At 42.3% G+C, this 72089-nt stretch overlaps 1 protein-coding gene across 5 annotated transcripts; it reads right to left on the reverse strand.

Moving 5' to 3' along the window:
- Positions 1-3241: 3241 nt before the first annotated feature.
- On the reverse strand, positions 3242-22677 carry LOC110490183 (vascular endothelial growth factor A-A). Of its 5 annotated transcripts, none has more exons than XM_021563428.2 (7): positions 21953-22676; positions 20612-20654; positions 15729-15925; positions 15048-15124; positions 14505-14537; positions 7784-7915; positions 3242-4878 (listed from the first exon to the last, which is right to left on the reverse strand). In XM_021563428.2, the coding sequence occupies exons 1-7, from the start codon at positions 22019-22021 to the stop codon at positions 4857-4859; spliced, it is 573 nt and encodes a 190-aa protein (XP_021419103.1). In that variant the 5' UTR covers positions 22022-22676; the 3' UTR covers positions 3242-4856. The 5 variants fall into 5 exon arrangements, 3 of the variants coding, with proteins under 3 accessions (XP_021419103.1, XP_021419113.1, XP_036805021.1); XR_005036854.1 differs by having other exon boundaries at positions 4862-4878; positions 7784-9386; positions 21953-22677; XR_002468677.2 differs by lacking the exon at positions 3242-4878 and adding an exon at positions 9123-9386 and having other exon boundaries at positions 7792-7915; positions 21953-22677.
- Between the last annotated feature and the right edge of the window lie 49412 nt (positions 22678-72089).

Consider the following 72089-nt stretch of genomic DNA (forward strand, 5'->3'; position numbering starts at 1 on the left):
CAGTGGTATTTCCCTAATTAGACTGCCAAAACCTTTCAAAATCTTTCTGTGCACACAGGTCAGTCTGACAGGCTTGGTCATTTGGGTTCCTCCCTCACATTATTTCAGGAGGACTCCATGAGATGAACACACACACAAGCATACAAGCACAATCACGCATGCACGCACAGGCACAAACACACACACGTACAAACACTCATGCACGCACATGCACACACACATGCACACACACGCACACACAAACAGCCATACATGCACTCACGCACACACACACATTTTAAAAAATTAAGAGAGAGGTAGAGGTTTAATGTTAGCAACAGCAGCTCATAGTTGCTAAAGCTGCACTTTAAGTCCAGCGCAACACTAGCCCTTGAAGTTAATTCCTCTCTAATCACAAATTAAATCATTTACAACATTCTTCTGAGAATTTAGCCCAACAACGTCCCTGGTTTTGGAGGAAGTGTTCTGTCTCATTAATGGTACTAAATCTGATATTTAGAAGTGTTTCAGCCCTGTTTTATGGCATTAATCTCGGTTATTCTTTGTTAGGTGTTACTATAATTTGTAACTGTGATCTGGATGTCAGTCAAACAGCTAGATTGGCACTGCGCGGAAGGGTAGCCAAGTGGTTAGAACAGTGGACTAGTAACCCGAAAGGTTGCAAGTTCGTAATCCCCGAGCTGACAAGGTACAAATCTGTCGTTCTGCCCCTGAGCAAGGCAGTTAATCCACTATTCCTAGGCTGTCATTGAAAATAAGAATTTGTTCTTAACTGACTTGCCTAGTTAAATAAAGGTACAATTTTGAAAAAAATTATGATCTCTGCCTCATAAGGGCAGCAATTCAAGTCAATGTTACTGGGACTACAGCGCGATAACACGCTCCTGTAATCACCTGTTCATTCAACAACCGGAGTAAGGTTCACTAGACCCTAAATCATTTGAGCTATGTCAAGTGAACCTGAATTACATTTGTGAAAAGACAACAAACCAATCCAGTGTTGTGTTAAAATAATGAAATCCCTGATCCAAATCAACCCTCCTAAAACAGATCATACAAAATGACTATATATCAGTGGTAAACAGCCAGCTGGCTGAATCCATATAAAAAGACCCAACCCATTACATTCAAACCTGTATGAAATTGATAACACTGAACAGTCCACAGAAATGTGATCAAATAATCACTCATGGCTTTATCGATAATCTGCAAAGCTGAAACATTATTGACCGCTGACTGTACAGGACCTTTATTAAACATGCCCCTACACTGTATCATGTACTTCCTCCATATTCTTTTCAGTTAAGTCCATTTCACTGGAAAAGGGAATATTTTTGTTCCTGGCAGACAACAGCCACAAACAACAGAAACTTCCTTCATGTAGGCCATGATGCAATACTAGGGCGAGTGAGGCACTTGTGAAACAATAGATGAAACCACACTTTCTATAGAATCAAGTTGAAACTTCCTTTTAAGTATACAAAGTGAAAATGATCCAGAACCTTGTGGTTTGTCATTACCTGAATGTTATTTGAACGTTATTCAAATACTGGCCTCATTAGGCATTTCCTGGAGTGGTTGGGTCAGTGTTTCCATGTTGTTCCAGGGCTAAGCAATTTCTTAGTGCCAGTGTGCAGTTTACTTTACTAAACGTGATTAATGACCTACAGTAGTACACAGGCATGCTGACGCTGACCAACTCAAGAGGAAGAAGGAAGAGATGGAGGGAGGAGGATGAATAAGAGGAAGATGTCAAATAAAATATAATACAATAGGCTCCCTCCTTCCTCCTTCCTCCTGCTCTCTCTGAGGTTTATTTTAAGAGAGAGCCACTGCTAATCTTTTCTTAGTGGAGGTAGAATGCATGAAATTACATAACCACATAGCAATTTGTACTTTTGGATTCTAATTAGAGAGGTTCGGTTTAAAAATCACAAACCACTCATGACAAAAAAAAACTCCACTGTTTCAGAGATTCTTTGTGAACAATTTGGGTAAATTATTTGAAATATGGCACAAAGTCAATGCTTGGTTCTGACATTAATAGGGAGTTTATTTTCTTCTCCTCTGTTGTTCATTGTAAGTTGGGTTGAGGTGTTGACCACTTAACCAAGGGCTATAAGTGCTACAGCGTGATTGAAATGTGAAGGTAATGTTTACAAGAACTGCATTCACGGTAAACACTGCATATGTTGGCTCAATCGGAAATTACCTTTACATTTCAATCACGCTATAGCACGGAACTTCTGCGATACGGATTGAATTGAACCCCAAGTGAATCTATCACTTTTTTATGTACATACTGTTAAGTATGAATAGATCAAAACCTTTTGCGGCTTCTTTTGTTTAAATGTTAATTTTATGGTTTAAGCACCAGTTGGACCTACTTTGATCATGCAAAGGACCATGAGACCTATGGTTCCATTTGGGGCATTGTGGGAAAAATGTCAACTTCCAGGAACTGTATTGCACTTTGTACTGCACTTTGTATTGCATCAGTGCTTAATGTAATGTGATTTCTGAATCTTTATGAATGTAGGCCTACATACAGGTAACTGCCAAAATAATGGAAACACTTGAGTACAGTAAATGAGGAATACTAAGTATATTGAAAGCAGGTGCTTTCACACAGGTGTGGTTTCTGAGTTAATTAAGCAATTAGCATCGCGTTATGCTTAGGGTCATGCTGGGCAGACCATCATTTCAGCCATTATTTTGGAAACCATGGCTATCTCCCCATAGGATGACAATGCCCCCATCCACAGGTCACTGAATGGTTTGATGAGCATGAAAACGATGTAATGGTTGTCTTAGTCACCAGGTCTCAACTCAATTGAATACTTATGGGAGATTCTGGAGCGGCACCTGAGACAGTGTTTTCCACCACCATCAACCAAACACCAAATTATGGAATTTTGCATGTAAGAATGGTGTTGCATCCCTCCAATAGAGTTCCAGACAACTGTAGCATCTATGCCATGGTGCATTGAAGCTGTTCTGGCTTGTGGTGGCCCAACGCCCTATTAAGACACTTTATGTTGGTGTTTCCTTTATTTTGTCAGATACCTTGTATGTTGCATTGCATGTATTTTAATGTAGTCTTGTACTCTTATGATGCCTTATCAATTGGCTTAGGAATGATTAATAAAGTAGGATTGTGTTGTATTGTTACTTGATCAAATTATTTTAGATTGATCAAAATGTCAGAGGTCATTTCAAAACAGTTGAAGATAGGCTTCCAAAGAGATCTGCATTTTCTGTTTAATAAAAAACAATATATTTTCTAAATAAATATAGTTAATAGTTACACTAAAAACAAAAAACGATGTTACTATTGTAAAATGGATAATTTTAAAGCACCAATAAATATATTAATGTGAAAATATACTAAAAATGTGTCTGTACATGATACAACAAACAAAAAAGTATTTCTGACACTGAAATACAAATAGAATGTTTCTTTTTTCCATAAAAGGGTAGAGAGCATCATCTCCTTCTACTGCTCCTGGTTCCCCACTATGCCAAGTCCGGTTCTGGCTAAACTGGGCTGGCCAGAGTCTCAGTCTCTCACTGTGGAGTTTGCCCAAGATGACCAAGGTCAGTGAGACGCCCTCAGTCCTCCTCATGACGTGTCTTCGGTCACTCAAGTACAAAAACACATGTCCCGACTCGAGCTTTAAACTGCAACGTTGGCTGTGCGTCTTTTCACAAACATGTTTGTGGCGGGGTTTGTTTGTAACAAAATCAAGACACATGCTCCCAGCCCCTCTAGCCCAACAAAACATACAATATCTCATTTTCAGGAATGTTGAAGTTTTATCTTTCTGTTCTTTTTTTCCTTCTTTAAAAAAAGAAAGAAATATGTCTACAGTTTTCAATGTTTTCCATGGCCAAACAGATTGGTGATAACATTGCCTGGTGAAGAAGTAAAATCAATATCAACCATAACACTGTATATAAATATATAAATTAAATGCACAGAATACTGAAAATATTCTAGCATTATAAATTAGATGTAGTGTACTAGACAAAGGGATATTAGGTAAGTATATACAGATCGTTATTTTTTCTATAATGGACTATTCTTTAATGTGTGTGTGCAATTATATCTTTGGAAAACAAATGAAGACATTAAACAAAGCAAATAGAGATCATTGATTTTGACAGTGGTGAGTTAAATGCCACTGTTCCTTGGCGGAAGATCTAATTTATGTCTTGTCTCCATATATACCTACATTTAATATCCCTTTAGAAGTATTCTCACACCGAGTCCTATCTGGTGTTAGTCGATACAGTGGTGAAAAAAACTTCACCCCGTAGAGGAAGTAGTTCTGCTTTCTGACAGTTCTCTAGACCTTCAGAGGTCCGAGGAGAAACATGTTCCCGTTGCACCTCTCAGTGAAGTTATGGTCACAATTTCGCTTAGTTTTTATATAGATATATTTAAGATACTCATATCCACAGCAGACCAAGATCCAGTGAAGTGTTAAATCAAATAAAATGTATTCTGACAAACTCTCAGTCCTATCCACGTTCAGGCCCAAACACCCTGGCAACTAAACATTTGTCCCATTCACACGCCAGACAGTGGCGCATTCGTTCACTTTATAATGTTTCATTTTTCATAGCAGCAATACACATTGTCATTGTCCTTTTAGAATATATATATATATATATATATCTTAGAAATATACAACAGCATGTTGTTATCTCAGTCTCTCTCCATCGTTCTCTCTTGCTCGTTCTTTCTTGCGTTGTAATTTTCTGTCCATCCAGGGAATGCGTCCTCAGGTTTCAAAGTGCTGTGCCAAGAAAATATTCCTTCATTTCATTGTCCCCCTCTCCCTCTCCTCATCTCATCTCCTTGGTTTGTCACATCTGTGGATGACAAGACATGACAGACAGTAGGTTAAAAGATGGGCAACAAATCCTCCTCCCAGCAGGGGTGTAGCCTTGAGCAAATCACATCACTGCAAATGTGGAAAACTCCTGCAGCCCCTCCCTCTTCCTCCCCTGACCCATGACCAATTGGAATCATGTCTCTGGTCACCCCACTCATGTGTGGCTCTCTAAATCCAGCACACTGTGTGGGGGGGCCCTAAGGTTCAAAGGTCAGGATGTATATAGTAGTGTCAAGGGAGGTCATCAACACAGGGCCTTGTGGGAGTTTCCCCGGAAGCAGTCAGATCTCCATTGGACCACTGACTGAATACAGACGTTATTTGCAACCAATGGAGATGGAGTTTTAATCCCCGATTAGTAATTGCGTTTAGGGCTTCGCCTCGTAGGAGTTATGAGTAGGACCATTAGAAACGAGCAGCATGGACACCAGCTCTACATTCACTCAATTAAGAGCCTGTTCGTTCACAGTTACGAACCAAGGGAAACACTTTCCCTTTGAGTGTTAGTGTCATGCATGAGTTAGTTCTGTCTTGAGTCCTGTACTGTGCTGACTTATAAACATGTCTGTCCAATTTGTGTGATCAAGACTGGTCGAAGTTAAAAACAACAATGGATGCTAAAATTCCCCTCCTACGCAGGTGGTTATATATATATATATATATATATTATATATATATATATATATATATCCATGTAGTGATGGGAAAGAGATAAGGAGACTATGTTGGGAGATGATAAGTAGGATGGTAAGTGTGGGTCAGAATAAATTGGCATTACTACAGACTGACCCAATATAGTGCGGACTGTCTCACACACATAAAACCCAACTCCCTACACACATCTTGCTTGGTGCTAGAATTTAGTATATACAGGGGGCAAAAAAGTATTTAGTCAGCCACCAATTGTGCAAGTTCTCCCACTTAAAAAGATGAGAGAGGCCTGTAATTTTCCTCATAGGTACACTTCAACTATGACAGACAAAATTAGAAAAAAAATCCAGAAAATCACATTGTAGGATTTTTAAGGAATTGATTTGCAAATTTTGGTGGAAAATAAGTATTTGGTCACCTACAAACAAGCTTTCTGGCTCTCACAGACCTGTAACTTCTTTAAGAGACTCCTCTGTCCTCCACTCGTTACCTGTTTTAATGGCACCTGTCTGAACTTGTTATCAGTATAAAAGACACCTGTCCACAACCTCAAACAGTCACACTCCAAACTCCACTATGGCCAAGACCAAAGAGCTGTCAAAGGACACCAGAAACAAAATTGTAGACCTGCACCAGGCTGGGAAGACTGAATCTGCAATAGGTAAGCAGCTTGGTTTGAAGAAATCAACTGTGGGAGCAATTATTAGGAAATGGAAGACATACAAGACCACTGATAATCTCCCTCGATCTGGGGCTCCACGCAAGATCTCACCCCATGGGGTCAAAATTATCACAAGAACTGTGAGCAAAAATCCCAGAACCACACGGGGGGACCTAGTGAATGACCTGCAGAGAGCTGGGACCAAAATAACAAAGCCTACCATCAGTAACACACTACGCCGCCAGGGACTCAAATCCTGCAGTGCCAGACGTGTCCCCCTGCTTAAGCCAGTACATGTCCAGGCCCGTCTGAAGTTTGCTAGAGAGCATTTGGATGATCCAGAAGAAGATTGGGAGAATGTCATGTGGTCAGATGAAACCAAAATATAACTTTTTGGTAAAAACTCAACTCGTCGTGTTTGGAGGACAAAGGACGCGGAGTTGCATCCAAAGAACACCATACCTACTGTGACGCATGGCCCCTTTGGGGCTGTTTTTCTGCAAAGGGACCAGGACGACTGATCCGTGTAAAGGAAAGAATGAATGGGGCCATGTATCATGAGATTTTGAGTGAAAACCTCCTTCCATCAGCAAGGACATTGAAGATTAAACGTGGCTGGGTCTTTCAGCATGACAATGATCCAAAACACACCGCCTGGGCAACGAAGGAGTGGCTTCGTAAGAAGCATTTCAAGGTCCTGGAGTGGCCTAGCCAGTCTCCAGATCTCAACCCCATAGAAAATCTTTGGAGGAAGTTGAAAGTCCGTGTTGCCCAGCAACAGCCCCAAAACATCACTGCTCTAGAAGAGATCTGCATGGAAGAATGGGCCAAAATACCAGCAACAGTGTGAGAAAACCTTGTGAAGACTTACAGAAAACGTTTGACCTCTGTCATTGCCAACAAAGAGTATATAACAAAGTATTGAGATAAACTTTTGTTGTTGACCAAATACTTATTTTCCACCATAATTTGCAAATAAATCCATTAAAAATCCTACAATGTGATTTTCTGGATTTTTTTTCTCATTTTGTCTGTCATAGTTGAAGTGTACCTATGATGAAAATTACAGGCCTCTCTCATCTTTTTAAGTGGGAGAACTTGCACAATTGGTGGCTGACTAAATACTTTTTTGACCCACTGTATAATATAGATACTGCATTAATATAAAGGGAATCTAAAGCGAGAAATGGGCTGTTTTTTGTGTATTGTCTAGTTTAAGTGTCTACCATGCAAAGGGAATACACTATACTAGCTAGCTATAATATACTACCTTTATAGAACATACAATAATAGAGTCACAGTTCTAACATCAAGGATGATGTTAAGTAGAGTATCAGAATATTACGCACGACAACAAACAATATAAACACACTTACAAGCAAACATAGTCCCACACAATTCTCTATACAAACAAAAACATATTCTATAAGCAAGTGAGAAGCATGCATTTCTCAGCAGGAGAAGAAAATCAAGCAAATGACAGAAGTACAAACAGGTGGATGGATGTAGATGTGGGTGAATGGAGTAGAGATCAAGTCACGTTGTTTATCATAATATTTTGTAAACAAACCTGCAAGTTCTTTCGTTTAACTCAAGTTGTCTTGACTTGCAGTCTAATTGTGTGAATTTGCAGGAACATTTACAGGTGAGAGGGTCCTGCACAAACAAGCGCTTTCTTCTCTCTGAGCAAGGCTCACAGTGGCTGCAAGGGAAGCAAAAAGGGAGAGAGAGAGAGAGAGAGGTCTAAGCTATAGAGCGTATCCAGCTATAGAGCCCCGCCCCAACACACCAACATTGGACGAACATTTGAGCAACATTAGCTCAATACTTCTGCAGCCGCTGGGTGGTGTGAAGGTTGTTTGAGGTTGTGGAGCATTGTGATCGGGTTAGAAAGAGAGCACATGTAAAGACTTTTCTACACACGTGCCTCATCATGCTTGCATACACTCACACACTCTTTCATTCATCCTCTCTAATGGCATGACAAGCACATGTGTGATTGGGTATATGAAAAGCAACATTGAATGAGAACATTTGCACTTATACATGATCATGTACACACACACACACACACACACACACATACACACTAACAACCACACACACAGACACACAAAACAGGTGCATGTGATAAGGGAAAGTCCACAGCAGAAACAAAGAACACATAGCGTTTGCTTCCCGATCCATCCAATGACATGCTCACAAGGGAGCAGCCATCTTTAAAAACCATCCCTCCCTAAATCAGCCTATATTTCCCACTACAATTACCCTACAGACATGCTCACATGATTGCCACAAATTAATGGGATGTTATGATGACATTAGAATGATGGCTTGGCTGAGTAAGCGCAGGCTCAAGCACAATGTAAGGATTATAAAATACAGATCAAAGACAATCTAATCGTATTATTTTCACTGGCCTAGTTTAAAGTCAAAGTAGATGCCATCGCTGGTGCTTAAAGATGCAGTATCTTTTATGGAGGTGAACATGTGAGACAAAACAATGACAGAGACAGGGGAGTGCTGTGATGCACCTCTGTGAGGTCAGATCACGTCTGCGTCACGTTCAAGACCTTCCCGTCTAAAAGCATGAACAAAGCAGCCCTTTTTGGGGTTACCACTCATGGTGACAATAACTCTTATCAAACATAAACTGAGCCAAGCCTGTCTGTACTTAAAGTAACCAAACCAATTGGCACTATTGTGGTAGAAATGTAAGACAATAGTGTTGGTTCATCCACCTATCTGCTAAAACAAAAGGCAACAGAGAAACAGAGAACAAACTCCTAGCAGCATGTAGCCTCAACATGGCATCGACCCTGCTGCCATGGATTAGTGAGGGGGTGGTAGACAGCCATGCTTCATACAGACATCATCATTACCTGACAGTTCTCACTCACGTTACTCACATTACTGCCCTCGCCACGGACTTAAGTGGTGCATACGCCAGACAAAAAAAGGTTTCTTTAAAAAAATGGAGCCTGCTCATGCCAAACAAAAAGAGGTTTGCATTTTACAAGATACAAACAAGTTCCTCCAAAATTAAGCCAACCGTCAAGAGAGACATAGTGCCCATGTGCAGACACGCCACAGAAGAGGCGCTGGCATAGGCCTCAGACCTCATCGTGCCAGTGTCTCTCTCTTTCTTTCTCTTTCTCTTTTGGTCATTGCCCCTAGAAAATAGAGAACAGGGCAAAAGAGAAAAGACACCTAAGTGGAGGCAGGGACAATCGTACAGAGTTCAATCAATAGAGGTTAGGCCAAAGAGGAGACAATCAATCAAGTCGGGCATCTCCCTTCTAATCTAGTCTCCTCATTAGCAGTGGGATCGATGCCCGTTTGAACGTGTGTGCGTGTGTGTGTGTCTCAATGTAAATGCGTGTGTCAATGTAAATACATCCACTGTTGCCTTTGTAAATCAGTCTATGCATATTGAGAGTTCTATTTTCGGCTGGCATTAAGGTGGTACTACTGTGAAATGCGCTTTAGTTTGCAATTTTGTCATGTAAAAACTAGAGCACTTGCATTTTCCGGCCCTAACGCCAGGTTTGGTAATTTACCCTTTTTATATCAGCACGTTTGCGTTCAGATGGGAGGAAATATTTTAGGCGTGTCCTTAAAAACATGATCCAAAGTGCTAATTTCAGGCAGTGCTGATAGGGATATTTAAGACCAACCAAAAGCTGGTTTTAGCGGTAACACAGTTGGTTATGGCATGAATGTTGACAGAGGAAACTCAGCCTACACGTTGACCGTTTTCTGTTTCATATGTTCAAAACCCAAGCCCTCTCTTAAGCGTACCATAATGAAGGCTGGTTCAATAGCGATGCGTTTCTTTTTATCCTGACGATTTTATGATATCACTACATTTTACAATTATTTATTGTTGTTTTAAAAAAAAAAACAGATTGGTTGTAATAACATTAAAAGAAAAACAAGCAATCTTATTAGAATGATTCACCTTCCTTGTTTTATTTGTATTTTTTTATTTATTTGATTATAACTATTCATTCTCTTTGTAGGCCAAATCAATAATTAATTTAATATTGCTTATTGACAATGTTTGGCATGTCCATGCTCAGCTATAATGCAATTTACAGTAGGCCTAGCCCCTAAATGTGAACGCTATTAAGCCATACAATTACTTAGAACAATGTGGACTGCAAATGGGTTAAAGTTAACATATTTAGCAAAGATAGGTCTTCATTTTGTTATTTAAGCCACTTAACCTATAGCGCTACCGCCTGCTCTTATATTTACCATTGCGTTAGGTTTGTTAAAATAGAGCCCCAAGTATGTGTCTAGAGCAGTGGTCCCAAACTTTTTATAGTCCCGTACCCTTTCAAACATTCTACCTCCAGCTGCGTACCCCCTCTAGCACCAGGGTCAGCACACTCTCAAATGTTGTTTTTTGTCATCATTGTAAGCCTGCCACACACACGCTATACGATACATTTAATAAACATAAGAATGAGTGTGAGCTGTCGTCACAACCCGGCTCGTGGGAAATGACAAAGAGCTCTTATAAGATTAGGGCACAAATAATAATATAATATTAATCAATAATTTTGCTCTTTATTTAACCATCTTACATATAAAACCTTAATTGTTCATATAAAATTGTGAAAAAAATCACCACAGGTTAATGAGAAGGGTGTGCTTGAAAGGATGCTCATAACTCTGCAATGTTGGGTTGTATTGGAAGGGGTCTCAGTCTTAAATCCTTGTCCACACACAGTCTGTGCCTGCATTTAGTTTTCATGCTAGTGAGGGCCGAAAATCCACTCTCACATAGGTACGTGGTTGCAAAGGGCATCAGTGTCTTAACAGTGTGATTTTCCAAGGCAGGATACTCTGAGCACAGCCCAATCCAGAAATCTGGCAGTGGCTTCTGATTAAATTCAATATTCACAGAACTACTTGTTGCAATTTCGATGAGGCTCTCTTGTTCAGATATTGGTAAGTGGACTGGATGCAGGACATGAAAGGGATAACGAATCCAGTTGTTTGTGTCATCCGTTTCGGGAAAGTACCTGCGTAATTGCGCACCCAACTCACTCAGGTGCTTCGCTATATCACATTTGACATTGTCTGAAAACTTGAGTTAATTTGCACACAACAAAAATCATACAATGATGGAAAGACTTGTGTGTTGTCCTTGTTAATGTAGACAGAGAAGAGCTCCAACTTCATAATCATAGCATAAATTTTGTCCCGCACTTTGAATATAGTTGTGGAGAGTCCCTGTAATCCTAGATTCAGATCATTCAGGCGAGAAAAAACATCACCCAGATAGGCCAGTCATGTGAGAAACTCGTCATCATGCAAGCGGTCAGACAAGTAAAAATGATGGTCACTAAAGAAATCTTTAAGCTCGTCTCTCAATTTAAAAAACGTGTCAATATTTTGCCCCTCGATAACCAGCACACTTCTGTATATTGTAAAAGCATTACATGCTCGCTGCCCATATCATTGGATAATGCAGAAAATACACAAGAATTCAGGGGCCTTGCTTTAACAAAGTTAACAATTTTAACTGTAGTGTCCAAAATGTATTTGAAGCTGTCAGGAATTCCCTTGGCAGCAAGAGCCTCTCAGTGGATGCTGCAGTGTACCCAAGTGACATCGGGAGCAACTGCTTGCACGCACGTTACCACTCAACTATGTCTCCCTGTCATGGTTTTTGCACCATCAGTACAGATACCAACACATCTTGAAGTCCATTTGATGCCACAAAGCTGTCCAGTACTTTAAGAACATAATCTCCTGTTGTCCTGGTTTCCAGTGGTTTGCAGAAGAGGATGTCTCCTTTAATTGACCCCCATAAACATAACGGACATATACCAGGAGCTGTGCCAGGTCTGTTGACTCATCCAGCTGTAACGCATAGAATTCACTGGCTTGTATGTGAAGCAGTAATTGTTTCAAAACATCTCCTGCCATGTCACTGATGCGTCGTGAAACAGTGTTGTTTGATGAAGACATTGTCTGTATAGTTTTTCCAGCATTGTCCCAGCCATAGGAAGAATTAAGTCCTCCACAATAGTATGGGACTTGCCTGTCCTAGCCACTCGGTAGCTCACCATATATTCCCTTCTTATTAATGGTATCTGTTGTTTTTATACATGTCTTACTACTCGAAAGTAATCTAGATTCTCGCTAATTTTTTTTGCATATTTTGCTTCTAAATGTCTGCGCAAGAGTGAAGATTTCATTGAGTTGTGAGATAGTACTTTTGCACATATAACACACTGTGGCTGAGGAAAGGCACTACTCCCAATATAAGTGAACCCCAAATCAATGTAGTTCTCATCATATTTGCACCTCTTCGATGGGTAAAACTGTCAGTGTCCATGCTAGCTGGGCTAACAATAAATGTAGAATTACTGATGCTAGCATTGGATGTGCTCGTGGAAGCAGAACAACTTGTGTCATTGACAGGTGTAGTACTGCTGGTAGTAGCAGTACTACCAGTAGAGCTGGTATGTGTCTCTATGGACGAGGGCCATACCTTTTTTAACCATTTATCAATTTTCGAGCAAATGGAATGAGCAGCAGCTACGTTTGGCTACATACGGACCGTTAGTGGAATTCCCATGAGAGAGTAACGGTTAATGTGATTAGATGTTCATTATTTGACTAGGCTACATATATTTGACATTGTGTTGTTATTTCGCTGACCACTAGATGGTTTCATTTTATTTTTGACAGTGAAACGAGGCTACTCAGGCGAGAAAAAAAACATTACCCAAATGTATAGCCCCATTGGAAAATATAAATGGACTGTTTGAAAATGTGAAGAATAAAACAAATAAAATAATAATCATTAAAAAAAAACATCTTTGTTGTGCCCCCTGGTCTTTAGTATTATGTACAGTATGCATTTGAGTGAATGACTGAGGGTGTGTCTGAGCTCATGAATGGCCTGTCTTTTCCCTGCACTCCACCCTGGCCTGGCTAGGGTGAGCTGTCTGTCTACGTGCTGGGTGGCAGGCAGAGGTGTGTGTGGCACAAAGCGAGGACAAGGCTCAGCTCAGCCTCATGACAAATGGATTTGATTCAGTCCTCTCAGGTAGCTAACATGATCCCATCTCTCCTCCACTGATCCATGGGGCTTTAACCCTGCGTGGTTCTTATACAATTAAAACAAGGGAGGTCCTCTGACGTGCCAGCTGCAGCTGAGGTGGCAAAAGACATGTACACACACACACACACACACGTCTCACACACACACCCCTGCATCAACACTGACCGTCAGTCTGTTTCCCTCCCTCCACACTGCCTGTAACTAACCACGTCCACTGCGTCTGTCTCCAGGCTCATCCACTATTTAGAACTTTAAAAATAAAAATGGGTTAACTGAATGACACCTGTTGCAATGATTACAGTGTGGAAGTAGCCACTAGGGCCGAGGGTCAGGCATGAACAACTGGAGCTAAGAAGAAGGCTGCTGGACAGCCCGGTCAGTGACAGGTGGTCTGGCGCTAGCTAACTATCTCAACCCAACTGTTACAGCCACATAGTAAAGCACTAAACCAACCGCCATAAAACAAATAGACCCTGGGAGGAAGACAAACTGAAACAAACCCCGTACATAAAAAAAAAGATCTTATCAGCACCAGTAAAGATGGAGAAGAGAGGCTGTTTTTTTCCCCATAAGGTGTGCTGCTAGTCCTCTAACTCCCACAAGGTGTGAAGGGAACATGGAGAACTAGGCATCTACCTCCCCTCCCTCGCTATGTTAAAAAGAGAGACAGGGCTGTGGTGTAGGAGCCTATGAGGTGCTGATAATCCCAATCACTAGTAGAAGGCAACCTAACACTTCCTCTCACCACCCTTTAAAATGATCGACTCAGTCCTATCAGCAGGAGCATGGCAGCTGCTGACTTCTCAGTGCAGCAGGGGTAAAATATACTGTAGCTTCACCATTACTATTAGCATTAGCATTAGTGCTACCCCACATTGTTGCTGGTATCACAGTGTCCAGCTGGCTTCTTCTCATCTGCATGTTGCCAATCAACATGAGGAATACTGAATACATTAATACTTATTGGTTCGGGAGGATTAGGTCCCAGCCTTCTGTGTTAAGTTAAAGCATCTGTGGGAACGGGATGATGATTAGTTGGGAAACTGGTCAATCAAAATATTCAGATATTTTGGGGCTGGCAGATAGAGTTGTTTTGACAGTTTGAATATCAGAGTGGAAGCCAAATTGAACACAGACAGCTCCCTCCCCCCATCCCACAAATAACTCATAACAATAACAATAACAATGCAAAACATGTACTTACTTTTCTTTCTTTGCCTTAACTTCTGGCTTTGGTCTGAAATTAAGAGGAAAATAGAGAACAAAACCTTTAGCTTTATATTTAGCTTTTTATTAAAGGCCCAGTGCAGTCGAAAACATGATTTCCTATGTTTTATATATATTTTCACACTATGAGGTTGGAATAATACTGTAAAAATGATGATTAATGCCCTTTTAGTGTAAGAGCTGTTTGAAAAGACCGACTGAAATGTCAGCCTGTTTTGGTGGGATGGAGTTTTGGCCTAAATAATTAGTTAATAGACCAATAAGAAAGAGATTTCCAAATCTCTCTGCCAATAATAGCTCATTTTCAGTTTCCCCCTCCCTACTCAGAGAGTAATAGCAAAATAATAAGCTATTTTTGTTTCTTTTTGAACATTTAAATTGAAAACAATCACAGTAAGGTACTTAATTATTATCCAGATATGATTTGATATTGAGATAAAAAACAGCTGCATTGGACCTTTAACCAGTAAGCAAAACAGTGAAGCCTGAAATCATTATAGACCTGAGAAAAGATTCTTACCTGCATTCACACTTTCGATGTTCTGTGAAACTTAACTGAAAATTATGCTGCGATACTCTCTGTTTCACTTGTATTACCTGTAGAGAAACATAAGACATGAAACATTAAAATTCACATTGAAAAAGGGTCAATCCCCCAAAACAAATTCCTCTGCTGAAACATTACTACCTCAGAGATTCTTAGAGAGTGATTGCTCTGACCATTGACATAGTGGCCACAGTCTGACTACTAGCTGACCACAAGCTAACCAGTCGGTGAAGATAGGCTGACACCATAGCCAGGCAGGTGCTGTATCACATTCCTATAGCTTATTCCTTTCCACCCTAGGCTCATGCCAACAGTAAGTCCTGACACCTGACCGTGGCCAAGAGAGACTTCAACCACATAAACAGGGGCGTAAACAGGGTGTGCAAGGGTAAACAAAAATAGCTGACATGCTAGGCCCCTGCTGATTCACTTTTTCCATGGGACAGAGAGAAAAGCAAAGCAAGAGAGAGAGAGAGAGAGACCTAGATAACCAGTGAGAAGAGGAATGGAAGAGAGAAAGGACACCGAGAGATACGGAAGAGAGAGGGGGTTGTAAGTGACAGGAGAGATGGAATGAGAGTGAGAGGGGAGAGAGAGAGTGTTAAACAAATCCCCCATTCACCGGTCCTGGCGAGAATTGGAGTTAGCGCTTACCTCCATGGTAACATTTTTTGTTTCTGTGGGGACACACTCGAGCGCCTCGTCGTTGCAGCATCCGGCGCAGCGCATGAGCACCACGCACGAGGGGATGTAGGTGTGCTCAATCTCATCTGGATACTCCTGGAAGATGTCCACCAGCATCTCCCGTGTCCGACACATGCTCTTGTTATACACGTCCATGAACGGGACCACTGCAGGAGGAAAAGCAGAGGGAGAACATCAGTACTGCTTCCTTCTCATCCTCACTGTGCCATAGAGAACTGTCAGTAACAGTGAGATTCCTTGAGGAGAAGACAGCAACATCAGTGGCAACCCAACCACAAAACTGCTATACTGTAGAGTACAGCACATCCAACCTCTCCACATTGTAAAACTCTCCAATGCATTCTCTTTCATCCTTCTTTCCTCCCTCATTCCCCAGTTGTGTGCCTTTTTCTCCTTTATCCTAACTCTCCATGCCTCCTCTATTTCCTAGAATCCCCCTGTCATCCCCCCATCTGCTCTGGTTCCGCTTGGCAGTGGAAGAGAGTACTTGTGTTGCCTTTGTGGTCATCAAAAGGTACAGGCATTTGTTTCCTGAGTGGTTCCCATTACTAAAGCCAGCTAAGCAGATAAACAAAGCCACATATATGTGGCTTCAGATGCAACAAAGCAGACTATTGTGCTGACAAGGATCTTAATGTCCCCCAGCAAAACAAAACAAAATAATGTCAAACCTGCGCATGTGCTCACAGCTGTCTAAAGCCCACCTAGGGCCTGGCGATATGGCCAAAATATTATATCACACTATTAAAAAAAAAAATGGACAGTATGACGGTATTTTTAGTTTTTGAATAATAAATGTTCAACATTTGCTTTATGAGTAGTGAGTGATTCTAGGGTGGCAACACATACATTCTAAGTGATTTCAATTGGTCTTTCTCCTTTGTTATTGTTTTATGCTGTTCAATTCAACTTCAACCAAAACAAATTTCAGGCACTTTACAAATTTCTGCATTTCCTGCACTAAGTTGCAGTGGTGGAAAAAGTACCCAATTGTCATACTTGAGTAAAAGTAAAGATACCTTAATAGAAAATGACTCAAGTAAAAGTGAAAGTCACCCTGTAAAATACTACTTGAGTAAATGTTTAAAAGTATTTGGTTTTAAATATACCTGAGTATCAAAAGTAAATGTAATTGATAAAATGTACTTAAGTATCAAAAGTAAGAGTATAAATAATTTCAAACTCCTTATATTAAGCAAAACAGATGGCACCATGTTCGTGTTTTTTTTATTTACAGATAGCCAGGGGCACTCAAACTGTTGGACTCATGGAAATAGAATGACTATTCTAATTCTATAGTTAGAATATAATAGTGGGCACTTTGAATAGTGTTGTTTGAGATAACAATGAATTAAAATGCCAGGGAGGAGTTATTGTGACAGGGTAGGAACTAAAGTGTTGATAAGTATTTCCTAGGGGACCCTATAAGCTTTGGCTACTTCATGTAGCTAATATATTCTTGCTTTGTAGATTCCTCTTTGATTTAGAAGATACTGTTGCACAAACAACATGCTGATTTAGGTCTACACCATCACTGGTATTATCAGGCTGTATTAGCTAGCTACGTTTGCTCTTACTCTACATTTATTATCATTAGCGGCTAGCAATTAGCATCTCACAAGATTTAGGGCAACTTGTGAAGAAAAGACAAACTAGCTGTTTGCTGATGTAAGAAACACAAACTAATAGTATCATTATTGAACGCTAGTGGATTTATAATAAGACGCAAAGTGAAAACAGCATTGTTGTCATCAACGTTGTTGCATCGACCATGCAGACTTGAACTCAAGTGTCTCGTGGTTGATTAACCTCAAATGCGCTCCTTGAGTGACAGGGGGCGTGGCTAGGTCTGTGTGGAAAGTGGCGCGGAGAGAGATGACTTAAGTAGCAAGTAAACTATAAAAATTGACATTACACATAGCATATCACATTTAACAAACCAAACATTCAAATACCGGTATAGAAGGTAAAGTAAAAACCCAAACCGGTTCCTGCCCTAAAGCACCACACATTCAAACCCACACACAGGGACAATTACAACACATCCACACGTTTAAGCTACATGATCTGAACTCACTCACATGCCATTTACATACAACCCACAATTCCTCAGATGCTGACTAACCCTACCTGTCTCCATCCGAGAATAATCCCCCACCCTCCATCCTATGGACTGGTTTCCCAGCGACCCCGTCCCCCTCCTGACCCCCAGGTAATCCGAGGAGCCCATGACCTCAGGCTGTGCGGTGCCAGGGTTCACCTTTGACATGTGACCCCCGACAGCCCACCCCTTAACCTGTCGGCCTGGTCAGTTCCGGCCTAATGCTGCAACAACATCCTGACACACCACTGCCTGCCGTAGCTGGCTCTGTTACTCCTTCTCAAACCATGCACCGCTGCTGCTAGCCCCTGGATGACCTGCCTGGTCAGCAGATGTGGTGTCCACTACCTCCCCTTATCCCTCCCAGCACCTGCTCTCAGAGGAGAAGCACAGGCCAGCCTGTAGGCCTGTGGGGAGAGAAAGGCTGTCTGTCTGTCTCACTGCCATAGTCTACAGCCCAAGGTCACCAGCCCAACACGTCTCACTGTGCTGTTCTGTCTCTGCGGAGCCCCACAGTCTCCCTCTGCACAGCTGCTGCTTCACACTCTGTCTAGCAGCGTTCTAGTACCTAGGCAACATTTGTTTTAATGTGATTGTGTGAGTATGTGTGTCTGTAAGCCCATTAGAGCAAGCTTGACGTTTTAGCCTACCTATGTCATGCACATTTTTTCTATGGTAGGCTATGCATCACGTTTTGAAAAGGCAATGCAGTTTTGCCTTCCTGAATTATGTATATATAATTTCTATAATGTAATTGCATGCACAATCATTTTTGGTATGTCATTAAGCCATGCATCAATGTATGGAATTAGCTTATTATACAGCAAGACTCCAATACATTATATTTATGTGACAAGTAATATTGCCTCTTCTAACCAAATTCACATGTAGCCACCACAGACACAAGCACATACAATGACAACTCCCCTTCACAGGAAATATTGAGGAAAATCTGAGGGAAAGCAGACATGTCAAGAATATGTATATTAGAATGAATGCAATATGCTGTGGTGCCAGATATACATCCTTGTTATATCGACTACATATCCTATAGGATATATCTAAACCCATGCGTAAATCTGTGTGTGAGTGTTTTGAAATGGTATGCATGTGGAGTATTTCCATTCACCTCAACCTTTGCTCATTAAACATTAGTCACAAAACCTTTCTATGCTCTACAATAGTCATTTGAATGCCAGTCATACTTTGAATAACTGTACCTTTCCATAGTTGGAAATATACTATTAAGTCTATTTGTTCTGTCTCCACAAATCTAAATATAATATTTTGAATTTACAAATTCTAATTCTGTGTTTGACTATTCTCTAAAAAGATACTTTTAAAACACTAATAACTTATCCATGTAGGGGAAATAAACTGTGTTGTTTTAATCAACACCTTGCTTTGTGTATGGGTATGTGAATCATAGATGGGGAGTGCTGGGCTGGACAAAGTTTGTTGTACTCTCATTAAACTGATATTGAAACTCCTTTAGAAGCCTCAGGAAGCTAATCAACACAACAAGGTCCTCAGCCCTGGGTCTGTCCTCGCTATGGATCCCGTCTCATGTGAGAAAGAAAGGAGAAAAGACAACAACGAACAAGGTGAGGGAAGTTGGAGATGCCAGAAACCATGGAAACTATGTGGAGTGCCTCCACTAAAGCAGTGTTTGAGACAGAGAGCAGTGACCCATCGCTGTGATGGCGGAATACTGGTACAATGTTATAGTGAATGGGGAACATGCATGCTTCTACTGGGGCACAAAGGGATGTAGTTGGTGCAGGGGAGATGAGATTTAGAGGATATGGTCATTCTGTCTCTGCGTATTTTGAGATTGAGTGTGTCTTAGTGAGAGTATGTTTTGAGGTGAAGTAATTGTTGACATGCGGGACTGTGTGTGTGAGAACTGAAGCGAGAGAGGGTGGAGGTTCTCTGCATCTCGCACTCTCTCTGTGTGTGCGTGCGTGTGAAATGAAGGTCAAAAGACGCTCACAGGTGTCAGAGAAGAGGAATGGAGTCGCTGCCCTTGTGCTGCGAATAACAAACAACCACAGTTCAATTCCTGTGTTTTCTCTGCTGAGGACCAGTCCCTGACGTATCACAGTGAGTAACCTGGCTGTGTCCACTATTGACTAACATGGCTAGCCTTTGAACACAGCTAACAAGTGAAACACTCTGTCACTGTCAATAAACAAACATAACCATGCATACAGACATGCTTTGTCCAATATAAACGATACAACCTGACCATGTGTTTGCCATGTTCCCAAATCACAAGAGGAGGAAGAAAAAGCCTAAATAAAACGTGAATTCATGCAGTGGCCTTGTCTGTTAACATATAGAAGACTATTTGGATCAGACACACTTTTATGGTAATTCCAAAGTCCCAAGTAAAGCCTTTCACTCAGGGACTCACCACTAAAGACTTCAATATAGTACCATGGGGTCCTATATGATACTCATATCCTCTCACGGATAGAGAGGGAGCATTGACACAATGTAAAGATTTTGTTATGACAATAGCCATGTGCAAAAGCCATGTGCAACAGCCAATTTGTCAAAAACGAATTTTCATTGAAGGCCTAAACTTGAAAGTCTGCTCTGGGAAAATCCAGATTCAGAATATGTCCACTAGGTGGCTATACACACACCAAATCCCCCAATAAAGGTAAACACTGAATAAACTTCTACAATATTGCACTTGTAATACATTTGTACATTCGGCACTTACCGTCATTTTTATTCTTCTCCCCGTTCTTGGGTATGTGGGCTGTCTGTAAAAATGCAAACATGTAAGCCATTAGAGCAAGTTTAACGTTTTATCTTATGTCATGCATATTTTTTCTATGGTAGGCTATGCATCACGTTTTAAAAAGGCAATGCAGTTTTGCCTCCCTGAATTATGTATATATGATTTCCATAATGTAATTGCATGCACAATCATTAAGCCATGCATCAATGTATGGCATTAGCTTATTATACAGCAAGACTCCAATACATTCCCCTTTATGATGACAGCTAGCCTACTTCATTGAATATTTTCCCGCCTATGGGCAAGTGCAGAGAGAAAATGGCATCACAGCAGCGCTTCAGTCACGTTATCACCTGACGTAGACTGTCGCAACAGCTCTTCAATATTGCGTGAGAAAGAAGCCGATTTAATTTTATAGATGAAAGACAGTGAGGTGGGTTGCCCATTGTTAGCGTTTACTGGTTGTACTGATTATCATAAACATTTGAGCGAATGTTTTAATAAACAAGGCCTAAGTTTAATAGAAACGGGCTATTATTAGCCTTGAGTACGGAGTGAAATACATGTTGACACTTTATACCCTCTGCGACCAACTAGGCTATTCGGTTAGGGGCCAACAGGTTTGCCCTATCCTTGCGCTCTCAAGAGACAGGTCGTCTGGACTTTGCTTTTCATTACAGTAGACTAGTCTACAAACTAGAGCAAATACATTGCAAATATTGGAATCTGGACACACACATCAATTCAACCTCTATTCCACGTTGGTTCAATTGAAAGAACGTTGGTCCAACCAGTGTGTACCCAGTAGGAATAGTGACATTATGTTGTCGTGATTTTATTCAATAGGAATCCAATTGAATTAAATCACGACACGAAATCACGAAAACACATTGTCGTGATTTTGGATTATGCTAGTGTAATGATGCAACTCATTTCACGTCACTCAAAATTCCGATTTAGCCTAGCCTACTATTTTGTTGACATTAATGCCAATTGTGCATTTTCAAAAGTTATAATAGTAATACAAATAATAGCCTAATAATAATAGAAAATACAGCGTTAATTGGATAGGCCTATGACACTTTCCCCTAAAAATACCAAAATATATGTCAAACGTCATTAACAATTCAACAGTGACATAAACCTCTTTAGGCCTATGATTCACAGAAAGTGAATACATTATAAGTGACCTACAGATCTAGCAGCAAGTAACGAGATTGAGCGACAAGGGCGATCACCTCATTAATGAAACATGAACAGCATTATATTCCTAATTCATCGGACGCATCTGATCCCCTCCGATTTAAATATAATTCTCACCTTAACTGCATACAAATGAAGCTGAAGAAGCGCTGCGAATAATAATTGGACAAAACTGCCAATGTTCATGATTGTAATTCCGAAGGTGAGTTGGACAGTTGTACTAAAATTTCAGTTGTCGTTTCGATCAGACACAATAATAAAGAAAAACCACAAAAAAAATCAACAATTTCTTGATAATCTTGGTTATAGTAAAAATCTAATCCATCCAAACATGGCAGATGTGCCACCTGAGAGGAATCCTTTTTTATTGTGTTGTATTGCAACCGCCTCTAAGGAATCTCAGAGAATAGCCCCAAAGAAAGGTAACATCCAAAATGCGTCGGTCATCCGGAGACTCTTCCAAGATTTGTATTCTACATCCACATTAGAAACCCCATAATGGACTGAACATCTCCGTCCTATTATCTGCTCACCAGGATGACAACTTTCACCAACTTCTGAATGCAACTTTACGCATTGCCTTCACCGTGTGAAAGCGGCGGCTGAATTATTACAAATTGATCAGAGTAGTGTGAGCGTTTGCCGGTGCAAAGTGATCCGTTAGCATTCCTCCTTGAAACGCACTGAAACGGTCTCCCTTTCCTTGTCTTGATTTTTAAAATGTATTTTACTATGACTTTGTTTCTCTTCAAGGTTTGGACGTCCAGGCGCAGAATAGGGAGATCTTGTCATTCACCTCCGTTTCTCGCTCGTGTAAGCGCGTTTACTGTTCTATGATCATGAGCTATTGCCTTTAGCAATCGGACGTGTCTACAGTATGATGACGCTTGCGCTCATTGGCTAGATCACCAATGTGGGCGGTACTGATTGGCAGGCAAAGGGTGGTGGGCGCGCTCCCATAAAATATCTAACAGTGATGTTCACATTGTGCGATTTGGTGAGTGTTTAAGTCACAACTTTGACGCAAAATATAATACATGACACGTTTAAAAAGGTAAGTATTAAATGTCCAATAGTTAGTTGTGTTGTTGGTGCCTTTCATGGTCTCTTTTTGCCTTTCTGGCTACAATGAATCATTCAAAAGCTGCAAATAATAGTTTTGTGATAGCCTTTACCATTTTGTGGAAATATTATAATTTACATACTTTTTATTTTGCAACCAAAGGTTTTTGTATGTTATAAGTATTGGCAATTGGGACAGTTACCATAAATAATGTGAAAATACCCAATTAGAATCAGGCTAGGCCAGGACTAGTGCAGGAATCGCTTTTGCACCTAAAGTTAACTTCCATCGCTTGGAGGTGGTGGTGCACACATATTTTTAGTTCATCAGTTAAACAGAGATTATATCCTATATTGGACATTCGAGATGCCTGGATCTCTAAAAGAATACAGAGTACAGTAGGTGAGAATATTCAGGTATGAAAGAGTGGAGAGGGACTTGTAATGGCCTGGGCTGTATAGTGTTTGCTTTTGTTAAATGACACACATGATGCAGAGTTCAAGAATCATAAAAGGGCTCATTCCATAGCCTCATTATCATAGCACTTTCTAGGTGCTGAAAGTTGCAAGAAATTGTCCTTATTAGAAAGTTAGTCGAACTTTAATAGTGGGACTGCATGAGTCTTGCATGAGTCACACACACACACACACACACACACACACACACACACACACACACACACACACACACACAAAGAGAGAGAGGGATAGAGCGAGAACCTCCACCCTCTCTCGCTTCAGTTCACACACATCGTCCCACATCTCACTAATATTGCCCCTCAAAACACACATTCTCTAAGACACACTCAATCTCAAAATACGCACAGAGACAGAATATCCATTTCCTCTAAATCCCATCTCCCCTGCACCAACTACATCCCTTTGTGCCCCAGTAGAAGCATGCATGTTCCCCATTCACTATAACATTGTACCAGAATTCCGCCATCACAGCGATGGGTCACTGCTCTCTGTCTCAAACACTGCTTTAGTGGAGGCACTCCACATAGTTTCCATGGTTTCTGGCATCTCCAACTTCCCTCACCTCATTCTTTGTTATCTTTTCTCCTTTCTTTCTCACATGAGTCGGGATCCATAGCGAGGACAGCCCCAGGGCTGAGGACCTTGTTGTGTTGATTAGCTTACTGAGGCTTCTAAAGGAGTTTCAATATCGATTTAATGAGAGTATAGAAAACTCTGTCCAGCCCAGCACTCCCCATCTATGATTCACATACCCATACACAAAGCAAGGTGTTGATTAAAACGACACAGTTTATTTCCCCTACATGGATAAGTTATTCGTGTTTTAAAAGTAACCTTTTAGAGAATAGTCAAACACAGAATTAGAATTTGTAAATACAAAATATTATATTTAGATTTGTGGAGACAGAACAAATAGACTTAAGAGTACATTTCCAACCATGGAAAGGTACAGTTATTCAAAGTATGACTGGCATTCAAATGACTATTGTAGAGCATAGAAAGGTTTTGTGACTAATGTTTAATGAGCAAAGGGTGAGGCGACTGGAAATACTCCACATGCATACCATTTACAAACACTCACACACAGATTTTCCCATCTAGCATGGGTTTAGATATATCCTATAGGATATGTAATCGATATAACAAGGGTGTATCTGGCACCACAGCATATTGCATTCATTCTAATATACATATTCTTGACATGTCTGCTTTCCCTCAGATTTTCCTTAATATTTTCTGTGAAGGGGAGTTGTCATTGTATGTGCTTGTGTCTGTGGTGGCTACATGTGAATTTGGTCAGAAGAGGCTATATTACTTGTCACCTAAATAGAATCCCCCAAAAAGTGAAGTGTTATTTACTCTTCTATGGGATGATTATGGTTTGACCGGCAAGTCACAGGTGCTAATGTATTTCACCCTCGGTTCATTGCACTCATACTGTTAACCTGTAGAGGACACTGTGGAGTAATTTGACCCATCATTTATCAGTGAACTAATATGATTTTACAGCAGACAAGAACATATTTTCACTAATGTTTGTGGGAATAATTACTTACAAGAAGTCAATCTTGTTCTCGCTTGCTCCCGCTCTCCTCTCTCATGTCTATTTCAAACTCACTGCTCTCTGTAACCACACTATTTTATTGACATTATTGCCACGTCTCATATATGCTTAATCCACTATACGATTAGATGTTACACTTGCTGAGGGAATCGATGAAAAGTAACTTTCTATATGTCTTTGACAAGGAATTTGAGCCTTGACCCCAAAGTGTGTGGGCACATATTGTCCCATCTTAGATGTCTTGTCTAACAGTCTCAGACCTGTTCTTTATCCAGGTCTCTTCTCCCCTTTTAGTTTCTGCCATGGTTATAAGTCTGTTGCTCCTTTTATTATGTATTTGAGAGATTCGATAATCTATGAAATTGTACCAGAGTAAGACACGGATAAACTCATGTCTATGCCTATAGAAATCATAATATACAAGTGGTTTGGGTGTTAGGATGATATTAGAATGTTTTCTTCCCCCACCCAATGAATTGCATCAAAACCTCACGTTGTCAAACTTTGTGAGCCTGAAGGTCAAAGCTGAACCACTTCACAACCCCAGGCCATAACCTCTGTCCTTAATCCTGAGAGCCGGTCAGAGGCCTATAAGACCTGCCACATGCTTTCTGCAAAAATATTTAGTCTGGACCCAACGTCCAGGGGAGTCACAATGATAACATGTGCATCCGCAGATCAAGACTAGGGCTGGGAAACCCATCACACCATGAGTGCGGGGGGAGGAGGAGAAGAGAGGGGGAGAGTAGAGAAATGAGGCATAGGGAGTCCCTCTTTGCTGTGATGTAACCTAAGCCGGAGGACGGCGAGGACTCATCGTGTCCACAGAGTGTCACTCCTTTTGTTTGCGGAGTTTTGAATTTTAATTGAAAGATAACAAGCAGGTGCCTCCATAAGAGCCTCCCTGCTTTGTGCTGATTCGACAAAATCTCCTCAGAGTTTTGGGCCAAGAAACATAATGAGCTTTCTTCCTGTCCCATCAGCGATAACACCCACACCAAACACACACACACACACACACACACACACACACACACACACACACACACACACACACACACACACACACACACACACACACACACACACACACACACACACACAGAGGTACATGTTTGTGTGTACACAATTCTGTCTGTTGGTTAAGCACACATGCTTCCTAATTAGTTTACATGTCACAGCAGGAGAGTGGTATTCAGCATTTGGATCTACCATTGTAAACCACTTGTAATTTAGACCTTCCTGAAACTTAATAATCAGAGGACCTCATCGGAGTCAGAGACTAAAAAAGCAGGACAGTGAATACCCACTACCCAAGATATGTCAATCAGGTAATGTCCATTGAAGAAAAACTCACAAAATTAACACTTCTAAAAAAAGAAAATCTACCCCACCTTCACCGTTTGTATAACTACTAAACCCTAATATCAGGATTTTAACACCACAATGGCCACTTACATTTTTCAGAGGCCTCAGCTCTTACATGCAGCTCTTACCTCAGCTCTTACGTCACACTCGGATAATCAGAGAGGGGGCACATTATTGTGGCCCTGGTGGCAAAAATAGCAGTTCCCAACCTTTTTTGCACCACATACCGGGACCGGTACGACCAGAATATCAATTAGGCCTATAAGTTTAGTATAGCCGCTTAGTAATAACATTTTTGTTTCAGTAGGTCTAACTTGATGATATTATAAAAGCATGAAGTGCATATTTTTCTCTAATGATCATATAATGACAACATTGCAACTCACCATGTCGCTGAATCAGTGGGATACATATTTTCTATTGAATGAGGCTTTTTTTTTCAGTCTCGGGCTTTGCTGTCTCTGCATTATCGACATTGTCGTTGGGCCTCTTATCTCCCTTACCCTTTCTGAAGAAGCTCTCCAGCGACATTTGTTTGTTTTTATTCATGTTAGCTAACAGAGCTAGCTGGTACAAAGTTGGCGGGCAACACAGCTCATGCAGACCGTGATGAACTCGCAGCGCGCATTACTCAAGTTCAAAATCTGTAAATTGTTGTGGGCGTGACAGAGATATTAGAGTGCACCAAGTTCAATGTTATTACTGCACAAATAGCCATTAATTGTATATAATTATTCTTTTATTTTACAGGGAAAAATAAGAAAAAAATCATTTCCATGCGGCCTGGTAGCGAATGTGCTGTGGACGGTTGTTGGGGACAGCTGGCATAAAATAATTAAAAGGTCTTACTGCACAGAGATGCTTGGGAAAATGGTCACAGCGGGGGACCAGCATGTGTGTTTCAGGGTAGGGGGGTGTATCTGAGCTCCATCAGATAGGACTTGGCATTGGTTAATCAAATCTCCCCATTCATGCAAAATTGTTGCATGCCTTCTCAAACAGCTACGACTGTATTTGCATTCGCATATCAAGTCTTCTCTTGAGTTTGTGTGTGTGTATCCCACATCTGTTGCTATGTTAGGATCAATAATTGTTTGCACAAATAATAATTGCTTGTATTTTTGTAATGCCATTGCAGCTAATAGGTAACAATGTTTCCTATGAACAGCCTACATTATAATGTGTATTATTCATTAATTGTGGAAATAAATTAAGATATGCAAGATTTCTTTATATATACAGTACCTGTCAGAAGTTTGGACAGGCCTACTCATTCAAGAGTTTTTCTTTATTTTAATATGTTCTACATAGTAGAATAATAGTGAAGACATCAAAACTATGAAATAACACATATGGAATCATGTAGTAACCAAAAAAAGTGTTAAACAAATCAAAATATATTATATATTTGAGATTCTTTAAAGTAGCCACCCTTTGCATTGATGATAGTTTTGTATACTCTTGGAATTATCTCAACCAGCTTCATGAGGAATGATTTTCCAACAGTCTTGAAGGAGTTCCCACATATGCTGAGCACTTGTTGGCTCCCTTTCCTTCACTCGGCGGTCCAACTCATCCCAAACCATTTGAGGTTGGGTGATTGTGGAGGCCAGGTCATCTGATGCAGCACTCCATCACTCCCCATCTTGGTCAAATTGTCCTTACACAGCCTGGAGGTGTGTTGGGTCATTGTCCTGTTGAAAAAAAAAGATAGTCCCACTAAGCACAAACCAGATGGGATGGCATATCACTGCAGAGTGCTGTGGTAGCCATGATGGTAAGTAAGTGTAAATAAGGTAAATAAGTAAATGGTAAATAAGTGTGCCTTGGATTTTAAATAAACCAGACAGTGTCACCAACAAAGCACCCCCACACTATCACACCATCTCCTCCATGTTTCACAGTGGGAACCACACGTGCGGAGATCATCCTTTCACCTACTCTGCGTCACACAAAGACTCGGCGGTTGGAAACAAAAATCTCAAATTTGGACCAAATGTCATGTTTCTTGGCCAAAGCAAGTCTCTTCTTATTGGTGTCCTTTAGTAGTGATTTCTTTGCAGCAATTTGACCATGAAATTGCTGTACAATATGATCTTGTTGCCATCTAATTCACATTAAAATGTTATAAATCAACACTGCAGAGCTTTCCCTGTCCTCTGCCGTGCTCTGATTGTATTACTGCTGATTATATCTGGAAATGTGCATGTACACCCTGGCCCATCTACTGTTGCTAGCCTCAATTTTGATTTGTGCTCTGATATGTGCTTCACTGATTTTTATGCTCTCGTAAAAGCCTGGGTTTTCTGCACGTTAACACTAGGCGCCTATTACCTAAAATTGATATATTGAAAGTGTAGGTTCACAGCTCCAATCCAGATGTGTTGGTCATTACTGAGACCTGGTTAAGAAAGAGTGTTTTGAACACTGATGTTAAACTTTCTGGTGCTAACTTTCTTTCGGCAAGACAGATCTTCCAAAGGTGGTGGAGTGGCAATCTTTACCAAGGAACACCTTCAGTGCTCGGTTGTCTCCATCAAGTCGGTCCCCAAACAATTTGATTTGCTGGGTTTACACATTGAATTTCAAATAACTCTTTGTTGACTGTTGCTGGGTGTTATCAGCCAACATCAACACATTTAACAGAATGTGACTGGCACAACGGGTTTTGAATGTGGAGGATGAGGGCTGCAGTATATCTCTCAGATAGGGGGGAGTGATGCCTAAGAGGGTTTTATTGTCATGTACTGTCATGTTGTCTTGTCTCTGTCCTTTCCCTTCACCCTGTCTCCCTCTGCTGGTCGTTGTTATGTTACCTTTTCTCCCCCTCTTTTCCCCAGCTGTGCCTTGTCTCCTCCTAATTACCCATTCACCCCGTTCCCCACCTGTTCCCTTTTTCCCTCTGATTAGGTCCCTATATCTCTCTCTGTTTCTGCTCCTGTCCTTGTCGGATTCTTGTTTGTTTGTTTGTGTGTCTCATGCCTGAACCAGACTATCATCGTGTGTGCTGCAACCTTGTCCTGTCCTGTCGGAATCTACCTGTCCATCTGAGCCACGTATGTTCGTCATTAAAGTACTCTGTTTGTTAATTCGCTTTTGGGTCCTCATTCACGCACCATAACAGAAGAATCCGACCAAGAATGGACCCAGCGACTTCGGACCCTCTCCACTCAGCCGTCGAGATCCAGGGAGCGATGCTAGGCAGACACGAGCAGGAATTGTCTGCTGCTCGACATGCCGTTGAGACCCTGGCCACCCAAGTCTCCAACCTCACAGAACAGGTTCACCATCTCCGCCTCGATCCACCGGCCACTTCCAGGGCTTTCGAATCTCCGGAGCCCAGAATCAATAACCCGCCGTGTTACTCTGGGGAGCCCACTGAATGCCGCTCGTTCCTCACCCAGTGTGATATTGTGTTTTCTCTCCAGCCCAACACTTACGCCAGGAGCACTGCTCGTGTCGCCTACGTCATATCTCTCCTTACTGGACGGGCTCGTGAGTGGGGCACGGCAATCTGGGAGGCAAGGGCTGAGTGTACTAACCAGTATCAGGACTTTAAGGAGGAGATGATACGGGTTTTTGATCGATCTGTTTTTGGGGAGGAGGCTTCCAGGGCCCTGTCTTCCCTATGTCAAGGCAATCGATCCATAACAGACTACTCTATTGAGTTTCGCACTCTTGCTGCCTCCAGTGGCTGGAACGAGCCGGCTTTGCTCGCTCGTCTTCTGGAGGGTCTCCGCGCAGAGGTAAAGGATGAGATTCTCTCCCGGGAGGTTCCTTCCAGCGTGGATTCCTTGATTGAACTCGCTATTCGCATTGAGCGACGGGTTGATCTTCGTCACCGAGCTCGTGGAAAGGAGCTCGCGTTCTCCGTTGCCCCCCTCTCCGCATCACTACCATCTTCCTCTGCCGGCTCGGGAGCTGAGCCTATGCAGCTGGGAGGTATCCGCATCTCGACTAAGGAGAGGGAACGGAGAATCACCAACCGCCTCTGTCTCTATTGCGGTTCTGCTGGTCATTTTGTCACTTCATGTCCAGTAAAAGCCAGAGCTCATCAGTAAGCGGAGGGCTACTGGTGAGCGCTACTACTCCTGTCTCTCCTTCAAGATCCTGCACTACCTTGTCGGTCCATCTACGCTGGACCGGTTCGTCAGCTTCCTGCAGTGCCTTAATAGACTCTGGGGCGGAGGGCTGTTTTATGGACGAGACCTGGGCTCGGGAACATGACATTCCTCTCAGACAGTTAAGGGAGTCCACGGCCTTGTTCGCCCTGGATGGTAGTCCTCTCCCCAGGATTCAGCGTGAGACGCTACCTTTAACCCTCACTGTTTCTGGTAATCATAGCGAAACCATTTCTTTTTTGATTTTTCGTTCACCTTTTACAACTGTTGTTTTGGGCCATCCCTGGCTAGTTTGTCATAATCCTTCCATTAATTGGTCTAGTAATTCTATCCTCTCCTGGAACGTCTCTTGTCATGTGAAATGTTTAATGTCTGCCATCCCTCCTGTTTCCTCTGTCTCTTCTTCACAGGAGGAGCCTGGTGATTTGACAGGGGTGCCGGAGGAATATCACGATCTGCGCACGGTGTTCAGTCGGTCCAGGGCCACCTCTCTTCCTCCACACCGGTCGTATGATTGTAGTATTGATCTCCTTCCGGGAACCACTCCCCCCCGGGGTAGACTATACTCTCTGTCGGCTCCCGAACGTAAGGCTCTCGAGGATTATTTGTCTGTAGCTCTTGACGCCGGTACCATAGTCCCCTCCTCCTCTCCCGCCGGAGCGGGGTTTTTTTTTGTCAAGAAGAAGGACGGGTCTCTGCGCCCCTGCATAGATTATCGAGGGCTGAATGACATAACAGTTAAGAATCGTTATCCGCTTCCTCTTATGTCTTCAGCCTTCGAGATCCTGCAGGGAGCCAGGTTTTTCACTAAGTTGGACCTTCGTAACGCTTACCATCTCGTGCGCATCAGGGAGGGGGACGAGTGGAAGACGGCGTTTAACACTCCGTTAGGGCACTTTGAATACCGGGTTCTTCCTTTCGGCCTCGCTAACGCTCCAGCTGTCTTTCAGGCATTAGTCAATGATGTCCTGAGAGACATGCTGAACATCTTTGTTTTCGTTTACCTTGACGATATCCTGATTTTTTCACCGTCACTCCAGATTCATCTTCAGCACGTTCGACGTGTCCTCCAGCGCCTTTTAGAGAATTGTCTTTTTGTGAAGGCTGAGAAGTGCACTTTTCATGCCTCCTCCGTCACATTTCTCGGTTCTGTTATTTCCGCTGAAGGCATTAAGATGGATCCCGCTAAGGTCCAAGCTGTCATTGATTGGCCCGCTCCTAAGTCACGCGTCGAGCTGCAGCGCTTTCTCGGCTTCGCGAACTTCTATCGTCGTTTCATCCGTAATTTCGGTCAGGTGGCAGCTCCTCTCACAGCCCTTACTTCTGTCAAGACGTGCTTTAAGTGGTCCGTTTCCGCCCAGGGAGCTTTTGATCTCCTCAAGAATCGTTTTACATCCGCTCCTATCCTTGTTACACCTGACGTCTCTAGACAGTTCGTTGTCGAGGTTGACGCGTCAGAGGTGGGCGTGGGAGCCATTCTTTCTCAGCGCTCCCTCTCTGACGACAAGGTCCACCCATGCGCGTATTTTTCTCATCGCCTGTCCCCGTCGGAACGTAACTATGATGTGGGAAACCGCGAACTGCTCGCCATCCGGTTAGCCCTAGGCGAATGGCGACAGTGGTTGGAGGGGGCGACCGTTCCTTTTGTCGTTTGGACTGACCATAGGAACCTTGAGTACATCCGTTCTGCCAAACGACTTAATGCGCGTCAGGCGCGTTGGGCGCTGTTTTTCGCTCGTTTCGAGTTCGTGATTTCTTATCGTCCGGGCTCTAAGAACACCAAGCCTGATGCTTTATCTCGTCTCTTCAGTTCTTCAGTAGCCTCCACTGACCCCGAGGGGATTCTCCCTGAGGGGCGTGTTGTCGGGTTGACTGTCTGGGGAATTGAGAGGCAGGTAAAGCAAGCGCTCACTCACACTCCGTCGCCGCGCGCTTGTCCTAGGAACCTTCTTTTCGTTCCCGTTCCTACTCGTCTGGCCGTTCTTCAGTGGGCTCACTCTGCCAAGTTAGCCGGCCACCCTGGCGTTCGGGGTACGCTTGCTTCCATTCGCCAGCGTTTTTGGTGGCCCACCCGGGAGCATGACACGCGTCGTTTCGTGGCTGCTTGTTCGGTCTGCGCGCAGACTAAGTCCGGTAACTCCCCTCCTGCCGGCCGTCTCAGGCCGCTTCCCATTCCCTCTCGACCGTGGTCTCACATCGCCTTAGATTTTGTCACCGGACTGCCTTCGTCAGCGGGGAAGACTGTTATTCTTACGGTTGTCGACAGGTTCTCTAAGGCGGCTCATTTTATTCCCCTTGCTAAGCTTCCTTCTGCTAAAGAGACGGCACAAATCATCATCGAGAATGTTTTCAGAATTCATGGCCTTCCGTCAGACGTCGTTTCGGACAGAGGTCCGCAATTCACGTCTCAATTTTGGAGGGAGTTTTGCCGTTTGATTGGGGCTTCCGTCAGTCTCTCTTCCGGCTTTCACCCCCAGTCTAACGGTCAAGCAGAACGGGCCAATCAGACTATTGGTCGCATCTTACGCAGTCTTTCTTTTCGCAACCCTGCGTCTTGGTCAGAACAGCTCCCCTGGGCAGAATACGCCCACAACTCGCTTCCTTCGTCTGCGACAGGGCTATCTCCTTTTCAGAGTAGCCTCGGGTACCAGCCTCCGCTGTTCTCATCTCAGTTCGCCGAGTCCAGCGTCCCCTCCGCTCAGGCTTTTGTCCAACGTTGCGAGCGCACCTGGAAGAGGGTCAGGTCTGCACTTTGCCGTTATAGGGCGCAGACTGTGAGAGCTGCTAATAAGCGTAGAACTAAGAGTCCTAGATACTGTCGCGGTCAGAGAGTTTGGCTCTCCACTCAGAACCTTCCCCTTAAGACCGCTTCTCGCAAGTTGACCCCGCGGTTCATTGGTCCGTTCCGTATTTCTCAAATCATTAACCCTGTCGCAGTGCGACTTCTTCTGCCGCGATATCTTCGTCGCGTCCACCCGGTCTTCCATGTCTCCTGTGTCAAGCCCGTTCTTCGCGCCCCCGCTCGTCTTCCCCCCCCCCCCCCCATCCTTGTCGAGGGCGCACCCATCTACAGGGTCCGTAGGATTTTGGACATGCGTCCTCGGGGCCGTGGTCATCAGTACCTAGTAGATTGGGAGGGGTACGGTCCTGAGGAGAGGAGTTGGGTTCCCTCTCGGGACGTGCTGGACCGTGCGCTGATCGATGATTTCCTCCGTTGCCGCCAGGCTTCCTCCTCGAGTGCGCCAGGAGGCGCTCGGTGAGTGGGGGGGTACTGTCATGTACTGTCATGTTGTCTTGTCTCTGTCCTTTCCCTTCACCCTGTCTCCCTCTGCTGGTCGTTGTTATGTTACCTTTTCTCCCCCTCTTTTCCCCAGCTGTGCCTTGTCTCCTCCTAATTACCCATTCACCCCGTTCCCCACCTGTTCCCTTTTTCCCTCTGATTAGGTCCCTATATCTCTCTCTGTTTCTGCTCCTGTCCTTGTCGGATTCTTGTTTGTTTGTTTGTGTGTCTCATGCCTGAACCAGACTATCATCGTGTGTGCTGCAACCTTGTCCTGTCCTGTCGGAATCTACCTGTCCATCTGAGCCACGTATGTTCGTCATTAAAGTACTCTGTTTGTTAATTCGCTTTTGGGTCCTCATTCACGCACCATAACATTTATAAATGAGCATCAACCAGTGGGTCTTGCGACGGGTATACAGAGATGACCAGTTGACAGAGGAGGATGGAGTGCAGTGATGTTTCCTATAAGGGACATTAGTGGCAAATCTGATGCCAAATGGTAAAGAACATCTAGCCGCTCGAGAGCACCCTTACCTGCCGATCTATTAATTTTGTCTCCGTAATCTAGCATGGGTACGATGGTCATCTGAATCAGGGTTAGTTTGTCAGCTGGGGTGAAACAGGAGCGATTAAGATAGAGGAAACCAAGTCTAGATTTAACTTTAGCCTCTAGCTTTGATATGTGCTGAGAGAAAGATTTAGGGAGTCCCATCACTTTAGGACTTGGTCAGGTGGTTTAAGCATGTCCCAGTTTAGGTCATCTAGCAGGACAAATTCAGACTTAGGGTAAGGGGCCAGGAGAGAGCTTAGGGCAGGTAGGGTACAGGCTTGGTTGCGCTACCAGCTCTAGGATCCTGTCTTGGCGCTCGACAATTCCTTCGACCTCATGGCTTGGTTTTGGCTCTGACATGCACGGTCAACTGTGGGATCTTATATAGACAGGTGTGTCCCTTTCCAAATCATGTCCAATCAATTAAATTTACCACAGGTGGACTCCAATCAAGTTGAAGAAACAGCTCAAGGATGATGAATGGCAACAATGGCAGGCAGCAAACAGCTGAGCAGAAGCGAAAGAGGATTTTTGAGAGGCACCTCTCCTTTTGGTTTGGGAGGGAATGACTCCCATCTGGTCCTCAAGTCTACACCTATACAAAGGACTCATGTAAAAGTCAGGATGAAAATACAATTTCATAAAGCCTTAAAACATTGGAAAGAACTTCAAAAACAACTATTATTTTGTGGGGGTTGAATTATCAACATAAATCACAAACACATAACAAATAATTTAGTCTGGTTCCTCCAGAAATGTCCTGTACCTCGGGCCTAAAAAGAGTCCAGCCCGGTAGTTCATACCAGTGTATCAAAATAACAATTATTTTACCACACAACTATAAAGCGTATCAAAATCTTAATACGTCCTCACAACTAACTACATAAATCATCACGGTATACATCACACCAAAACAAATTAAATTAAATACCGTATAAAAAAAAGGTTGTAGTCGGTCAGTCAGACAATCCAATCCACCAACAGATCTCCAGCTGAGAAAGGCCACAAAAAAACAACTGAGAGGTGTAGGTGTAGTCCACGGACGCAAAGAATGGATTTGATCCTGGGTACACTTGCTATTAGGCTACAAAGCACACTTTTAAAGGCAACAAAACAAACGGAAGAGAGAAGCATCTGAACTGAGGGTTGAACACATTCCCGTCTCCATCACAACCCCACTTTTACGCAGCTGATGCTGGCTATTTAAATGGAAATTAAAGGGGAAGCGCCCTATTGGAAGGAAAAGCACTGAGATGGTTCAGAAAAATTCAGGGCTGTCACAATATGTTTAAGCTAGAATCCTTAGTTGCTTCATCCATTTTTGGACATACATGAATGATAAATATCCATTGATCCTGTTTATTCTCAAATAATATAACTTGTACCCCATAAGAAGCCAGAAAACAAGCTTGTTTTACCACAAATTACCTCAACAAGCCCTTCACTTGAACGAGAAGACCGAGCGCTCTCTTCCGTATTCACACCCCTGAGTCAATACTTTGTAGAAGCACCTTTGAGAGTGATTACAGCTGTGAGTCTTTCTGCTAAGTCGCTAAGAGCTTTCCATACCTGGATTGTGCAACATTTGCTCATTATTATTTTCTAAATTCTGTCAAATTAGTTGTTGATCATTGCTAACGTCATTGCAAACACTTTAAGTATGTCCATACATTTTTAAGTTAGTCAAAACTAACTCAGCCACTCAGGAACATTCACTGTCTTCTTGGTGGGCTGTTACTCATTTCATATGCTGTATTCTAGCATTGTGTTCCTTGCTCCAACAGTGCAGTAATATCTAATAATTCACAACAAGACACACATCTAAATGTAAAAGAATGTAACTAAGAAATATATAAAATGTTATGACGAGCAATGTCAGAGTATATACAGTTAAGGTCGGAAGTTTACATACACCTTAGCCAAATACATTTAAACTCAGTTTTCACAATTCCTGACATTTAATCCTAGTAAATATTCCCTGTTTTAGGTCAGTTAGGATCACCACTTTATTTTAAGAATGTGAAATGTCAGAATAATAGTAGAGAGAATTATATATTTCAGGTTTTATTTCCTGCATCACATTCCCAGTGGGTCAGAAGTTTACATACACTCAATTAGTATTTGGTAGCATTACCTTTAAAATGTTTAACTTAGGTCAAACGTTTCGGGTAGCCTTCCACAAGCTTCCACACAATAAGTTATATGAATTTTGGCTCATCCCTCCTAACAGAGCTGATGTAACTGAGTCAGGTTTGTAGGCCTCCTTGATTCTACACACTTTTTCAGTTCTGCCCACACATTTTCTTTATGGGATTGAGGTCAGGGCTTTGTGATGGCCACTCCAATACCTTGACTTTGTTGTCCTTAAGTCATTTTGCCACAACTTTGGAAGTGTGCTTGGGATCATTTTCCATTTGGAAGACCCATTTGCAACCAAGCTTTAATTTCCTGACTGATGTCTTCAGATGTTGCTTCCGTATATCCACCAAATGTTCTGTCCTCATGTTGCCATCTGTTTTGTGAAGTGCACCAGTCCCTCCTGCAGCAAAGCACCCCCACAACATGATGCTGCCACCCCCGTGCTTCATGATTGGAAGGGTGTTCTTCAACAGTTCTATTTTTGTTTCATCAGACCGTTTCATCAGACCGGAGGACATTTCTCCAATATTCTTTGTCCCCATGTGAAATTGCAAACCGTAGTCTGTCTTTTCAATGGCGGTTTTTGAGCAGTGGCTTCTTCCTTGCTGAGCGGCCTTTTGGGTTATGTCGACTAGTTTTGCTGTGGGTATAGATACTTTTGTACCTGTTTCCTCCTGCATCTTCACAAGGTCCTTTGCTGTTGTTCTGGGATTGATTTACACTTTTCGCACCTAAGTATGTTAATCTCCTGGAGACAAAACGTGTCTCCTTCCTGAGCGGTATGACAACTGCGTGGTCCCATAGTGTTCATACTTGCGTAGTATTGTTTGTACAGATGAACGTAGTACCTTCAGGCGTTTGGAAATTCCTCCCAAGGATGAACCAGACTTGTGGAGGTCAACAAATTCTTTCCTGAGGTCTTGACTGATTTCTTTTGATTTTCCCATGATGTCAAGCAAAGAGACACTGTGTTTGAAGGTAGGCTTTGAAATATATCCACAGGTACACCTCCATGACATAATTTTCTGGAATTTTCCAAGCTGTTTAAAGGCACAGTCAACTTAGTGTATGTAAACTTCTGACCCACTGAAATTGTGATACAGTGAAATAATCTGTCTGCAAACAATTGTTGGAAAAATACTTGTGTCGTGCACAAGATGTCCTAACCAACTTGCCAAAACTATAGTTTGTTAACAAGAAATTTGTGGAGAGGTTGAAAAACGATTTAATGACTCCAACCTAAGTGTATGTAAACTTCCGACTTAAACTGTATATATTTCGGACATTGCTCATCCTAACATTTATACACATGCATTTACATGTGTGTATTGTTAGATATTGCTGCACAGTTGGCGTTAGGAACACAAGCATTTCACTACATCCAAAATAAAATCTGCTAAACATGTGTATGTGACCAATAAAATCTGATTTGATTTGAAAGGTGAATTCATCTCCCAGTGACTAGTGGAAAGCAGACTGAACCAGGTTTTCCTCTTGAATTTTGCCTGTGCTTAGCTCCATTCCGCTTTTTATTTTTATCCTAAACTCCCCAGTCCTTAACTATAACAAGCAAACCATAACACGACGCAGAAGCATTTTGCTACACTCACATTAACATCTGCTAACCATGTGTATGTGACCAATACATTTTTATTTGAGCCACCACTATGCTTGAAAAAATTGAGAGTTGTAACAGACACTGGGAGTTGGGAAGCTGGTGATAAGTTTAATACAACAAAGAACATGGACCGATACAACATAGGAGTAGCATCTTGACATGAAACACAGAAATAATACTGCCTGGGCAATTAACCTAAGGGAGTGCCAGATAAAGGGGAGGTCATGGAGTCCATGAGTAGGTGCAGGTGTGCATAATGATGGTTGCCAGGACCAGTGGACATCAAACACCGGAGGGGAGGAGCGGGAGTAGACGTGACAGCGCTGGAATCTCACATGAGCATTGCTCCACAGTTCTCCACCGCAGGAGCTTCGGTCTAGCCCGGGGTTCACGGAGGCAGGGCTGGCTGAAAACCCAGGACACACTGGAAGGGAGAGCCTGGTGGAGGATTGACGTAACCATTTCTGGGCGTACTCTGCCCATGGAAGCAGTAGGGCCCACTCCCTGCTGATTTGGAAAATGCTAGTCACATACACGGGGTGGATCAGTGACATGCTTTCGAAGTTGAGTTCAACCTGTTGCGTTGAGCAATCCCGTATCCGGGAGCGTAATTATAGCCTCAAGCTCATTACCATCATTACGTTGCGTTAACTATTCATGAAAATCGCAAATGAAATGAAATAAATATATTGGCTCACAAGCTTAGCCTTTTGTTAACAACACTGTCATCTCAGATTTTCAAAATATGCTTTTCAACCATAGCTACACAAGCATTTGTGTAAGAGTATTGATAGCTAGCATAGCATTAAGCCTAGCATTCAGCAGGCAACATTTTCACAAAAACAAGAAAAGCATTCAAATAAAATAATTTACCTTTGAAGAACTTTGGAGGTTTTCAATGAGGAGACTCTCAGTTAGATAGTAAATGTTCAGTTTTTCCAAAAAGATTATTTGTGTAGGAGAAATCGCTCCGTTTTGTTCATCACGTTTGGCTAAGAAAAACCCCAGAAAATTCAGTCATTACAACGCCAAACTTTTTTCCAAATTAACTCCATAATATCGACAGAAACATGGCAAACGTTGTTTAGAATCAATCCTCAAGGTGTTTTTCACATATCTATTCGATGATAAGTCATTTGTGGCAGTTTGGTTTCTCCTCTGAAGCAAATGGTAAAATACACGCAGCTGGAGATTACGCAATAATTGCAATGGGGGACACCAGACGGAGCACCTGGTAAATGTAGTCTCTTATGGTCGAGCGGTTCTTGGACAGGGATTTATTAAGTGGGGGCGGAGGTCATGGAAATGTTTGCGTCCTCTCGAATTGCATGAGTTTCGGCGGACTTGGTTTCCAACGATTCTACGCCTAGTCATGATGACTTATCCTTGTCCTCTTTCTCAGATTTTTTACGATGCAGTACATCTCTTACCAGAGCTTCTATATAATTTTGGTTAGCGTTTAGATCATTGTTGAACACTTTGTTGCCCTTGTTACACTTGTTACCCTTAGGTCCTGACGATTTTGTGAGAGTTATGCGCAGGGGCATATCGGTTAGGTTGATCTCTACAGGACCTGTTAGATTGGGGATGTTCATTGTAGCTATTGTTATGGCGGTGGTTGACCCCCTTTGATCGTCATCTTTCACCGCACATGTCCCCGATGCAGCACCTTCCAATTTGAGTGATGGTTCCCGCCTAAGCTCGAAAGTCGAGGTGTCCGGGCTCTTAGCCTGGCTTGCTTTTGATGCTTCAAAAGCGGTGCTTGCAAGTTCTCGGAGGGTCGAGATTTGCAACCCAACGTGGGCAGTAGGGCCCAAGTAGTTAATGAAGTTGGGAGACATGTTTGACAGGAACAGTTGTTTAAATGGTAATAGATCTTCCATTCCGGTTTCAGTGAGCATGCCAAAGTAAGCTGAACGAAGCCGGTGACAGTAGGCTTGTGGGTGTTCATTTCGAGCTTGTCTGATATTGTTAGCCAATTCTATTTTCAAAACTGTGGCAAGTGTAGCATAGTCATTTTGCACGTGTTGCTCTTGTAGACGGATGAACCTTGTCACGTGTCTGTTGGACGTTCGCTTCAAAAGGTAGAGCCTGTCTGCATTCGTAGCGGTTGGGTAGCCATCCAAGGCATCCTCTATGTCTGCTAAGAATGTCTGTGTCGTTTGGCTTTCATGGAACGGGGTCAAAGAGGCAGAAGTTTTTGACAGTTTTGTCAAGGCGATCCCCGCCCAATGCGCTGGGAGCATCTGCACTCTCCCGTGGGGAATTGTCGGCCAAAAGGCCAAGAGGAAAAGTCAAGCTGTGGTTGTGTTGGCGAGGAGGCCCCAATTCACTGTGGGCCGAATGGACAAGAGAAAGAGGCTGAAATCTCCTGTCATCTACATTCCCTCGGTCTCTGAGCTCCGGATGTGAGCTAGGTTGCTTGGTTTGATTGTCCCGCGATAGCGTGACTGTTCTGGTGTTCCTCCAGATGATACCTAAGGGTGGTGTTCTGCTGCATCGCAGAGTCCACCTGGGAGTTGAGGGTGTTTATTTTAGACACGTATGTGTCGCCCTTGCTCCGATTGGCCTCATACTTATCTGTCAAGGTTTGCCGTGAGAGGTCTTGAGTGTGGAGTGAGAGATCCAGTGAAGCGATGTCCTCCTTTTGTTTAGAGCTCACATTTTCCAACTTTCTCACCTGGTTTTTCTCATCCTTCATTAAATCAGCGACTTCAATGAGTTCTGCTGTTTTGTCCTCCAACTTGGTCATTGTGTTCAATAAAACCTCTTTGGGATAGAGGGCAGCATTTTCACTTTTGGATAAATAGCGTGCCCAATTTCAACTTCCTGCTACTCATGCCAAGAATATAAGATATGCATATTATTAGTAGATTTGGATAGAAAACACTCTGAAGTATAACAGAACTTATGTAGCAGGAAAAATCCAGAGGACTAACCATTCAGATTTTTTTTTTGAGGTCACTGTCTATTCAATGAGTTTCCATTGGGGAACTGGATTTCTTAGGCACTTGTTTGCAGTTCCTACCGCTTCCACTGGATGTCACCAGTCTTTGGAAAATGGTTGAGGTTATTCCTTTGTGAAATGAAGAAGTACGGCCATCTTGAAAGAGTGTAACACTGTTGAGAGTTGGACAAGACTAGAAAAGTAGCGTCAGTTTGTTGTTGTACTGTATTGAAAACAGATAGACCCGTCTTCAATTTGATCGATTATTAACGTTTAAAAATACCTAAAGTTGTATTACAAAAGTAGTTTAAAATGTTTTGGCAAAGTTTACAGGTAACTTTTGAGATATGTTATAGTGACGTTGCGCAAATTGGAAGCTGTTTTTTTCTGGATCAAACGCACCAAATAAATGGACATTTTGTATATATATGGACAGAATTAATCGAACAACAGGACCATTTGTGAGGTTTATGGGACATATTGGAGTGCCAACAAAAGAAGCTCGTCAAAGGTAAGGCATGATTTATATTTTATTTCTGCGTTTTGTGTAGCGCCTGCAGGGTTGAAATATAATTTCTCTCTTTATTTACTGCTGTGCTATCATCAGATAATAGCTTCTTGTGCTTTTGAAACCTTTTTGAAATCTGACATGTTGGCTGGATTCACAACGAGTGTAGCTTTTATTGAGTATCTTGCATGTGTGATTTAATGAAAGTTTGAATTTTATAGCATTTTATTTCAATCTGGCGCTCTGCATTTTCCTTGGCAATTGGCCAAGTGGGACATTTGCGTCCCCCCTATCCCAGAGAGGTTTTAACCTTTTGTGACTAGGGGGCAGTATTTACATTTTTGGAAAAATAACGTTCCCGTAGTAAACAGGATATTTTGTCAGGACAAGATGCTAGAATATGCATATAATTGACAGCTTGGGATAGAAAACACTCTAAAGTTTCCAAAACTGTAAAAATATTGTCTGTGAGTATAACTGAACTGATATTGCAGGCGAAAGCCTGAGAAAAATCCAATCCGGAAGTGCCTCATGTTTTGAAAGCGCTGCGTTCCAATGCGTCCCTATTGAGCAGTGAATGGGCTATCAACCAGATTACTTTTTCTCCGTATTCCCCAAGGTGTCTACAGCATTGTGACGTAGTTTTACGCATTTATGTTGAAGAATACCCGTAAGCGGCTACATTGCGCAACTGGTCATCTGATGGCTCCCAGAGTGATTCTCGCTTAAAATACAGAGGTAGCCATTATTCCAATTGGTCCTACTGAAAAACCAATTGTCCCGGTGAATATATTATCGAATAGATATTTGAAAAACACCTTGAGGATTGATTATAAACAACGTTTGCCATGTTTCTGTCGATATTATGGAGCTAATTTGGAATATTTTTTGGCGTTTCCGGGCGATTTCTCAGCCAAACGTGAAGAACAAACGAAGCTATTTCGCCTACAAAAATAATATTTTTGGAAAAAAGGAACATTGGCTATCTAACTGGGAGTCTCGTGAGTGAAAACATCCGAAGCTCATCAAAGGTAAACTATTTAATTTGATTGCTTTTCTGATTTCCGTGACCAAGTTACCTGCTGCTAGCTGGACGAAATGCTATGCTAGGCTATCGATAAACTTATACAAATGCTTGTCTAGCTTTGGCTGTAAAGCATATTTTGAAAATCTGAGATGACAGGGTGATTAACAAAAGGCTAAACTGTGTCTCAATATATTTCATTTGTGATTTTCATGAATAGGAATATTTATGTCTGTAGCGTTATGCTAATTAGTGTCAGTCGATGATTACGCTCCCTCATGCGGGATGGGCAGTCACTAGAGGTTAAATCGTGTTTGCAGCCTCCAACTCAAAAACCCAAACATTACGTAAATTGAAATAACTGATAATCATAACAATGAGCAATCCATCAAATGAGTTTCCACCCATTTCCCCTCTAATCAATGGACCTTCACCCACGGAAAGATTGATCGCTGACCTCAGCAACGATGCAAATCCTAACTATGCCGAGGGGCTGGCATGTTAGATTTTGATGCCATAAGTGAGAAAGATGCAGACATTGCGACAGATGCTCTTCAAAATAGACCATCAGGCGGAGGCCTGGTAAAGCCCTCAACTATGCCCACCAGCAGAGCTGGACAGTGCACCAGTACCTCAGTGCCCAGCAGAGGCACGAGCAGGAAGTTTGGGAGTTCAAGGCACAGGTGGAGAGAACCAGGGAGCTCTCATCGAAAGCCAAAAAGGATAAGCTACTGCTAGCCGAGGAACTGTAACAAAGAACGCGAACAAACTTTTGACCAAGTCCGTATTCTAAAGGACAACTCGTTTTAGCCAAAACTAAATACGATGAAGTCCACGCAAAACTAGATGAATCTGACGAGCTAGCTAGAAACCGGGGCGAGCAACTTGATGCCCTGCAAACGGTTGTGAATGAAACCACTCAAAGCAATAATGCTCTATTCCAAAAGCTGCAGACCAAAGACGATCAGTTAATTTAACTCAGTTTGTAAATGTCAATGAATCATCAAGACTGGGTCAGTAATGTGAGTTGGTTATTACTGAACTTGCAAAAACAGAGTTAATTGATTAAATCGATTTTAATGATAAATCTAACCTGTAAAGGTTATTTGGGAATTTTAACATTAATTCACCTGAAAGAGTTGCTAACTCTAAGTTAACGTTGAAAAGTTTAACTATGTCTCATTGGTTAGAACACATTAGTTTGCATATTATTCCAATAATCAATCTGGAAAGGTAGTGTAGCAATTTAATGTATGTATTAAATGTAATGAGCAAATGATATCCAATAAGTTGAGACTGGTTAGATATCGTACAGCATAACCTGAATTATTTAAAAATAATTACTGGTGATTAATCACCACCGGTGGTCACTGTTAACACAAGCTCAAATCGACCAGGTACCAGTGAAGGTAGAATTTAACAATGCTGTTAAATTCCCATTTTGGGTAACACGCGCCATAGTGTGTTGGCCCGTTATACTAAGTTCTAATCAATAGCCTAGAATGTGTTTTTGTGTACATCTTTTATCATCAATTTAGCTTTCTAGTAAATAAATAGTCAACTAAGATTGGTGTGGTACGAACTCATTGGTGAGACCCGGGTCCGTGCAGATTCCTGGATTATGCGACGTTCAGAACGAGACTGTAGAGGTAACTGATTAATTAGCGGCTGATGTAAAATCGATATTCTGATATTCTTTGAGTTAATTTGGGAAATAGAAACTCAATAAATCTAATTTTCCCATGGTGCCCCAGGTTAATGAGTTAATAATTGCTTGATTCAGTTAATCACGCAATTAGAAACCTTTAACCACTCTCACAGAACGAGTGCAAGGAAACAGACAACTAAGAGAAAGGACATTGTGACATCTTGTGGACAATCAGAGACTTACACCTGAGAACGAAGGAGACGGCCATCCAAAGAACAAGGCATTGGTCAAACCTCTCCCACTAAGCGGAACTTGAGCCCAACAGAGATACCCAACAGAGATAACCAACGAAGACCTTCAACACATAAATACATGCATTACACTTCTTACCTATAGGAGCGGCAGTTCGGGACAAGGTATTAGGGCGAAACTAAGAGTAGTTTACAAATGTATCCAAGTGTTGTTTCTCTTTCTATCTCTCTCTCTTTTTAAATCTCCATCTTGTGTAACACCTGTCATATTGTGTTGGTCTGCTAGGGACCTGTTGTCTTGTATTAAGTTCTAATTAATAACCTAGGCTATTTGTGTGTGTGTGTCTTATGTTATCATTTAGCTTGTTTGTCAATAAATAATCAATTCAAATTGTGTGGTACGGAATGATTAGTGAGACCCGAGTTTGTGCAGATTTACGGATTATGCAACGTTCAGAATGAGACTGATATGAGGAAATGATTGACTGTTATGAAATTGAGATATTCTAATATATTATTGAGTTAATTTGGGAAACGGTAGCTCATTAACTTCTTGATGCTACCATCCCGTTACCGGGATAATTGTCATCAACAACCGCTGAATTGCTCCACATTCAAATAAAATTAAAAAAAATATTTATATTCATGAAATCACAAGTGCAATATAGCAAAACACAGTTTAGCTCTTTGTTAATCCACCCGTCGTGTCCGATTTTGAAAATATGCTTTACAGCGAAAGCAATCCAAGCGTTTGTGTAAGTTTATCGATCACTAGACAAAACATTATGAACACCTAGCATCAAAGTAGCTTGGTCATGAAAATCAGAAAAGCAATCAAATTAATCGCTTACCTTTGATGATCTTCGGATGTTTTCAATCACGAGACTCCCAGTTACACAATAAATGTTCCTTTTGTTCCATAAAGATTATTTTTAAATCCAAAAATACCAAAATACCAAAATACCAACCGGCACTGTCTCATGCGACGTGATGTTATCTTTCTCGCTTATTTTTCAAAATAAAAGCCGAAACTATGTATAAAGACTGTTGACAAAGCAGAGGAAGCGATAGGAAAAGGAATCTGGTTGATATCCCTTTAAATGGAGTGAAGGCAGGCTATGGAACATGGAGCTTTCAAAATAGAAGCCCCTTCCTGGTTTGATTTCCCTCAGGTTTTCATCTGCAATATCAGTTCTGTTATACTCACAGACAATATTTTGACCGTTTTGGAAACTTTAGAGTGTTTTCTATCCTAATCTGTCAGTTATATGCATATTCTAGCATATGGGCCTGAGAAATAGGCCACTTACTTTGGGAATGTTATTTTTATAAAAAATAGTGCCCCCTAACTGAAAGAGGTTAAACAAACGTTTTGCGTGGTGCCCCAGGTTACTAATGAGTGAATTAATAACTAAACAGCGAATTATTTGTTAAATAGCATGTCATCACTTTAATGATAGTCACGTCACGACACTGGTTAAGTTTCAGAGGACGCATGGCTCTTGACTTTCGCCTCTCCCGAGTCTGTAGGGGAGATGCAGCGATGTGACAAGGCTGTAACTACCAATTGGGGAGAAAAATAGGTAAAAGTACAAAAAAATGCAATAAGTAATGACATGTTCAGCTACTTAAAACATTGGTTTGAATCTAGGTTGTGCCTTTAAAAATCCCCAAAATTATAAACTAAGGATTTTTTTTCTTTCACATCTCTCATTGACTTCTCAACCCCAAACCCTAGTCTGATCTGCCAAGTCTGCTTCGCAAAGCATTCCTGAATGTATCGAGATGTTGGGACTCTGGGTTTATAAACTATGTGATCACACCTTTCTCTCCTTCAAACAGAGCAGTACAGAAATAAACAATGGACATGATTAACAGCAGTTCTCCTTCAATTGGAGATTCGCTAGGATCACCTACTCTCGGAAGGAACTATCTAAAGCATTTGTTGGAGACAGACAGGTAGAGTGCCGAATGAGGTGAACCCCTCACCTTGCTTCAAGGTTGCCACTCTCCCACCCTATGGTTATTCTCGCTTCTCTTCCTCACAAAGAGCATTACTCTCTAGCTCTCTTCAGATTGACTGTTTCCTGCTTAACTGCTTACAAGTGAACCGTGAAGGACATCGCTGCCGAGTGTAGGTCTTCAGAAGGTTTTTGACTGGAAAGGTAAAAGGTAAAGGTAAAAATTTATTTTCTATTTTGTCAGTCTCCATTGTTAGCTAGCTTCATGGATAGCTATTGAGACATGGTTAGCCCACGCTGCAAGGCTAACTATGCTAGCTTGCTGAGAGGCAAACTAACCTTACTAGCATACCCATACCTGCAACATGGTAGCATTGGTAGCTCCCTTCTCTCAACCAGTTTATCTTACGTTAGAGTTGGAACTTGTAGAGTTAAAAGAACAAGTCCTGGACCAGTTCTCCATCAGCATTGACGTAGAGATGGAGCAGCTTCACGACCAACTCTGCTAGGTGAATAATGTTAATAATGGAAAACCCGAAGAAGTCAGATCTCCAGAGAGAAAGAAAGAAAATGGGAGGAGCATTTTCTGAAATGAAGATAGTGACAATGAGAAAATTCGAGGAGATCAAGGAAGAGATGAGAAAAGAGCTTTAAGAAATAAAGATGGTTCTGCCGAGTTATTCAAGGAAGGATCTTCACGTATTTTACCTAGTTATTCACAGATTATCTAATATTATCTAATATTGAACTTTTGTAGCTTTTTTTTAACCTTTATTTAACTAGGCAAGTCAGTTAAGAACAAATTCTTATTTTCAATGGTGGGTTAACTTCCTGTTCAGGGGCAGAACGACAGATTTGTACCTTGTCAGCTCGGGGATTTGAACTTGCAACCTTTCGGTTACTAGTCCAACACTCACCCCTAAGCTACCCTGCCACCCCCCTTTGTCATCTATGTTTGTGTTTTATATACCTGTTCACACCTCTCCCTGTAGGCATTACAGATGCTCACCCCTTTGCTGCAACCCTTCTAATTTAATGTTCCCTGCATGCACAACCCATGTGGAATTCAGGGTCTCTGGCAGCATTTGTAACTGCCAATCTGCAGTCAAGAACGCTGAATTCATTTCAGCCTATGCTGCCCTTCAGTCCCTTGACTGTTTGGCCCTGATGGAGACATGGATCACCCAAGAGAACACTGCTACTCCAGCTGCTCTTTCTTCGTCCGACTATGTTTTCTCTCATAGTCCTTTCTCACCTGTCCATCTCCTCATTTGATTTCCATGCTGTCGTTGTCCACTTGTCCACTCAAACTTAACATTATTGTCATCTATAGCCCATCAGGGGCTCGACACCTTGATAAACTCATTTCCTGACAATGGCTCACCGTCTTCAACCTCCCGACGTCTGCCTTCAATTAATTTCTTTCCAACTTTTGACCTCACCCTTTCCCAGTCCCTCCAACTCACAAGGCAGGCAATATGCTTGACCTCATCTTTACTAGAGGCTTCTAGCCTACTAATCTCACTGCAAACCCCTCCAAGTTTCTGATCACTACTTTGTTTATTTTTCTGTCTCCCTTTCCTCCAACCCTAAGCACTCAGTCCCCACCCAGATGCACCGTGGTAAAATATCTCTCTCTCTCTCTCTCTCTCTCTCTCTCTCTCTCTCTCTCTCTCTCTCTCTCTCTCTCTCTCTCTCTCTCTCTCTCTCTCTCTCTCTCTCTCTCTCTCTCTCTCTCTCTCTCTCTCTCTCTCTCTCTCTCTCTCTCTCTCTCTCTCTCTCTCTCTCTCTCTCTCTCTCTCTCTCTCTCTCTCTCTCTCTCTCTCTCTCTCTCTCTCTCTCTCTCTCTCTCTCTCTCTCTCTCTCTCTCTCTCTCTCTCTCTCTCTCTCTCTCTCTCTCTCTCTCTCTCTCTCTCTCTCTCTCTCTCTCTCTCTCTCTCTCTCTCTCTCTCTCTCTCTCTCTCTCTCTCTCTCTCTCTCTCTCTCTCTCTCTCTCTCTCTCTCTCTCTCTCTCTCTCTCTCTCTCTCTCTCTCTCTCTCTCTCTCTCTCTCTCTCTCTCTCTCTCTCTCTCTCTCTCTCTCTCTCTCTCTCTCTCTCTCTCTCTCTCTCTCTCTCTCTCTCTCTCTCTCTCTCTTTTATTTTACCCCTTTTTCTCCCCAATTTTTGTGTTATTGTTGTATTGTTGTAATTGTTGTAGTAGCTATCTTGTCTCATTGCTACAACTCCCGTACGGGCTCGGGAGAGACGAAGGTTGAATGTCATGCGTCCTCCGATACACAACCCAACCAGCCGTACTGCTTCTTAACACAGCGCTCATCCAACCCAGAAGCCAGCCGCTACACCTTGCACCTGGCAACCTTGGCTAGCGCGCACTGCGCCCGGCCCGCCACAGGACGCTAGGCCAATTGTGCGTTGCCCCACGGACCTCCCGGTCGCGGCCGGTTACGACAGAGCCTGGGCGCGAACCCAGGGACTCTGATGGCACAGCTGGCGCTGCAGTACAGCACCCTTAACCACTGCGCCACCCGGGAGGCCCCTGCTAAATCTTTCTCCCTTCTGTCTCCTGATTCTGCTTCTTCGACCTTACTCTCCTCCCTGTCCCCTTTCCTCCCGGCTGGCTCGGCCCTCCCCTCCTGCTCCGTGGCTTAATGACTCATTGCAAGCTTACAGAACAGGGCGACTGTTGTCACCCACTTTGAAAAAAAGGTTGAAGACATCCCCTACTCATTCACTCAGCCTATTGAATCCACTGGTCTCACTCACACAGAACTACCCCACGCCTTGACCTTTTTCTTCCCTCTCTCTCCAGATGACATCCTGCGACTAGTGAGGTCTGGCCACCCGAAAACCTGCACGCTCGACCCCATCCCCTCCTCCCTTCTCCAGACCATCTCTAGAGACCTTTTCCCATTCCTCACTTCCCTCATCAACTCATCCCTGACCACTGGCGTCATCCCCTCTGACATGAAAGTGGCTCAAGTTGCTCCCCTCCTCAAGAAACCAACACTCGTCTCATCTGACGTCAAAAACTATAGACCTGTATCCCCTCTTTCTTTTATTTCCAAAACACTTGAGCGTGCTGTCTCTGATCAACTTTCTTGTTATCTCTCTCAGAACGATCTTCTTGACCCTAACCAGGGTCAAGATGGGTCACTCAACTGAGACTGCTCTTCTTTGTGTCATGGGGGTTCTTCGCACCGCCAAAGCTGACTCTCTCTCCTCTGTTCTCATCCTCCTAGATCTACTGCTGCCTTTGACACCATGAAACATCAAATCCTCCTTTCCACCCTCTCAGGGCTGGGCATCGCAGGCTCACTCTTGGATTGCATCCTATCTGGCAGGCCACTCCTACCAGGTGATGTAGAGCATCTGTTCACTTCACGTACTCTCACTACTGGTGTCCCCCAGGGCTCAGTTCTAGGCCCTCTCCTCTTCTCTCTATACACAACTCCATCATATCCTCTCTCCTATCATTGATATGCAGATGACACTGAACTACTTTTCTCCTTCCACCCTTCTGACACCCAGGTGGCGACAAGCATCTCTGCTTGCCTGGCAGATATCTCAACTTTGATGTTGGCCTATTACCTGAAGCTCAACCTCGACAAGATGGAATTGCTCATCCTCCAGGGGAAGGCCTGCCTGCTCAAAGACCTCTCCATCACGGTTGACAACTTCACAGTTTCACCCTACCAGAGTGCAAAGAACCTTGGCGACACCCTGGACAACACCCTGTCGTTCTCTGCAAACATCAAGGCAGTGACCCGTTCTTGCAGGGTTATGCTCTACAACATCCATAGAGTACAACCCTACCTCACACAAGATGTGGCGCATGTCCTAATCCAGGCTCTTGTCCTTTCCCGTCTGGACTACTGCAACTCGCTGTTGGCTGGGCTTCCCGCTTGTGCCTTCAAACCCCTGCAACTTATCCAGAACGCAGCAGCCCTCCTGGTTTTCAACCTTTCCAAGTTCTCTCATGTCACCCCGCTCCTCCGCACACCCCACTGGCTTCCAGTTGAAGTTTGCATCCACTACAAGACCATGGTGCTTACCTACAGAACAGCAAGAGGAACTGCCCCTCCCTACCTTCAGGCTATGCTCAAACCCTAAACCCCAACCCTAGTACTCTGTTCTGCCACCTCAGGTCTCTTGGCCCTCCCTCCCCTACGGGAGGGCAGCTCCCGCTCAGCCCAGTCCAAGCTCTTCTCTGTCCTGGCACCCCAATGGTGGAACCAGCTTACCCCTGAAGCTGGGACAGCAGAGTCTCTGCCCATCTTCCAAAAACATCTGAAACCCTACCTCTTCAAACAGTATCTTAAATAACCCTCCTCGCCTTGGGCCCTAGCAATTGCACTTGACCCCCACTTCGAGTTCTGACTCTACTGACAGCTATGTTATTGAGGAATGTACTTTCTGTGACTGTGATATGTGATTGTCCCACCTAGCTATCTTAAGATGAATGCACTAACTGTAAGTCGCTCTGGATAAGAGCATCTGCTAAATGACTACAATGTAAATGTAACGGAGTAGCACAGTATGAGTCATAATACACATAAAACCTAGTGGCCAAACAAGGAAATGTTTCCAATTATTTTTACACCATACATTTTTCCAGTAAGGGATTTTAGAAACACTTCAAATAAGGGCTGTGTTTTGTGTAGGCTTACTATGGCATGACGTTTTGATAACCGTGTAAATCTCTCTAGGACTTTTATCAATATATTTGCCTGTACTTACCCCCCGCCAAAATGAAATGCTCATTAGCTGCTAATGTGGCTATCATAAATATCGACAAATTCCATGATTATCTGGGCGAGACTGCCGAATCGAGGCAAAGGCAAGAATCTCTGGATTAACTATCTAATGTTAGCTAAATGTAGTAATGAATAAATTGGCAAAATGTCTTGAAATGGACAATTCTATGAACTGTCTTAGGAAAGTTTTAAATCGACACAATACCTGTAAAGGTGTCAGCTAGCGATGCCGTGCAGGAGTTGCAGGGATTTGTAGTCTTGCATGATGTCTACTTTGATGCTAATTAGCATTTTTGAATCTGAGGGTAAATAGAGCCGAATATATTGATTAAAGTAAACTTGTCGGAGAGAGATTTAAATGGTTATCAAAATGTCACACCAGGGTAAGCCTACACGAAACACAGCCATTACTCTATGTGTTTCTAAAATTCCATATGGGAAAAATGTATGGTGGAAAAATGATTGGAACCATTTCGCTTTGACTGCTAGGTTTTATGGGTATTATGACACTTGCACTGTGGGGCTCTATGCAAGTGGTGGATTAAATCACTAGTTGTGGGCTATATTATCACATGCAGTCATAAGGAAGCATTTTGCGACAGGGACAGGAGTGGCAGCAAATAATGTATTGACAATTATGGGTACAAAACAGCGCCCCTTTTGACAATTGAGTTAATAAAATTTGATCAGTGGAGAATGAACGTGCCTGTCCAGTTTGCCATGACTGCACTCCACTCTCATCGTGAGGGGAATTTCTTTACAAACACGCATTCCAATCACCTTGGTTCTTGACCCTTACTAAACCAATCACAAGCTTTAATCTGTCACGGTTCATAGTGCGGTGGCAGGAAAATGATGGTGATGTAGAATTGCAGGCACATATTATATGCTCTGATTTCCAAAACGATTTGGAGGCACGGTTGAACAGTTAATGCACTGTGGACTCATTAGAAAATAAAAGCAGTACTTTTTTCATTGCGTGAGAAATTAAAGGTTTGGCTTCTTGAGTGTGTGAAGAGGGTCAAATACATGTGTCTAATGGCCAATGTGTGAGAGTTGTCAGCACTGCTCAATGTCAATTACTTTTGGCAGGATATGTATGGTTGTCAAAGTGAACATCTGGTTTACTGTGGGAGATGCGCTGTGAACTATAAATGCAATACTGATTGGCATGTTTACCCTCCCTCCCTATAATCTTACATAAATTCAGTCTGTTTGCTATTATTTTCAGGTACATTTTGTCAGCGCCTACAAACAAATTGGCACAGTGAGTGCAGGTAATGACCTATGGTACTGTATACAGCACAATCGGTGTAACCCTTACTTATAACTATTTCTCACAGGTATGCAGACCACGGGTACCTTAGTACTCTGTCTCCAGACTTCAGACTCCCTCAAGCCAATCTGTCCCTCAGCACATAATTTGTGCCATTTCAACATAACCTACCTACCAGCCCTGTCACGTGTGGTCCCTCTCCGGCTTCTAGGTCACCAGGCTGCTCATTACGCCGCACAGCTGTCACCATCATTACCAGTCCTGTCACCACCTGACATCAGACTCACCTGGACTCCATCACTTCCCTGATTACCTCCCCTATATATGTCACTCCCTTTGGTTCCTTCCCCAGGCGTTATTGTTTCTGTTTCAGTATCATGTCTGTGCGTTGTTCGTGTTTCTTGTTTTGTATTATGTTGCATTTACTTAATAAAACACTCACTACCTGAACTTGCTCCCTGACTCTCAGCACACTCGTTACAAGCCCAAACATAAAAAAAAAAATATTCTGTGATGCCTCCTGCACTAATGATAATGGAGGAAATAAATCATCTTCATTTCCCCTCCTTTTTGTGTGTCCCCTAACCCCTGACCCTGGTTAGCAACAGACCGGGCCAGTGTTAAGGCTGTCTGAGTGTGGGTGGTGACCAGATCAGTCAATGTAGGTTACACAACCTCACAAATCCTCAATTTACAAACGCTTATACCCATACCCCATACCCTATACCGCTGCATTGAAATACAATCCAATACCTTCAATTTCAGTTTTTGTTCTTGTTGAAAATGATGAAAAAAGTTTATTGAAACAAACACAATCCATATGGATAGAACGCTGCTAGTTACTTTGTCCAGGTATTTCTGAAATTCCATGCCCCTTCCCTCTCTGTGATGTGGTTAATGTGTTAGAGCTCTTTCCGCCCCATACATCCTGCAGTTCGTTTGTACAGCTGGTTATTTGCTGGAGCAAATTGAAGTAAATTGCTTTGCCCAAGAGGACCAGGAATTGGGGATTTGGGTGAAGTGCTTTAACAATCACACATTTTGTGCACTCAAGCACGCACGCACGCGCGCGTGTGTGTGTGTGTGTGTGTGTGTGTGTGTGTGTGTGTGTGTGTGTGTGTGTGTGTGTGTGTGTGTGTGTGTGTGTGTGTGTGTGTGTGTGTGTGTGTGTGTGTGTGTGTGTGTGTGTGTGTGTGTGTGTGTGTGTGTGTGTGTGGGTGGTTTGGAGTAATCTTGGTGAAAATAACCCGATCAAAGTCAGGGCTGAAACATCAGCATGTAATTATAAATCTCTATACAACACAGAGAGATGGATGGCCTACGTTTAGATAGGGTAACTCTATACACCATTGAAAATGAAACTAGGGGGGCTTTTGGACTCTCTTCTTTGGTCTGCTTATGATGGCCGCTCATTATGGCTCTTGCTACTTGCTCACACTCACACAGCACCAGCTAATGCCCCACCCACAACACATTGAGCAGTGCTACTGTTCTGCTGGAGATGTGCGTATTTGAGGGAACAGAAACGCAGAGCTATGGCCTCTTAAGCTGTAGAGTACCTCTTGTCACCTGCCTAAGCTTTGGATCAGGCCTGAGCTCCCACCTCACATGAACTTAGTCTTAATCAAACTGCAATGTTGCACTTTTAGGCATGTGGCATCAAATGTGTGGCATCTAACATCTCTTAGAACAGAGTTTCTGTTAAGTTCCATTTGAACAAAAGTCAAACAAACTGATCATTAGACATGGAGACTACACAGAACATACATTCTCTCTACCACAGTATCTTGTTTCAATGAAAACAGAATCGTGGAATAAACTTGAACTTTGTGTTTAGTTTTTGTTGTTTTGTTTTCTTACAACTCTTTCTCATGAGAATTTGTGAAAATGGCCAATAAATAGGCGGTGTAAATAAAGCTGAGTATAAATAGTACAAATAAAAATATGCTTTGCATACGAGAGGCTTCCACATACCACCCATGCCCCCCCCTCCACCCCCCTCTTCTCCGCCTCCCCACTTGGATGAACAGCCATCTCTACCTTTCAGCATCACAACATATTCAAGAAAAGTGAGTGAGGAGAGGTGAATAGTAATGGGGTAAGTCATAGCGTAGTCGATATGAGTGTCTGTGCCATGCCCATTCCAGGTCGGCGTTTGTTTACAGTGTTGTCTGTTTCACCTGGCTGGAAGATGAATCAGACATAGTACCAGTGGTGGAAAAAGTACCCAATTGTCATATTTGAGTAAGAGTATAGATACTTTAATAGAAAATTACTCAGAAAATTACTTAGTAAAAGTCACCCAGTAAAATACTACTTGAGTAAAAGTCTAAAAGTATTTGGTTCTAAATATACTTAAGTATCAAAAGTAAAAGTATGAATCATTTCAAATTCCTTCTATTAAGCAAAGCAGGCTTCATTTTCTTGTTTTTAAAATGTATGGCTAACCAGGGGCACACTCCAACACTCAGACATAATTTACAAAAGATGCATTTGTGTTTAGTGAGTCTGCCAGATCAGAGGTGGAAGGGATGGCAATGTGTTGTCTCGATAAGTGCTTGAATTGGACCATTATCCTGTCCTGCTAAGCATTTAAAATGTAACGAGTACTTTTGGGTGTAAGGGAAAATGTATGGGGTAAAAAGTACATTATTTTCTTTAGGATTGTAGTGAAGTAAAAATTGTCAAAGATATAAATAGTAAAGTAAAGTACAGATACCAATAAAACGTCTTAAGTAGTACTTTAAAGTATATTTACTGAAGTACTTTACACGACTGCATAGTGCTGTAGATAGTAGGCTGTCTAGTGACTCAAATGTATGTATTTGGTGCATATAGAGTGTCTTGCAAAAGTATTCACCCTCTTTGGCGCTTTTCCAATTTTGTTGCATTACAACCTGTAATTTAAATGGATTTTTATTTGGATTACATGTAATGGACATACACAAAATTGTCCAAATTGTTGAAGTGAAACTTGTTTTAAAAAAAATAGCGCGTGCGTATGTATTCACCCCCTTTGCTATGAAGCCCCTAAATAAGATCTGGTGCAAGCAATTACTGACAGAAGTCACATAATTAGTTAAATAAAGTCCACCTGTGTGCAATCTAAGTGTCACATGATCTGTCACATGATCTCAATATATTTACACCTGTTCTGAAAGGCCCCAGAGTCTGCAACACCACTAAGCAAGGGGCACCACCAAGCAAGCAACACTATGAAGACCAAGGAGCTCACCTAACATGTCAGGGACAAAGTTGTGGAGAAGTACAGATTGGGGTTGGGTTATAAAAAATATCAGAAACTTTTAACATCCCACGGAGCACCATTAAATCCATTATTAAAAAATGTAAGAATATGGCACCACAACAAACCTGCCAAGAGAGGGCCGCCTACAAAAACTCACAGACCAAGCAAAGATGGCATTAATCAGAGAGGCAACAAAGAGACCAAAGATAACCACGAAGGAGCTGCAAAGCTCCACTGCAGAGATTGGAGTATCTGTCCATAGGACCACTAGGCCAAACCGTACACTCCACAGAGCTGGGTTACAGAAGAGTGGCCAGAAAAAAATTGCTTAAAGAAAAAAGTAAGAAAACACATTTGGTGTTCGTCAAAAGGCATGTGGGAGACTCCCCAAACATATGGAAAAAGGTACTCTGGTCAGATGAGACTAAAATGTAGCTTTTTGGCCATCAAGGAAAACGTATGTCTGGTGCAAACCCAACACCTCTCATCACCCCGAGAGCACCATCCCCACAGTGAAGCATGTGCTGTGGGGATGTTTTTCATTGGCAGGGACTGGGAAACTGGTCAGAATTGAAGGAATGATGGATGGTGGTAAATACAGGGAAATTCTTGAGGGAAACCTGTTTCAGTCTTCCAGAGATTTGAGACTGGGACGGAGGTTCACCTTCCAGCCGGACAATGACCCTAAGCATACTGCTAAAGCAACACTCGAGTGGTTTAAGGGGAAACATTTAAATGACTTGGAATTGCCTAGTCAAAGCCCAGACCTCAATCCAATTGAGAATCTGTGGTATGACTTAAAGATTGCTGTACACCAGTGGAACCCATCCAACTTGAAGGACCTGAATAATGGGCAAAAATCCCAGTAGCTAGATGTGCCAAGTTTATAGAGACTTGCAGCTGTAATTGCTGCAAAAGTATTGAGTTTGGGGAGGGGGGTGTGAATAGTTATTCATGCTCAAGTTTTCTGTTTTTTTGTATAATTTCTTGTTTGTCTAATAAGAAAAAATATTTTGCATCTTCAAAGTGGTAGGCATGTTGTGTAAATCAAATGATAAAATGCCCCCCAAAATACATTTTAATTCCAGGTTGTAAGGCAACAAAATAGGAAAATTGCCAAGGGTGGTGAATACTTTCGCAAGCCACTGTAAGTGTGTAGCCCCGGAAGTGCTTCAACTGTTTGCATTTATTTCCTTTGTACTGTCTTAGGAATTCAGCATTCTTTGTATTGCTCTTGCCAACCCCTATTTTCACATTCCTGAGAGGCAGAGGTTCTGTTCTCTTTACAGGTCTGTAGGTCTGATATCTGATTGGAGGTAAAATTTACAGTAATGCTATTGGTCAACAACACAGACTTTGAATCTTAACATGGTTAAATGGTTATGAAAGGGTCTTAGCTTCATTGTCTCTTTCTCTTTTTTGTTCCTGACCTGCTCTGCTGAGATACCCAGTCTCTCTCTCTCTCCCTCTCCCATGAGCAATCGGATATGGCACAAGCCATGATTTCTTTCAATGGGAAACATATGAATGGGAAACATATGTTAACATTGCCAAAGTAAGTGATGTAGATAATAAACAAAAGTAACGTAAATATGATATTTCAGTTTTTTATTTTAAATAAATTAGCAAAAATGTCTAAACCTGTTTTTGCTTTGTCCTTATGGGGTATTGTGTTTTGATATATGAGGGGGGGGGGGCGGTTTAATCAATTTTAGAATTTGGCGTTAACATAACAAAATGTGTAAAAGATCAAGAGGTCGGAATACTTTCCGAAGGCACTGTACCTCCCATGCATACAGTGCCTTGCGAAAGTATTCGGCCTTGAACTTTGCGACCTTTTGCCACATTTCAGGCTTCAAACATAAAGATATAAAACTGTATTTTTTTGTGAAGAATCAACAACAAGTGGGACACAATCATGAAGTGGAACGACATTTATTGAATATTTCAAACTTTTTTAACAAATCAAAAACTGAAAAATTGGGCGTGCAAAATGATTCAGCCCCTTTACTTTCAGTGCAGCAAACTCTCTCCAGAAGTTCAGTGAGGATCTCTGAATGATCCAATGTTGACCTAAATGACTAATGATGATAAATACAATCCACCTGTGTGTAATCAAGTCTCCGTATGAATGCACCTGCACTGTGATAGTCTCAGAGGTCCGTTAAAAGCGCAGAGAGCATCATGAAGAACAAGGAACACACCAGGCAGGTCCGAGATACTGTTGTGAAGAAGTTTAAAGCCGGATTTGGATACAAAAAGATTTCCCAAGCTTTAAACATCCCAAGGAGCACTGTGCAAGCGATAATATTGAAATGGAAGGAGTATCAGACCACTGCAAATCTACCAAGACCTGGCCGTCCCTCTAAACTTTCAGCTCATACAAGGAGAAGACTGATCAGAGATGCAGCCAAGAGGCCCATGATCACTCTGGATGAACTGCAGAGATCTACAGCTGAGGTGGGAGACTCTGTCCATAGGACAACAATCGTCGTATATTGCACAAATCTGGCCTTTATGGAAGAGTGGCAAGAAGAAAGCCATTTCTTAAAGATATCCATAAAAAGTGTTGTTTAAAGTTTGCCACAAGCCACCTGGGAGACACACCAAACATGTGGAAGAAGGTGCTCTGGTCAGATGAAACCAAAATTTAACTTTTTGGCAACAATGCAAAGCGTTATGTTTGGCGTAAAAGCAACACAGCTGAACACACCATCCCCACTGTCAAACATGGTGGTGGCAGCATCATGGTTTGGGCCTGCTTTTCTTCAGCAGGGACAGGGAAGATGGTTAAAATTGATGGGGAGATGGATGGAGCCAAATACAGGACCATTCTGGAAGAAAACCTGATGGAGTCTGCAAAAGACCTGGGACGGAGATTTGTCTTCCAACAAGACAATGATCCAAAACATAAAGCAAAATCTACAATGGAATGGTTCAAAAATAAACATATCCAGGTGTTAGAATGGCCAAGTCAAAGTCCAGACCTGAATCCAATCGAGAATCTGTGGAAAGAACTTAAAACAGCTGTTCACAAATGCTCTCCATCCAACCTCACTGAGCTCGAGCTGTTTTGCAAGGAGGAATGGGAAAACATGTCAGTCTCTCGATGTGCAAAACTGATAGAGACATACCCCAAGCGACTTACAGCTGTAATCGCAGCAAAAGGTGGCGCTACAAAGTATTAACTTAAGGGGGCTGAATTATTTTGCACGCCCAATTTTTCCGTTTTTGATTTGTTAAAAAAAGTTTGAAATATCCAATAAATGTCGTTCCACTTCATGATTGTGTCCCACTTGTTGTTGATTCTTCACAAAAAAATACAGTTTTATATCTTTATGTTTGAAGCCTGAAATGTGGCAAAAGGTTGCAAAGTTCAAGGGGGCCGAATACTTTCGCAAGGCACTGTATATACCTCACTAAGCAATCTGCCTATTAAAATGTATAAATATTAACACACGTGTGTGTCTGTTTGCGTACATATACAGTTGGAAGAAAAAGTATGTGAACCATTTAGAATTAATAAATTGGTCAAAACATTTTATCTGATCTTCATCTAAGTCACAACAATAGACAGCTGAACAGTCTACTGAAACTAATAACACCCATAGAATTATAATGATTCATGTCTTTATTGAACACACTGTGTAAACATTCACAGTGCAGGTCAGAAAAAGTATGTGGACCCTTGGATTTATTAACAGGTTGACTCTCCATTGGCAGCAATAACCTCAACCAAACATTTTCTGTAGTTGCGATCAGACCTGCACAACGGTCAGGAGGGATTTTGGTTTCAGTTCCACAATATTATTGGGATGTCTAGTGTGAACCGCTCTCTTGAGGTCATGCCACAGCATCTCGATCAAGTTGAGGTCAGGACTGACTGGGCCACTACAGAAGGCGTATTTTCTTCTGTTCAAGCCATTCTGTTGTTGATTTACTTTTGTATTATGGGTTGTTGTCCTGTTGCATCACCTACATTCTGTTTCAGCTTCAATTGGCGGACAGAAAGCCTTACATTTTCCTGCAAAATGTATTGATAAACTCGGGAATAGATTTTCCATTGTAGATAGCAAGCTGTCCAGGCTCTGAGGAAGCAAAGCAGCCCCAAACCATGATGCTCCCTCCACCATAGTTTACAGTTGGCATGAGGTTTTGATGCTGGTGTGCTGTGCCTTTTTTTCTCCACACATTGTTTTGTGTGTTCCTTCCAAACAACACAACTTTAGTTTCATCTGTCCACAGAATATTTTGCCAGTAGCGCTGTGGAACATCCAGGTGCTCTTTTGCGAACTTCAGACATGCAACAATGTTTTTTTTGGCAGCAGTGGCTTCTTCCATGGTGTCCTCCTATGAACACCATTCTTGTTTAGTGTTTGACGTATTTTAGACTTGTCAACAGAAATGTTAGCATCTTCCAGAGATTTCTGTAAGTCTTTAGCTGACTCTCTAGGATTCTGCTTAACCTCATTGAGCATTCTGCGCTGTGCTCTTGCAGTCATCTTTGCAGGATGGCGACTCCTAGGGAGAGTAGCAACAGTGCTGACATTTCTCCATTTATAGACTACTTGTCTTACCGTGGACTGACTTTTAGAGAAACTTTTATAACCCTTTCTAGCTTTTATGCAAAGCAACAATTCTTAGTCTTAGGTCTTCTGACATCTCTTTTGTTAGAGGCATAGTTCACGTCAGGCAAGGCTTCTTGTGAATAGCAAACTCAAATTTTGTGAGTGTTTATATGGGCAAGGGCAGCTCTAATCAAAATCTCCAATCTTGTCTCATTGACTCGACTCCAGGTTAGTTGACTCCTGACTCCAGTTAACTTTTGGAGAAGTCATTAGCCTAGGGGTGCACATACTTTTTCCAACCTACATTGTGAATGTTTAAATTATGTATTCAATAGTTAGGTCAAATATATGCAGAAATCCAGCTAATTCCAAAGGGTTCACATACTTTTTCTTGCCACTGTAGGTGGGGTTTATACATGCTCTGATCCCTTCAATTTAATGTATATTGTTAAAAAACAGATGGGTAAATAGATAAGAGGATAAAGAGGATAACGGATATTAATTTGAGCCAGTTTGCTACAGCAGGAAAATATTCCTGCAGCAAGTTGAAATGTGAATTAATATGTGGATTATAATTCATGGACATTTTTGAAGGAGTTGAAACATTTTTCGTTAGGGCAAAACAATTCTGACATTTCGAAGTAGAAATTACAAACCTTAGAAGCCTTTAAAATACCTTGAATACACTACAAGTTTGCATTTCCTGCAGGAGAATTCTCAGCAACAAAAGTGATCAAATGAAGACTATACATCTGTACCCTCGGCCGCCGCCACCGGCCGCCCCACTGCTTGTGTTGCGTGCTCGGTTATATGTATTACTGTCCGCCCCAGTACCATGGTGAAACAAAAACAATAACAAAGGTGATGGGGCGGACATTAAAAACTTCTTATGGCTGCAATCCCGTTAACAGGATCGATATGACAACAGCCAGTGAAAGTGCAGGGCGCCAAATTCAAAACAACAGAAATCTCATAACTAAAATTCCTCAAACATACATGTATCTTATACCGTTTTAAAGGAAATCTTGTAACTCCCACCACAGTGTCCGATTTCAAATATGCTTTACAGCGAAAGCACCACAAACGATTATGTTTGGTCACCACCAAGCCACAGAATAAACAAAGCCATTTTTCCAGCCAGAGATAAGAGTCACAAAAAGCACAAATAGAGATAAAAATGTATCACTAACCTTTGATGATCTTCATCAGATGACACTCATAGGACTTCATGTTACACAATACATGTGTTTTGTTTGATAAAGTTCATATTTATATAAAAAAATCTGAGTTTACATTGGCCTGTTACGTTCACTAGTTCCAAAAACATCCAGTAATTTTGCATAGCCACATCGATTCAACAGAAATACTCATCATAAATGTAGATGGAATTATTGATATACCTCTCCTTAATGCAACCGCTGTGTCAGATTTCAAAAAAACTTTACGGAAAAGGAAACCATGAAATAATCTGAGACGGCGCTCAGAAAAATAATCAAATTAGCCGCCATGTTGGAGTCAACAGAAACCAGAAATTACATGATAATATTCCCTTACCTTTGATGATCTTCATTAGAATGCACTCCCAGGAATCCTAGTTCCACAATAAATGCTTGATTTGTTCGATAATGTCCGTTACTTATGTCCAAGTAGCTACTTTTGTTAGCGCGTTAGGTATACAAATCCAAACGCTCGTGCAGGTCAAGCATTACTTCGGACAAAAACGTTTAAAAGTCATTTTACAGGTCGAAGAATCATTTCAAACTAAGTATAGAATCAATCATTAAGATGTTTTTATCATAAATCTTCAATAAAGTTCCATCCGGAGAATTCTTTTGTGTCCAGAGGAGCAACAGAACGCAGGTCGATATCATGTGGAATGCACGTGACCAGGAAATGGCTCTCTGCCAGTAACCTGACTCATTCAGCTCTTATTCAGTCCCACAACACAGTAGAAGCCTCATTCAAGTTTTTAAAGACGGTTGACATCTAGTGGAAGCCCTAGGAAATGCAACTTCATTCATAGCCCACTGTGAATTCAATAGGGCCTGGGTTGATAAACGACCAACCTCAGATTTCTCACTTCCTGTTTTGGATTTCTTCTCAGGTTTTTGCCTGCCATGTGAGTTCTGTTATACTCACAGACATCATTCAAACAGTTTTAGAAACTTCAGAGTGTTTTCTATCCAATAATACTAATAATATGCATATATTAGCAACTGAGACTGAGGAGCAGGCCGTTTACTCTGGGCACCTTTCATCCAAGCTACTCAATACTGCCCCTGCAGCCATGAGAAGTTACTAAATACAGAGCACACTACACAAGCAGTGGGTTGGCCGCGGGTAGTGGATTCCTACTTTAAGCCATGCGAAAATATCCTGGAATTTCACTGAATGTTTCACTGGATGTTAACTACTATGCAGTAGAGTATTTTGGTGCAGGCTAAATACGTTCACCTACCATTACTGAAAGTCTTTTAAAAATGTTTTATTACAATACGCTATCAATTTTTCCTGAATTAACAGTACTTGACCACTAACACAAATTGTGCAACTTCCCTCGAAAGGAGACATATTTGTGCTTATTGACTAGAACTTTTTTATGCAATTATTACTTCATGTTTGTTGTAATGGCATGCTCTAGTTGTTTGCCCTTTGGGCAGAAAGTAAAACCCATCATCTAACAGCAGTCATCCTACAATCAACTACAAATGGAACTGTCAATCTTTCCTCCCATAACCATTCTGTACAATATGTCAACTCTGAGTATGTCTCTACTAGCACACATACAGTGCCTTCAGAAAGTATTCACATCCCTTGACTTTTTCCACTTTTTGTTTTGTTTAGCCTCAACTGAGATTTTGTGTCACTGGACTACACACAATACTCCTTAATGTCAAAGTAATTAAAGATGAAAAGCTGGAAGGTCTTGAGACAATAAGTATCCAACCCCTTTGTTATGGTATGCCTACATATGTTAATGGACTCACTTTGTGTGCAATAATAGCGTTTAACATGATTTTGTAATCACTACCTCATCTCTGTACCCCACACATGCAATTATCTGTAAGGTCAGTCGAGCAGGGAATGTCAAACACAGATTCAACCAAAAAGACCAGGGACGTTTTCCAATGCCTCGCAAAGAAGGGGAGATGTGCTATTGGTAGTTGGGTAAAAACAAATAGAGGAATTGAATATGTGAATAGGTGAAGTTATTATTACACTTTGGATGGTGGGCGGCAGGGTAGCCTAGTGGTTAGAGCGTTGAACTAGTAACCGGAAGGTTGCGAGTTCAAACCCCCGAGCTGCCCCTGAACAGGCAGTTAACCCACTGTCATTGAAAATAAGAATTTGTTCTTAACTGACTTGCCTGGTTAAATAAAGGTAAAAAAAATAAAAAATAAATGGTGTATCAATACCAGCAAGGAAGGAAACCACTCAGGGACTTCACCATGAGGCCAATGTTGACTTTAACAGTTACAGTATAATGGCTGTGATAGGAGAAAACTGAGCATTGTTACTCCACAATACTAACCTGAATCACAGAGTGAAAAGAAGGAAGCCAAAACATGCATCCTATTTTAAAACGGCAAGGCTGTGATAGGAGAAAACTGAGGATTGTTACTCCACAATACTAACCTGAATCACAGAGTGAAAAGAAGGAAGCCAAAACATGCATCCTATTTTAAAACGGCAAGGCAGTTTTTTTAAATAAACATAAATGGAATGCAAAATCCTGAAGGAAAACCTGGTTCAGTTTGCTTTCCAACAGGCTCCAAGAGACAAATTCACCTTCCAGCAGGACAATAAACTAAAACACAAGGCCAAATATACACTGGAGTTGCTTAACAAGACATTAAATATTCCTTAGTGGCCTAGTTACAGTTTTGGCTTAAATCGGTTTGAAAATCTATGGCAAGACTTCAAAACTGCTATCTAGCAATGATCAACAACCAATTTGATAGAACTTGAAGAATCTTTAAAATAATAATGTGCAAATATTGTACAATTCATGTATGCAAAGCTCTCAGAGAATTACCCAGAAAGATTCACAGCTGTAATCGCTGCCAAAGGTGATTCTTACATGTATTGACTAAGGGGTGTGAATACTTATGTCAATTAGTTATCTCTGTATGTCATTTTCACTAAATGGCCAAACAATTCTAAAGACATGTTTTCACTTTGTCATTATGGGTTATTGTGTGTAGATAGATGAAGATGCAATACAAAAAAAGCTAATGCACACTCACCCACACATGACACAAACACACTGTTCATCACAAAAAGGTTGCACAGAATCTGTCATCCTCTACACAAAGGTGTGTTTGTCCTGCCCTATAGTATCCCAAAGACGGTTTGTAGAGAAAAGCATTTAGAATCCCTCCTAATTCTACTTTTCAATACCCAGAGTGTCACTTCATAGGAATACAGTTCGCTTTTGCTTCAGCATCTTCCTGTATGTAAGGAGGTCTTCACTGAGTCATATGATGCAATACAAAAGCCAATTACTTTGACAGGCCTAGTTCTGCCATAACACCTTTAATGTACAGTATGTGTGTGTACGTGCGTGTGCATGTATGTGTGTGTGAATTAGCTGTGCCTAACGGAGTGCTGAGTCACCATTGCAGCATGGTAACGAGGCGTCTGGAAACCTGACGTCACACTACCCCTCGCTCTCCCTAGCGACACGGAACGTTTGTTCTTACAAACGCAAGGACACGCAAGGACACGCTTTTACAGCACTCTCACACGTGTGTTGACGTGGGATTGTGTGTGTTTGCATGTGGATGTCTGTGATAGTATTTGCATTTATGTTTTCCTCCTAAACACGTGGGTAATTCTTAGAATCAAAACTGTGGTGGTCAGCCATCTGCAAGAGTTCAAGAGAGCATCTCGCTAAACATTAAACAATCAAGCTTTCAGCTGATTTTCAAGGAGCTCACCTATGAATCTTCTGGGTGAGCTACATACCAAATATTGAAATGGCAAAACACAATGAATAAAAAACAAAAGACCAACAATGACACACACGCACACTCATATGCACACACACAACCACATGTCCTGACACTCTCCTCACATCCCAAGCCCAGACTCCCAGTCCATAATCCCTATGGAAAGCTCTCCACAGAGTAAATGAGATGCTGGGGAAGGAAGAGAAAGAAGAAAGCCTATGCATTCCACATACTAAGCCAGCGAGAGGGGAAGTCGTGGAGGAATCCAAGAGCAAACATTTTGGCGTTTGTTTGCTGTTGACATTGGGCCCACTGTGTGTTTGGCCCCTGCTCTGCGCCTGGACTGTTTCCTGTCCAGCTGACTCGTGCAAACAGCAAGGGTCTTCTCTCCCCCACCCCTCCATCCTCAGTTCCATCCTTCTGTCTCTGCAAAAAGACACAAGCGTTGTGAATTTGTAATATGGTCAAAATAATTTGTCACACTAATCAAATAAATGACTTTTTGAATGAAGCGTGAACAAGAAACACACTTTCTCACATAAAGAAAAAGCCCTGGAAGCATACAGTAACATATGCATGAAAAGTATTATAAGCAAGGTCTAATTTTCAGGTCAAATGAGCACAACAATATTGACCCATTCTCTCTCGGCCCACACTAACCCAGTAAGCCGTTGTGTTTGGCCCTTTCTCCTACTCGCTGCAGAGCTCTCTGTTGTCACCCTCATACGGCTCAATCCCTTGCTACTCCACACCTTGCTTTCATTAGTAATTGGGTCGGGTTGTGGAGGGGGGGGGGGGGCGGTGTGTGTGGGGTGCATGCGGGCACATCCGGCACCAGCCAGAGAAACGTGACCGACACAGGACTGCTTACGCAGGTCTTTACCTCCTGTCTACTCCTCTGGAGGCTCAGTGACAGGTGAGGCTTTGAAGTGCCCCCAGTCGGATGTCAATGTGTTTCTCGTTACACATACAGCAAATTTTAATTGCCAGTCAGTCACACACCACAAAGTGACCAATAAACAAGGTTTTGGAACCAGGGAACAGTTTGGGGTCACTCCAGTTTATGCCTGTGCGCATACAGTCTGGACTCGGAGTGTCGCCATGGTAACTCTGACAACATCAGGCCGATCCCTTATTTCCGGTGTACACCAGTGAATCGGTTAAATGATGAAGTCATAAATGTCAGAAAATGTCAGCGGAACTAAAAACATGTTTATGCTGGCAGGAAGGGGGTTATGTAAGAGCACCCCATTTACAGTGCTGTTGTGTGTTGTCTAAGCGGTCGCCCTGGACAATGGCTCCTCTTGAAACATTTAGGATGTTCCAGGCCTTTCCATCCCATCCCCAAGCCCCTGTCCCTCCTTCCTTACAACCCTGTATCCATACCACCCAGCCCTAAAGCAGCTGGAACCCCTGATCCCTAACCAGGCCTTTCCATCCCATCCCCAAGCCCCTGTCCCTCCTTCCTTACCCCCCTGTATCCATACCACCCAGCCCTAAATCAGCTGGGACCCCTGATCCCTAACCAGGCCTTTGCGCTGCCACCTCCTCTCAGAGGCACTATTGATGATGATGGTGTAGGTAGTGACAAACATTTGGGGACAAATAAGTGGACTGTTACAGGACTTGTTACGTCACATTGCTAGCCAATTGTACAGCATGCATGAACACAAACACAGTCACACACACAAACACACCCCAGGCACAGACAAATTAATGGATAAACACGCTCACAAAAAGTAACTGTGAGCAAAAACTCCACAAAGCTCTTTCCAAACTCAAGTCTCTCCTCATTCCGCCATTAAACTCCACACATACACACAAAACAAGCACGCAAGCATGCACACACAATCCCTCTCCCCCTCTTATCTGTCAAACAACATATCTCCATTGAGCCCCACCTGGCTATGTACTTATCTGGCTTCCTTTGTAACTATTAGGGTCAGGGCCGTCTCATGGCTGTTGTTTTGTCTTGGCCTGGCCTAAGTGATGCTGGCTCATCTATCCCTCTTTCAGAGAAGCCAGTCAGGGCCCCTGTGGCCCCTATACATGTAGCCCCTGGCAAGGATAAAGGGAGAGGGGTCGTGAGTGTCGGTAGTATCCCCTCACAGGGCACGTCCTGGGACATAATTCACAGCTTTGTCCAGGGTTTAACTGGTCCTGTAATTAACCCTCCCCTTCTCTTCACTGCGCCGCAGGCTGTTGAGGACCAACATTTAACAAAAGTCCACACAACGGTGTCACCCCTCTGAAAGACATTCCAGTGACCTGATAGACTCAAAATGACAAAGAGGACGCCTTCAATCGGCAGGCAACATACACACAATGGACAAAACAAATACCACACACAAGGCAAGCACACACGCCAACAAACATAATTTTGAGTCTTTAACACATGGACAGATAGACATACCTATCCGCGTGGAGAGTATATAGGTTCTCAGAGTTTGTGTGTGTGTGTGTGTGTGTGTGTGTGTGTGTGTGTGTGTGTGTGTGTGTGTGTGTGTGTGTGTGTGTGTGTGTGTGCAAAAAAGCTCTGCACTCAACAATTGACCATTTTGCTTTGTAGATCGTGATGAAATTGTGCTTACACAACAATTAAGAAGCCACAAGGTTGAGTTGCTGGTTTGGCTCTCCATCCTACGGAGGACTCCAGATGTATGCCTTAGCATGGGCAAGCTAGCCTGAGTGCCAGTCTGTTTGTACCATCATGCCAACTCCTTGTCACTCATTGTCGTGCCAAACAAAACTTGCCAATGACAGTAATGGTGTTGTCAATAGCACAAAAATATCTGGGACACGGCTAAGAGCAAGCATGAACATTCCCAAAACTCTCACCAAACTTTAATGTTCAGGGTAGGCCACAGACATTACAAGGAGGCCTTACTAACTTTTGAGGGTAAGAATGGTTAGTCACTACCCACTGGGCACATACTGGTTGAATCAACATTGTTTACACGTAATTTAATAATGTAATTTAGTAATTGAATGGTGTTTACATAATGTTTATAATGTTTACATATTTTGCATTACTCATCTCATATGTATATACTGTATTATATCCTATTCTACTGTATCTTAGCCTATTCCACACTGACATTGCTTGTCCAAATATTTATATATTCTTAATTCCATTCCTTTAGATTGTGTGTGTTGATAGATATTACTTGTTAGGGTGGGGGTGTCTGGGGAGACGGGGTCTTTTTCACTGGACCCCCCAAAACACCCCCTTGGTTCACACCAGGACACCATTTACAATAGGGTTCAAGAGGTCAAGGGTCACACAGGGTCATATGCTTAATGACTATGCTGTTACAACTCAGCAAATCTGTACATAGACTGGGGAGAAGAAAGTGTCAGAGAGAGAGAGAGAGAAAGAGAGACGGGAGGAGTAAGAGGGGATTGATACAATTTGGTTGGATTAATGTAACATATGGAATTGTTTTAAAATGGTTAAAGTATTAGAATTATAATTTTAGGACCCCTTTTAGTATCCTCTCCCCCCCCAAAATTGGGGGCATAAAATATTGAATTTGGCCTTTATTACTATAGCCCATATAAACGCATTGAATAACACATTCATAAATGGCAAAAAAGAGAGTAAAAACAAAGATTCATAAGGAATAAGGTTTTTAAGTTTCTGTCCTATATCTAGAAGATATAAGAAAGCTCAGGAAATATGACATTTTTGGGGGGCAAAAATATTCAACCCCTTATTTTTGTTGGCATAAAACTACCTCCGTACTTCCATTCATTTGTATGACATACCTTCAGACGAGTCCTGTGCCACTTGTGGAAGTCGTAGAGGCCAAAGACGCTACAGAGGTTTTCGTGAGAAGACCGATTTTCGGGATGACAAACACCGCTGTAGCTCGGCCATCTTCCATTGGCCGAAACTGCCCATGCAAAACAAACTGGCATCTCTAGCTTAAACTGATGGATTTTGATGGGGATTTTTTTATTCTGTTACTTAAATTGAAGCACTGATGCATCAATATACTCATAAGGATTAACCAATTATTCAATCAATGAAAAAGCCACATCAGTGTTTATTACAGTAGTGATCATTTATTTAACTGCACTATCATGTCACCATTTGTATTTTCCTAAGAAAGATAGGGCAAGACAGAAAGAGAAATCAAGAAACAGAAAGAGAAAAACAGACAGCAAGAGAGAGGTATCTTAAGACACAGATGGAAAGAGTTTGGATCTTCAGGCCTCCAGCTGTGCTGTAGATGCTGTTGGAGAGTTGGGTCGATTGAAGCCAGCCAGGCCACCCTCTGTCTCTCTGTCTGCATGTGGGTCTGTCTGTCAGACTGGGAGGTTCCAGTAGGTTCCCTGCGGGTCTAGTTGTTCTGGATTATGGTGTTCCAGCTAGCTAATCTTCTCGGCTAGCTGACATGTGAGCCATGTTCCTCTGTGGGACACTTCACAGAGAGGGATACCACTGACCCAAGACACTGAACCCCTGCCATTACGCAACAAACCCTGGCCCACTGGCCAGCCGGTCAGGATGTAGCAGGCTCCTGTCCCAGTACTGCTACCGCTCGTTAAACCTGTTTATTAGACAACAAATCTCAGCGCTATCTCTGCTCTCTGTAATTCACCCTAGTAACAGGACAAACAAGGGCACCAATACAGTGGCGATCTGGAGTATGAACTTAGTCAAACTGAGTCAAACAACAGTAATACCTATTACGAGACCTGAGTGTGTGTGGATTGTGTCATCAATGTTGTCATCATGTGGGTGAACCCTGATTTATAGTTGCAAGCAATGGAAAGTGTGAAAAGAGACTTGAATCTCTTGGGCCAAAGAGTCATGTTATATTCATCCAGACAGACGCAAACTGAGTGAGAGAGCACATTGTGCACACACACACTCTCTTTCTTTCTCTTCCACAGCTTCTAAGGTGTTGCATAACTTTCTCTAAACACACTCTCACTTTCACTTTAACTTTCACACACACACATACACACACACACACACACACACACACAAACACACACTAACACAGGCTGCTCTGGCCCCAGCGGTTCCCTGATTAGTGAGTGTGACGTAGGAGGGGTGTAATGGGAAAGGCTGTGAGTCACAGCTGGTGGGAGAATCACTCTCCCTGGCCTAGGCCTGCGGACAGGATCCCCTCATCCGGTGGACCAGCTGCCAGGCTGCATTGGAAACATTAGTCAGTCTGCTGTAGGCAGTATACACTGCTGTTCCAATCTTGTCTAGTGGGAGGTTAGAGCTGAGTAGCCTCTTCCCCTCGTCACACACACGGGGCCAGACTCACGCTGGCTTGCGTAGATGAGTACACCTGCTCAGAGATTTGTATCTGTTGCAGTGGATAGTGCTGGATGTTAACATGATAACGTAGTCGTATACAATATAAATTCCCTCCCACACTTATTGTAAAGTATTGTTAAGTGTTTCATGCTTCAGCTCCTAGACAGTCAGTGGGTGGTCTGGACCTAGTGGGGAGTGTAAAGCTCTCACAGTCTGACTTCAGAATTCAACTTTTATCCACGTTCTCCAAATGTCACATTTCTAAGTTGCTCCAAATGTCAAGTTTTTGTTGCTCTTGATGTTCTGTATCGTTCCCATTTCTCCAAGTTAAGGGTTAAGGAACTCATTCCAAATGATTGAGGTAAGAGTAAAGGTTTGGAATAGTGTTACAATATATATATATATATATATATATATATATATATATATATATATATTAACAGTGTCCATGATCCATCCACATCCCCCGTACAAAACATGCTAGCAAAGACCAAGCCTACTTACTTGATGGTAATATCGCTCACTGTTGCCCCTAGTGGCTGCTTTTGAAAGCATTTCCTTTCCTCAGGACATGGATAGACGTCCAATTTCGACATCAATCTTGAACGACCTGGCTGGTGGGTCATTCCATGTCATTTCATCAAGCAATGACACCCAACATCTCAGATTGTTCTGAAATCATTTCTGTAATTAGAAACAGATACGATTAGCATTCCTGAAACATTATCGGAATCTTATTTCTTGTGCTTTTTGAGTTGGAATGACACAGAAGGCAAGCACACATGCCAACAAACATCATTATGTGTCTTTAACACATGGACAGATAGACATACTTATCCACGTGGAGAGTATATAGGTTCTCAGAGTTTGTGTGTGTGTGTGTGTGTGTGTGTGTGTGTGTGTGTGTGTGTGTGTGTGTGTGTGTGTGTGTGTGTGTGTGTGTGTGTGTGTGTGTGTGTGTGTGTGTGTGTGTGTGTGTGTGTGAGAAAGAGGGTGCAAGAGAAAAGAACAAGGAACAGAGAAAAAAAAGGGAGAGAGGAAGGATTGTTCTGACTACAAAATATTGAAATCACACAACTGAGGTGTTATTGATCAGGGTGAAAGGAGATGGCAAGACATAGATATGAGGGAGGGGGGACGAGGGTGACCCAGTTAACAAAGAATGTTCTTCTTCTTTATACCTCTTCTACCCTGGTTTCCTCTCACCCAGTGGTCTCAGCTGTTGTTTCACATTGTGAGGTGTTTGGTTGGCTTACTTGTTAGGATGTTTATGAGGAGTTGGAGGGCAATGGTTCAGAGAGTTCACATTGAGTTAGTTGTGTCTCAAAGGGTCAAAATGCCGATACACAAAATGCCGATATTTAGCTCCAGGAACAGACTTAGAGTACAGTATAACTGAAACCAATGATCCTAGAACCACTTCAGCATAACAAGTAAACATGATAGTGACCTTGTGCAAGTACTCAACCATTCACCCAGTCCCAGCTTCACTATTCTGAGAGAAGTGAGACCACATGGTACCTTTACAAAGATATACAGTGGGACTTTCAACTCCCTCCAAAGATTTTCTATTGGGGTTGAGATCTGGAGACTGGCTAGGCCACTCCAGGACCTTGAAATGCTTCTTACGAAGCCACTCCTTCGTTGCCCG

This window comes from Oncorhynchus mykiss, chromosome 2, assembly GCF_013265735.2.
Source record: "Oncorhynchus mykiss isolate Arlee chromosome 2, USDA_OmykA_1.1, whole genome shotgun sequence".
In the NCBI taxonomy this organism is placed as follows: Eukaryota; Metazoa; Chordata; class Actinopteri; order Salmoniformes; family Salmonidae; genus Oncorhynchus; species Oncorhynchus mykiss.

Bases quoted from the DNA above. Each gene is read 5' to 3' on its own strand.
- LOC110490183 (XM_021563428.2), bottom strand. From the start codon at position 22,021: ATGAACATTGGCAGTTTTGTCCAATTATTATTCGCAGCGCTTCTTCAG. The intron at 20,655-21,952 runs GTGAGAATTATA...GCATTTTTACAG, and splicing joins TTCATTTGTATGCAGTTAAG to ACAGCCCACATACCCAAGAA. The intron at 15,926-20,611 runs GTAAGTGCCGAA...TTCCTCCTGCAG, and splicing joins GGAGAAGAATAAAAATGACG to TGGTCCCGTTCATGGACGTG.